Source organism: Wolffia australiana, chromosome 17, assembly GCF_029677425.1.
Source record: "Wolffia australiana isolate 7733 chromosome 17, ASM2967742v1".
Taxonomy (NCBI): domain Eukaryota; kingdom Viridiplantae; phylum Streptophyta; class Magnoliopsida; order Alismatales; family Araceae; genus Wolffia; species Wolffia australiana.
Genome location: NC_135851.1, coordinates 7,953,906 through 8,025,994, shown reverse-complemented (window position 1 = coordinate 8,025,994; position 72,089 = coordinate 7,953,906). Strand labels below are relative to the sequence as shown.

General features: G+C 37.4%; 2 protein-coding genes across 3 annotated transcripts; one reads left to right on the top strand and one right to left on the bottom strand.

The window, feature by feature from the left end:
* Positions 1-25,090: 25,090 nt before the first annotated feature.
* On the top strand, positions 25,091-27,766 carry LOC144714458 (NAC domain-containing protein 2-like). Its single transcript, XM_078589208.1, has 3 exons — positions 25,091-25,299; positions 26,195-26,484; positions 27,330-27,766. Exons 1-3 carry the CDS (start codon positions 25,137-25,139, stop codon positions 27,651-27,653), a joined length of 777 nt encoding a protein of 258 aa, XP_078445334.1. The 5' UTR covers positions 25,091-25,136; the 3' UTR covers positions 27,654-27,766.
* Positions 27,767-39,177: 11,411 nt separating this feature from the next.
* LOC144714473 (S-sulfo-L-cysteine synthase (O-acetyl-L-serine-dependent), chloroplastic-like) lies at positions 39,178-43,702 on the bottom strand. 2 transcript variants are annotated; one of them, XM_078589224.1, is made up of 10 exons: positions 43,434-43,702; positions 42,704-42,813; positions 42,578-42,635; positions 41,682-41,955; positions 41,479-41,616; positions 40,863-40,914; positions 40,722-40,771; positions 40,397-40,456; positions 40,227-40,307; positions 39,178-39,487 (listed from the first exon to the last, which is right to left on the bottom strand). In XM_078589224.1, the coding sequence occupies exons 4-10, from the start codon at positions 41,949-41,951 to the stop codon at positions 39,398-39,400; spliced, it is 741 nt and encodes a 246-aa protein (XP_078445350.1). In that variant the 5' UTR covers positions 41,952-41,955; positions 42,578-42,635; positions 42,704-42,813; positions 43,434-43,702; the 3' UTR covers positions 39,178-39,397. The 2 variants fall into 2 exon arrangements, with proteins under 2 accessions (XP_078445350.1, XP_078445349.1); XM_078589223.1 differs by having other exon boundaries at positions 41,682-41,945.
* Between the last annotated feature and the right edge of the window lie 28,387 nt (positions 43,703-72,089).

Here is a 72,089-nt window from a genome sequence, read left to right as displayed (position 1 = left end):
TTTTATTTGTATAGCTTCATATTTATATGAAAATATGTAATTATGAACTAATGAATTAATTGATCCATCATGGCCTTCATCCAAAATGCTTCGAGGGTCAGGCCAATATCAATAATGTCAACACTATATCGACCATCTCATTGAACTCCATATTGAATGATATATGAATTTGAATTCAAGCATGACGTCCTACCGAACGCCATATGATCATCTTGAATTTTCTTTACAACAAAACCTACCTGACTTCACATAGGTAAGGTAGTCTTATTATTTGATGTATATTTATAGAATTATGTGCAGGATTGGGTACACATATTTTATAATTGTCACAAATCTTGAAGGCTTAATGGAACATGATAAGCCAAAGGGAGCAATGTGCCAATTGGCTTCAAGGTGACTGAGAATTGTGACCACTCAACCCACTAACTCCAAAATTTCATCCTCATGGGAAGCACAAAAGTCAAGCATTGAAGTTCTCAACCAACGAGAAAGCATGGAGGAAAGTATCAGCAAAGTTGAGGAAAAAGGAGAGGGGTGCTCTAGTAATCATGATCCATGAATAAAAATTCACATCCTCCTTCCCACATCATGGAATTTAATTTTCCTCAGAAAATTTCACATTGGGGCAAAACCTTTCTTAGGCCTATTTGATACAACTGGTTTAATTATATGCCATATTTATTTATTAATATTAATGTTTTTTTTGTGATAAAAATATATGTGGACAACAAACTAATCCATATATTATTCAATATTATTTAATATAATTTATTCTAATAATGCATGTGTGATGGTTATAATGATGTCCATGAATACATGATATGACTAAGTGTATTTTCACAAGATCATGATAAATAGATCAGTATTCATAAACATATGTTCCAAATATTTATATTCAAAGGAAAATCTAGAAGGTCACTGAATTAACCCGAAAGAGTAGCACTATCTAGTCCCCCTCATATGTGTTCAGTTGTAGGGATATGATTGACATGAAACCTTGACTATTTATTCAGACATATTATAAAAATATGTTCCAAATATTTAGAATTCCATATTTCAAAATTTACTGGTTCCTTCAGCAATTATTGTTGATATTTTAGAGTGTTCAACCTCTTGGCATATCCATTAATCCTTGGCATGTCAAATACCCTCTATCTCAACGAGCCTCGTTACTGATCCACCATCGTTATGCCATTATTGTCGCAACAGGAGTGGAGGGGAACCAAGATCTAATGGCTTGGGTGAATTTTTTTAAGGCTTTCTATAATTTAAAATTTAGAGGAATATTTCATAGAACACATTACTTTCAGTAAATATTTTGATGTCCAAATTATAACTTTCATGTGACACTCTTACTTATGTGTCATTCTAGTTCACAACTTAACCTTTATAAAAAGCACATAAATTATCTATATCAACATATAGATTAATTAATCACACATCAATTTAACCAATTTTTAGGTTGAGTCTCTAGCCAGTGGGATGCCAAGCTCCAACTCATGCTCGAGAACATAAAAAGGATTATAATGACTCTCATGGAACCCATCTGTCACTAGTGAAAGTGTCTGTCTAGTCTCTCATCCGTTTGATATGCCAAGGATGGCTTACGATATGGTAAACTATTGAATCCTATTCAATCATCTTATTTAGTACTGATACATTCTGAATTTTTCTTAGAACAATTTTCCTATATTCCACTTCCTTAGACCTATACTTCATCACATTGTCTTCCTTGGGATGTATCCTCCTATTCAATCATCTTATTTAGTACTGATACATTCTGAATTTTTCCGAGAACTATTCTCCTATATTCCACTTCCTTAGAGGCATATACTTCATCACATTGTCTTCCTTGGGATGTATCCTCCTATTCAATCATCTTATTTAGTACTGATACATTCTGAATTTTTCCGAGAACTATTCTCCTAGATTCCACTTCCTTAGGCCAATACTTCATCACATTGTCTTCCTTGGGATGTATCCTCCTATTCGATCATCTTATTTAGTACTGATACATTCTGAATTTTTCCGAGAACTATTCTCCTAGATTCTACTTCCTTAGGCCAATACTTCATCACATTGTCTTCCTTGGGATGTATCCTCTTATACCAAGGGTGGGAGATCCCATCTTGACCACTAGATCATTTTATTTTACGTCCAGCTACACCCGAGTTAATACGATTTTGCATCTCATAATTATGAATTCTTGTTTGACTGTAAAATTAAAATTCTCCATCCACAAGACATATTTAGTGTCTCAGATCTAAGGAGGACTTACACAAGTGTGATGTGAATCAAGTAGATTGACAATTTGGTATAATACCAATTGTTTTTGAAATACTAACGCCACATTATGGGTATTGTTTAGGGGAAAGCGTTCACTGAATTTATCTGTACAACAATGAGATCCATTGTTATGAATATGTTGTGGATACATGTAAAAATAAAATGCATTAATGACTCAATGAGATTCATCCAATGAAACCAAAGACAGCAAAATATGTTCTGTACATGATGATACGATCATATCTTGTTTTTTTTATCATGAGACTTTTGTTTTCATTTCTGTTGTGTAAATAATTTTATATCATCAATCTATCCTAAATATCCAACATACTTCATGGGTTTCTAATCTTAACAGAAGCAGTGAACAACCTCTTGAAGAATGTTCATTTTTCTCCTCATCAATACACTCTAATAATAAGAGTAGATCTTTCATAATGCTGTTCACTCTGCTTGTAATTAGTAGGACACACAAGAACATTAATTTTATATAGATTCATGGGTTTAATTATACACCCAAGCTGTAGATGGATAGATGAGAGAGAGATCGAATGACCTTGAAAGGTTCAGCCAAAAAAATTTCCTGTATTGTTGGATGTCATGTTTTGAGGTTGAATGATTTTGAGTCACATTATTTCTCTCTCTGATTCATGTCATTGATTTATCAGATTCCTTAAGATTACACATTAGTTTTTGACACACACTGCGTGAATTTATCCCAATCTTGTACATATTTGGGCTGTGAAAACATGTTTAAAAGTCACTGAAATGTGCACTATTATTTACAGTTAAGTAATCAACCACAGATCTCTCCTGACCATCACATTACATACCATTTAATGGCATGCCTTTTGTCTCAGAATTTTTTTCAATCTGTTCCATCACAGATTTTATATTGTTAATGCACATATCTTCTCCCGTTCCCACATGTTCCTGAAAAATACAATAAGAAAATTATTCCATGAGCGTTGCATTACCACCTTGCAAACCTCAATGCCATAATGATGCCTTTTCAGAAAGAGTAATTAGCATAGATACATTTGTGAAGTATGAGCTCATTAGATTATAAAATACTGAGAAGATTACATATAAGTCATCATAAAATAACAATCTTGATATTTGAGGGCTTATATATCTGATCTGAAGATGGTAGACGCTATAAGCATGAAGATAAATGAGATTTTTCCTTATGATGTTTTTAAGGATCAATACGGAAAGTCTCGTATGGGACAAATGAAGTCTAACGTAGACTGAAGTATGCTTTATGTAAATTCCAGACACAGGAGGATCATTGATATTAGACAAGATAATTGAAACCTCACTAGAAATTTTAAGAGAGAGAGATAGAGGATATTTTAGGTTATATTTCATCTCGATAGAGTTAATACTGTGTCATGTATAGGGAAATGGTAAATGTTCATTTCAAAATTAAAATTAAACCTATATAAAATGTTTATTATTTGATGAATCCAGAATTGATGAGTGGAATGTATGAAAACTTACCTTTATCGAGTGAAATACACTGTGGATGAATACCTAGACCCGTGGACACAAAAACTTGAACTGAGGTATATATTCATTAAAATTGACACTATGAATAATAAGAGACGTGATGAGAACCGTCAATGATGTTATTCATATGTTTTATTGAGATTATTCAAGGCTAAATTATGATAATCATAATACTTGAAATGGATGATTTAAAAATAGGATAATTCAGTTCCATTTTAATCTAAATTTGTTGCACCTCAGATATTTGATTTGAGCTGCATTTAGTTTTTCTTTGGAAAATGACACTCATGATTTCAGTATCGTACTTATCTAAATCAGAAATTATAACATTATACATCCCAAAACTTATGTTTCCTAGTGCCATTAACATTTCAGCTGGCGTAAGCTGGTAGAGAGCTCACATTGAGGGAGAGATGGAAGTAAGAGGATTACTTTTAACATTATTAATTTAATGGTTAGAAAGGGTTCTAAACGAGGGTATATAGACAATCATTTTTTAGACTTATAATAAAGGCATTTGGTGAGTTTCCTGCTGCCAGTGCTCTTTGGCATTAGTTAATACTGAAATGCACTAATGTGAACTTCTCTAGTAGGTAAATTTATACAATTTTATAAAAAATAGGGGATAAATGATTGAATGATCTATTTATTCAAAAAAAAAAAGAATGATCTATACTTTATCTAATCGTTGATCAGCGTGGCAGATGTTCTTAGGTCCTTGCCAGTTGAATGATGTTTTGACCCCTGATCAGTCAATACATCAGGAAAGAGAAGTTGTGAAAGTTAACCTCTCTTTGATTGATATAGGGACTTCTAATAGTACAGATAATAAATATTATTGTGAATAGATAAATAATTATCTCTCGTTAAAGTAGATAAAATTATCTCTTCAGATCAGTAGAAAAAATGGTGGCGTGTTCATCCATTTGTCTGTTATCCAAAAATCTCAATAAATAATAATTCATAGAGAAAGCAGAAGAAGAAACATGCCATCTACCGCCTGAAAATCTAAATGATAAAGGTAAGCAGAAATAATAGAGAAAAAGATTGTCATAAAATAACTAATAAAAAAAGTCATATCCAAGGGTTTTAAAACTTGTAATTATCTGAACTCTGATACTTTTAGTCACGTAAATAATTTATAAAAATATTTATCTGTGTGATAGTAATTTAGCAATATGAATATGTTAAATGATAGGAATATGTGAATAATATAATGTATGATAATTTTTTTATTTAATTATAAATACATAAGAATTGAGTTTCAGAAAAGTAAGATCATGAGGGATGTAAAGTCCATTGGCATGAAAGAGAATGACCATACCATACAAAATTTCAACCCAATGGCCAATAATTCAAACCTAACCTATAAGAATATCCTATGTAATTTCATATTTTTTAAATTTAAGCATCCTTATATTTAACATCCGCCAAATGATCAATTCCATATCATATAATTTGATCCGTCCATTACTTGTATATTTCTAAGATCTTATTACTTTAATATATATTGATTATATATATGCTAATAATTTACACTATTTATCCAAGTTATTTTAATTTTTATTTATTTAGTATCTTCCATTAGACATACATGATAAAAAAATCACTTTAAAAATGGGGCTAAATTAGAATTTTCTTTCTTCCTACTTTCTCCTATATATTTATGGTTTTATGTATAAATATATATAACCATACGAATACAGGAGAAAATGGGCACTCTCCACTTACAAATGATTATCCACTAACATTGGCATTCAGGAAAGAGGTACAGCATACGAGGATGCTTTTTAGGCTGAGACTTCAAGACGATGTTGACCTTATGCATCCTTGGCCATATCCTGCCAATATGAAAAAAACTGCCAGGATTTAATTAATGATTTCATGGTTGTGAGCACTTTATACATTTAAATGATACCTTGTGACATCCTAAACATACATTCCGAAGGTGTGAATGTGAACATGTACCTGCACATAGCGTACTGACTAGAAGTTGAGTAAGATTCTATGCACAGTCAGACCAGCCTAGCTGTTACTGCATTGTTTGCCTGAGTTTCATAAAAATATTAAAATACAAATATGATCATCCCTATGTAGTTTCAGGATGCTGCCACCTCCTTCTGGTCTTAGTATGATTTAGTTTCAACATCCACATTCAGCGTGAGTAGGCCACATGTTGGTCACTGCCATCTCACAAGCCCTAGAGTGGTCACGGTGTAAGTATACCAAGCTAGGATTCCCATTACCTAAGTGATTATCATGTAACTGGTGGAACTAGGTTTTTAGTTCCCCTTTGTCATTGCTTTATTATTCGCATTAAATTCCAAGTGCATATGTGTTGTTCTAAAAAATGAAAACAGTGTTACCCCTTCAAAAATTCTTGTACAAAGTATGGGCTTTTTGTAGAGTAATTTGACAAATCAAAGATCCAACGTAAACACTGTAGTGGTGACATGAGGTGATAGTTTGGAATGATGCGAGCCAATTTGAAAAAATTGATACCAACATTCGCGAGAAATGTCCTTATGGAAGAATAAATGCTCCATCAGGGAATGGGAACTGATGGCTAATATACTTATGATCATATCCATTGATATGTTTGTAGGTTGCCATCAATGTATGATTCACCATAGAAGGAAGGATAATATTGTGATGATCTACAAGCAAGATAAGTTTCCCCTAAATGTGTGCCAAATGAATATTCTTAAACATTTCCTCAGGAGGAAAAAGAATAGAAATTATGATCTAGCATGAGGTTCCATATGTGATGACTACGCTTCATTTGATTGTAATTATTGATGCATTGTGTAACATTACTAATGGAAGACATGCTGCTCATAGAGTATCTTGGTGTTTCCCATTAGTAGTTGAACCACCATTAATCCTTGATGAGGGTGCTTGCATGTCATCCCATGTCATTGTTGTTTGTCAAAACTCTTGTTTTGTGGATGAATCCTAATTATTGAAATGCCCACTCACCATATTCACTTGATACCAATATGCCTAGTAGAGAATTTGTGGTCTTCAAGTGTCATTTTAACTTCTTTTGAAGCATGTATTGGATGTCTTTGGGTCACCTAATCTCTGGTGCTCCCTTTTCCATAGGTTGATTTGGTTTGTGCCAGGATAGGCCTTTCCATAAAACAACTAGGGATATCAGATGCACTGGAAAAATGTTCAGTGATATTCTCTATTAGATATGACATATCAGTTGGATGCACACCTCTTTCTAGTTTATTTCTCAATTTTACTGATAAGGCATTAAAATAATGAAGTCATTAACGAAGAATATTGCATCATTTACAAAGAGGAAGTGTGATATCCTTAAGAGAGTGATAAGTTAAGGTCTTCTGCAAATAAGGTAAAAAAGGCAGGCGATGTGGGATCATATTGCTGGAGATTTTCTGTGGACTTGAACAAGTGAGTGGAATTTCCATTCATTAAGAAGGAAAATAATTCACATGGATACAATCATTGACGAGGTCAAAAGACTCTCTGGTCAAAAAAATTTATCTTGATAATCTGGTAATAAAGTCCCATCACTTAAATCAAAGGACCTCTCCATGCCTAGCATGATGATGACATTTGAGAAGGGTGTGAGGTAGTCAAGAGATTGTGCTAGTTTGTGCCCAAGAGAGATAATTCTATAATGTAAAATCCTGATTCTAATTTTAATGATATTATTTAAAACAGGGTTGAAAGTAAAAAAAAAAGAGGCTCGCCCACTTTTAGTATGGGTAGGATTAAGTGAGACATCAGAAAAATTGATCCCTCATGGTCATACCTACTGGGGAAGAGATCAAAGATGTGGTCTCTTCCCTCAATAGAAATAGGGTGCCTGTTTCTGGTGGGTTCTTAGTATAATTATTTATTGTACGATTGCGAATCATAGTCACATAAATACTTAAAGACATTAAGCAGGTATTATCTTGAAAAGTATATCTTTTCACCTCTCAATCATCTAAGATATAAGAAGACTGAAGCCACACTTCAAGAAATATATGCATCAAATTTGGGCACTATCCATGCGTGAAATAAATATGTGTTTTGATACAAAAAATTATGAAAACAATGTTTAGAGTTTTTAAATATCATTTTATTAACCCCAAATTATGAAAATTAGTTCATTTTTTCATGTGATTTATATTTAGTGACTCTTTCGCATATTTTAGCACTTGGATATTTTATTTTTATTAAATAATACATGAGGTTATTCTATAATGAAACATTAAAACATCAGGCACAATACTCTATACATTATTATATATATCATGACTAAAAATACTTTAATATATGGAATTTATTTTAAATATAATTTTTAGATTTCAGAATTTAGATTAATCAATTGATGACATATGTGAATTCATTAAGAATACTGGGGAATGAACTACCTTATTTTGCATTCTTAAATATGTGAGATTAAACATATCAGAATTTTACAAAAAAATATAGAACTTGGTCATCAAGGATCTTGAATAACCAACTAAAACTAGCTCACTAAAGAATCATCAAGGATTAATGGGATGGGAAAAAATAGAAGGAAACAAAAGGGAATTTTGAAGATGAAACCCTGACATTAATTTTAGTTTTCCTTTTGTTGTTCTTATATAGCATATTTGTACATTTTTTCATGCCAGCATAAAAATATTTCCTTAGGCCCACATTAATAAGTGAGTTTGAATGTTGAATTAATAAAAGACATTTCTTGATTTCTAGGAAAATATTTTCTTCTTTAAAATTATTGACACTGAAAAAATAGGCAGACACAATATTTCTTGATTGAATATTAAAATTTCATATTTTATTCCTCCTGAATAATAGTAACATAAATAGTAAATAATCCATATTTATGTTTCATAACTTCAAATGCCAAGTATTTATCCTCATGGACCTAGTTATTGATATAAATTATTTAACTGCCAAGCCCATGACACATTCCACATATTTTATAGTGTTCATCAACTCTATTTATTCATTGTGATGCATATGGAATGCTTATAAGGAAGTCGATGAAAACATGATATGATTTATTGAAGAATGATGAGTTCATAATACAAATATATCTAGTCTTTATGGATGTGTTCAAAATATTACTCATCAAAGGATACTCAAGAAGGATATTAAAATAATCTGGATATAATAAGACTATCTAGTCCTGCCGATACAATGACTATGGCCAATTTCCCTACCCATTAGTGTGGAGATAATAAAGACAAATAGTGGGTGATCTTCAAAGAAAAGAGTTCATTGAATTGATATGTATGAACCCTAAATGGTAGTATACCAAACTGAAAATCTGGTTGATTCATATCATGGTTGTGGTCACACTCCCTAAACCTGAGACACCAAAGATATCATGCTGATGGAAGGCTAACTATGAACTAAAAGTTCCTAATCATAGAATTCCACAGTCTTAGCTTGGTGACATAAAAAATTTCATGAAGATGATTGAGTTGTCAAGATGGGATTGTCCTTATTTTAAGAAGAGACAATTCTTTAAAGACAATGCAATGAAGTCCTTGGCCAAGGCAATTTAATATTTGAGAGTCCAAATCAAATGACCAGTTAGGATTTGATAGTTGGCCATTCATCAAGTCATCTTAGGAGGGTCAAGCAGATGAGGGACTATAAGCACACAATAATTTATGATAGAAATGTTTCATGAGAGAATCATTAGACTACTTTGTATCCTTTAAGAAATGAGGTGTAGCTTGGCACACGACATATTATAATTCAACCTATTTCTTGGGTTAAATTGACTCTTGATTAATTAATCTATATGTTTACATAGATAATTAATTAGGTTAGCCAACAGAGAAGAAAAAAAATAAAATATCGGTCAATTAAGGTTATTGGGCCTTTCAATTCACTAACTAGACGAATTCATGGGCCTAGAGGTCTACATGCAAATGGTCTTTTGGACATCAAATTTATACTTAAATTCAGGGGTTTTCATGAAATACTACTGTTAAGTACAAATAAGGGAATGCCCAAAATAAAATTCACCCATGATAGAATTCTTAAGGTGCCTCCTCTTCTTCACTCTCCCCTTGGCTTCCCTCCACTCTCACTGTGATCAAATTGACATAACAACAAGGGTGGGTCAATAAGTGGGATAATTGATATGAAGAAATAAATTCAAAATGAAGGGGGATTGCATTGGAAACATCTTTAGGACGAACATCTAAATATCTGAATATGTAGCACTCGAGGGCCTGAAAAATCAGGGATCCAATCCATGCACATGTGACCTCATCATTTGATGTTTTAAAAGTACCATTACAATTATGTTCAGTATATTGCTACACGAATTGTTTAAGTTTGACCTGAATCGCAGTCCCATAACCCAACAATTATTGTAGAGTTATTTTTTAACACAACCCAGTGTATAATCTTTTGGTAATTTGATTTCTTACTTCTGTTCCACAAGCCCTTGCTACTCCTCCTTTATCTCCAAAATATGCATTACCCTCAACCTATTCCTTTTTCGAGGTGTAGAGTTATGTGATCTATTGTTGATGTGTTATTTACTTTTCCAATTTCTTCATAGAATTTTTTGATCCTATAGGGTTGTCTATTAGCCCCCATCAACTAAGCTCTCAACCGAGGGATTTTTAGGTCTGGATAAACCCTAATATAAGCTTCTTCAGATGCATACATTCAAAAGAGGTTGTGAATGAAAACATGAAATTACATGTTTTCAATTATATCCCCCCTGATGACACTGACCTGTTCATAAGAAAAATGTTATAATTACCCCACTGACATGTTTTCAGGTGTGTACAAACATAAAAGGTTGTGCATGTTTTTAGTTAAGAAATTCAGCGAGTGAAAGACAGAGAAGATGGGTAGAGGAAGTGTATTAATGTCTGATTTAGTTATGTTTCCCCTGATGAAACTGACCCATTATTATCAGCCTACAAAGTCGAGACAAATACATTTCTGCATTCAATTCCTAATCTTCTACATGTTTGTAAGTTTCTATTTTTTAGTGACTCTTTTGCTGTTGTTGTTCTAAGTGAAACTGAAGTGTTAGTTTTTTAAACGATATCTCCCACAATGTAAGGTTTATACCTTTCTCACAGAAAATCCTAAATTTTCTGATCAAGTCAAGGAAGTTGGATTAAAAAAAATTAAGATCAGAGGACTTATAATTTCATGAGATTCATAATATAGATGTTTTGATATCAGAATTAAGATTTCAAAAGATCTATTAAGTTTCTATAGGAACATGAATGCAGTCATAAATTGAGCATCCCCTTGATGATTAGGTTGTTGATGAGGAAGAATAATGGGTTTAAAGTTCTGCTGTAGATAAGTGCATCGATGATGATTGTTTAGTGGGGTTTATAGGTATCACTGAGTTCCTAATGTCACTACTTTGACACGATCCATCTACCTCCAGTAGGATAGTTGTTCTCTGCACCCTTACCCAGCCCTCTACAAATGATTCTGCATTGAGAGCATCCATATAATATACATGAAGATTGGTGATGAGATGTGCAATATGATTGTTGATAGTGGTAGTAGTATCAATGTTTTTCTGACACGATGATTTCACATTTGGGGTTGTTTTTGATTGATGACCGTCAACCATACCATGTCTCATCGATTGTCACTACCTCTATCCCTATAAAAACTGAATGTCTCATTCCACTCAAAGTACAATCCTATGAAGAAAAGGTTTTGTGTGATGCGTTACCGATGAAGGTTGGTAGCATTATATTGGGACGTCCATGGCCTTACAACAATGATGTAAAACTTTTGGTATGAGTAACACATGTTCCTTCATATATCAGGGCAAAACTATATCTTAGCATCCTTATACCTTGGGCCCTTAGGGACCTACACCAAAGTCCACTTCATTGGGTTTATATCTTCTTGATGGGCATCAACTCCAAAAGCAACTAAATACTGAGTTTTGTATTTGTCTAGACATGAATGTGTATCACTCTAAGACAATTTCTGCTACACCCCTGTGAGAGCTCACTAATTTACAAGCTGACTTTGAGGGTGTTTTCCCCGAGGAACTACTTGACGCCCTTCCTCCCATGAGTGATATTCAACACACCATAGACTTGCTTCCTCTTTCATCCTTACCTAATCTCCCTAATTATTGCATGGACCCTACCCAGTACAAGGGACTACACTAACAAGTTCAAGAATTACTGGACAAAGGTTTTATTCAAGAGAGTCTTAGCCCTTGCACAATCCACACGCTCCTAACCCCTCTCAACAAAAAATGGAACTTGGCGCATGTGTATCGATAATAGAGCCATTAATAAAATTACGACTAAGTACAGATTCTTCATTCCTCGAATCAATGACATGTTTGTTATGATGGATGGTTCTGTGATTTTTCAAAAATCAATCTTTAGAGTGGTTATCATCAGGTCACCCAGATGATGAATGGAAAACTGCTTTCAAAATTAAAGATAGATTTATGTGAATAGAAGGTAATGCCATTTGGGTTATTAAATGTTCCTATCACCTTTCAACAATTGATGAACCGTGTCCTTAGACTTTTCATTAGAGAATTTTTTGTGGTCTACTTTGACGATATTCTTGTCTAGCCCATATCCTTCATCTTAGACAAATATGTGAAGTCCTCAAGGCCAAGAGATTATAGGCCCATCTTAAAAAATGTTCCTCCTTGGTCGATAACATCTCACTCCTTGGATTTACCCTATCAGCAAATGGCGTTTCCATGGATCCCACTAAGTAGACACCATCAACGAATGGCTGACCCCCAGGAGTGCCCATGACCTTCACTGTTTCCATTGCCTAGCTACCTATTATAGCAGTTTCATCCCAAACTTCAGCACCATTATGGTACCCATTACAAAATGCTTAAAGGGTAGCCACTTTGAGTGGACTCCATTGTCCAAAAAATCATTTGATGAGATCAAGGTTAAAATGACGCAATCACCCATCCTCCGCTTACCAGATTTTAACAAGGCCTTTGAGGTCACATGTGATGCTTTTGAATTAGGTATTCGTGGTATTATGAGTCAAGAAAACCACCCCATTTTATTTTTTAATGAAAGTTTGAATGACACCAAGCTCAGATATTCTTGATGCGGCGACAACAACGATGACGGCTTTGAGCATTTGAAGTGTTATCAGAGTTGAAGCTTTTATCAGTTGAAAAAGGCCTATTCGGAGTGTCCTGATTTTCTTTCCATAGTCCAATCTTTGGAGACCGGTTCCATGCTGAAAATCAAACATTATTTTCTTGAGTGTAGTTTCCTGTTGTATGATCATCGCCTATGCATCCCTCACATTTCTTTAATAGACTTTCTTGTTTGGGCAAAAACATTGGTTTGACTGTCAGTTTGCGGATGAAAAACCGTAGAAAATTTGAGTTTGGTGCCTAGAAGGTGGCAAAGAGTTTTCCACAAATAAATAGTGAAGTGAACATCTCTATCATACCCTATACTTGTTGGTAGACTATGGAGACGAAAGACTTCATTAAAATAGAGTTGGGCTACACGACAAAAATCAGAAGTTCTAGAAATGGGATGAAATGGGCGATTGTAATCGAATAATGATGCCTAAGAGTAGATGCTCACATCACCCCACAGTTTATGAGGGACCGTGAGGGGAGCGTAGAGTCCAGTATTATGCTTCACTTGTTTAGCCATTCCACACACTTGTCATAAATATAGAATATTTGTAATATCTTTCTTGGAAGTGGGACAAAATAATTGATATTCAACTAAGGGAGTCTTGTCATGGCCAAATTGTTCTACAGTTTTTCATCACAAACTAACGGTCAAACCAATGTTTTTTATAGAAGTCTTGGTAATCTCCTTCTGTCTTTATTTGGGGATAACCTTAAATCTTGGGACTGCACTATTCCACGTGACAAGTTTGTCTACAACACATTTGTAAATCACACCAACAACATGAGCCATTTAAAAATCGTCAATGATCACCCACCTTGTAAACTTACTGATTTGATACCAATGTCCTCTCATGCAAGAGTCTCTAATGATGGTGAGTCTTTTGTCCAACATAGTAGAAGACTGCATGAGGAAATTCATCATTTCATTATGAGTAACAATGCATCATATAAACATACTACATATTTACACCATCTTTTTTGAGAATGTAATGAAAGTGATTTGGCGATGGTGAGAGTCAGGCTGGAGAGATTCTCTCTTAAGGGCCTACTAAACTTCACGCTTTTGCTGATGAGCCTTTCCCAATCCTTAAACGAGTAGGGGAAAATGCATATGCCATCGGTGTACCCTTTACATGGGGTATTAGCTCCAATTTAAATGTCTTAGACTTTGTCTTCTACCCAGCCCTACCTCCTTCATCAAATGACCTGCCATTATCCATGCCCTCTGTAGAAAGTGAGTTTGATGCATCCACTCTTCCGACAGTACCTCCAACTAGCATGAAAATATTGAGGAGATATTGAACGAAGTAATCACCTTCTCCAAGAGTGGACTTGTACAAAAGTTTCTTGTTCATTAGTAGAGAAACCATCTATGGATGACTCATGGATATTGGAGAACTTAGGGCATTAACAATCAGATTTGTTGGACTCGGTCGCACTCCCTTGTGCCAACTTGTTAGAAGCCAATTATTCTCACCCCAAGGGAATTGGTGGAGTATGTGATGATGATCCACCTCCCGGTTCTAGGAGATGACGGGAGCCACGACACGTCATCATCATCACCACCGTGCCAATGACCCCAACTTTCTGCATTACTGATGTTGGAACTAGAGTTTTTTTAGAGGGTGTTTTTTTAAGAAGGAAGTACATAATGAGGGACAACCCTACCACCATTCCCCATCCACGGTGTTGTTTGTCGCCGCTTGGGGGGGGGTGGGAGAGAGAGTGAACCATACCCCTCAACACCCTCACGTTGTCGTCTGTGCTACCACCCCATGCCATCGCGCTCATGCTTCCACCCTGCGCCACTGCATTCATGTCATTAACCCATACTGCTGCTCGCAGATTCATGTTGTATCTCTATCACACGCTGCCTCGTGCTGTCATCATGTGCTGCTAGCCTGCGCCATAACCTTACACCATTGCCCCTGCCTATGCTGCCACACTTGCAATGCTGCATATGTGTTTGGGCTGCTTCTGCCGCCATTGCTGCACCGCCACTGCCATGCCCACATTGTGGCCTCACCACTCGTCGTCACTGCTGCGACACTGGTACCATAGCCACTGATGTATCCTCGTTGATGTCATTCACCTACAACGCCACCACAGTATGTCATCGACACCACATTTGTGTCTTTGTTGATGCCATTGTGATCTTACTACCACCACCTACCTATGTTGATGTGTTGCTTCACGATGACACCGGCACAGTCCTGTTTCCATACCTGTGATCACATCGTTGCTACGACTACCGCGACAATGTCGCCTCTACCCACATGTGTTGCCATCACCGGTGCTACGCCCCTGTCATGAACACCACATTACTTTTGACCATACTACCCTCAACCCAAGTCGTGTTTACCCATCCAAAAGAGTTGCAGACATTGCTGCATCACCTGGTTGTCTGAAAAACCAAAATTTGTGTTAAATTAGTCATTTTAAAGCTCTGATGTATAAAATTTTACGTACCTAGAAAAGGGTAAGTAAGAGTCGAATCCAGAAGGAGCAGATAATGAGATAGTAAATTAAAATTCAAATATATCTTAATTAATTTTTTTAGGTGATTTAAAATTTTCTGGATTTTTAAAACTATTTTCTAAAAAGGAAATCAACTAAATGATGGAAAACTAGTCAAACCTATTATAAATAAATAAAAATAAATATTTATGTTTTTTCAAATACGTTCTAATAATTTATTATGATTTATAATATTTTTGGGCTATTTAAGGCAAGACGTAAACTTTAAGGATAAATTTTAGGCCACACTTCCCATGGTGAAATTATAGCAAAAGCGAGTGATGGACAAAAAATGCTGTAACTTCTGCCATATGAAGAATGTTTTAGTGAGGTTTGATGTGTTGGAAAGCTTGAAGCCTAGGTTATCATCTGGAATGTTTACGTACATAAAATGTTGAGAGAACTCTAATCTAACATTCAATAGATCATACGAAACTTGGTGTCTCTTTCTCAAGGGCCTAGTGGTGATATTTCTCCAAGAATCTTGATCACCCTTGAACTCGCTTTCCCACACCCTTGTAGAGCAAGAATGGATAAAATAAATATGATTCACTAGACCTCCAAGAATGAGTTGGGAGGAAACATCCAAGATAATATATGAAGAGAGAGGAGAAGAGAATAAATAGAAGTGTCCGAACTCTCCCAGTCATTTAATTTAATTCCAAGGTTTTTGAAGCTAGTATTTATAAATTTTTAGATTGGAACCATGTTATCTACTTCCCAGATTTGAAAACAGACCTTTCAAATTCAAATTGTAGGTTAGTTCCACAATTATTGCTTTAGTTGACTTAATCCTTAAGGAGGTCTGAATGAGCTTCTAATATGGGCTTCTTGTGTATTTGGTCTCTTCATATTATTTATTAGATGGCTTAGTTTTCTCCTTTTCTCCCATTTTTATCCCAAATCCGCCATTGTATTTACTGAAGTCTCATTTTTTCAAATAAAACTGCACGAAGATGCGAGAAATCCACTTGACTTTAAGAAGTCAAATGAGGTTAGTCTCAAAAATCAATACAATATATGTAAATAGAGCTTAGGAAAATAAATCATAAATTTCTCCTTTTTTCCCTTAAATGGTGAATAATGCTAGTGGAAATCTAAAAATATGAGGTAAAATACAAGTATAAAAGCATAATTTTATTGATCAATTTTGATGTTATCATTGCGCTATGCCAATGCCAAAGGTCCACTCCTTCCCTCTTGGTGATTAGTGTTAATTCATCTGGTGCTTTCTTGTTTGTTTTTCCTCTGCTGTAGGATTTAGTGGAGTTAGTTAGCGAGATAGGTTTGCATCTTCTCATGGTTGACCAATTGGGATTTTTGAATTTGCAGCTTCGTTTTCACGGCAGTGGTTGTGAGACAGACCACCCTCATTGATTGAGGAAAGGGGATGCACCATCATTGATTTTTCTTGTCTTTAATGTTCGATTTGGTCACGTGGTTTTGTGGTTTGTTTAACCCCTCCTTAATTGCCCTTTCACTGTCCCCACTAATGTCAGTCCTTGTCATCTTGCATCATTAGTTGCTTATAAAATTACATATATTCGCTCTCATGAACATCAATGATCAAATATTTAATTTATCAAACTCAATTAAAATCACATCATCAACCTTGCCAATGCAAACATGGGGTGGGGATCTACTATGGCTGCCATGACTTCCAGATGTGAAGAATTCATGGCGGAGGCTTTTCGAGAGGATAAATCTCTTGACATTGGCGAAAAAGAGGAACCTGAGAACAGAAGGAGAAATGGTTGTAACCTGAGAATATAGGAGAAAGAAGAGAGGAAAAACAATAAATGGTTGTAACAGATTGTTGTAATCCACCAATATTTTTGTGCATATTGGTTCGTACTTATAGAATATTTAATGGTAAGTAGCAATATTCTGATGTGTGCATAGTCATAATTCTAGTTATTGTAATAGACGCCTACGGTGAATCCTTGCCATCTATTTGTGATCCCACATTTAATCATATGTGCTAGTCTCTTAACCAGAATATGGTACATTTAGGATTCTTACTCGTTATAGTTAATTAAGTTCCTATTGGTTTAGGATGATCCGAGGATGATGCTGACATTGCTGCTTCTCCCTTATTAACTATGACACATGAAGGGAGGTAGTGGAATTCAGCCTCTGTTGTGGTAGTGGAACTCTTGGCTACGTCAACAATGGTTTTTGTGCTGCCAGTCAACGGTTAGATAACCATTGGAGTTTTCTAACTCCGAAGGAAAGAGATTTATGGAGGAGATACTTAGAGAGAGAAAATTGAGAGAGAAAGACTAAGGGAGGACTTAGAGTGAGAAAATTGAGAGAGAGATTGAGAGGCTGAGTGAGAAAATTGAGAGAGAGAGAGAGGGAGAGAGACAAAGGGAGAGACTTAGCATGAGAAAGTTGAGCGAGGCTAAGGGAGGGACTAAGCGTGGCAAAGTTGAGTGAGACTAAGGGAAGGACTTAGCGTGAGAAAATCGAGAGGGTGAGACCAAGGGAGGAACTTAGAGTGAGAAAGTTGAGGGAGTTAGAGTAGGGGGGACTTACAGAGAATCGACACAAATAGACTAAGGGAGTTACTTAGAATGAGAGAGAGAGACTAAAGGAGGGACTCAGAGTGAGAAAATTAAGAGAGAGACTTAGACTGAGAAAATTGGGAGAATGAGACCAAGGGAGGAACTTAGACTGAGAAAATTGGGAGAATGAGACCAAGGGAGGAACTTAGACTGAGAAAATTGGGAGAATGAAACTGAGGGATTTAGACTGATAAAATAGAGAGAGAAAGGGAGAGAAAGAGGGAGAGAGAGGGAGGGGGAGAAAAAGAGGGCGAGGGAGAGAGAGAGGGAGGATGAGGGAGGGGAGAGAAAGAGGGCTAGGGAGAGAGAGGAAGAGAGAGAGGGAGGATGAGGGAGGGGGAGAGAAAGAGAGCGAGGGAGAGAGAGAGGGAGAATGAGGGAGGGGGATAGAAAGAGGGCGAGGAAGAGAGAGGGAGAGAGAGAGGGAGGATGCGGGAGGGGGAGAGAAAGAGGACGAAGAAGAGAGAGGGAGAGAGAGAGGGAGGATGAGGGAGGGGGAGAAGGAGGGGGAGAGAAATAGGGCAAGGGAGGGAGAGAAGGAGGGGGAGAGAAAGAGGGCGAGGGAGGGAGATAGATAGATAGATAGATAGATAGATAGAGAGAGAGACGGAGGATGAGGGAGGGGGAGAGAAATAGGGCGAGGGAGGGAGGGAGATGTTAAAGATAAGATCACAATGATGACAAAATCTTCTCCTTCTGCAGACATGTCTCCAACTCCTCACGCATCTTCATCACAGCATGAATCGGCGGCGCCACGTACTTCGGCTCCACTCACACCTCAGCCTGGTGACACGTCATCTCACCATGACCTAGCGGTGCCTCGTTCCTCGGCTGCGCCTTGTCCCAACACATCATAATCATATCTGCATTAGGTTAACATTAACGCTAACCTAACGACTGCTGCACAACGCCTATAACGCTAACCTAACGCTAACCTAACAGGCTTTCTTGTATCATTCATCTCATGCTTTCTTCTTGATCTCAACTCTCTTGTTACATTTTTATTTTCTCCAATTAGGTTTTGTTGTTCAGCTCATCGTGAGCTCACTCTCTTCCTCGAGTTCTCGATCAAGCCTACAACTCAACATGGTATCAAAGCCGAAGTCTGAGACTGCGAGAGAAGAACTTCTTCTAGAATAAGAAGAAGAATATTCTGACTCTTCATCTCAAGAAACTGCTTCACTGTTGCAGAAGAAGAAATCCATCATCTTCGATGCCTCGGAATGAATTGCAGAAACAATGATTCCTTCGGCAAAGCTGACCAAGGAAAACTACATAATATGGAAAACCCACGTAATACCTATCCTCAAATCTCATCGACTCATGTCCCACATCTTGGCAGAGCCTCCTCTGGAAGCCAAAGATCCCAGAAGTGAATGGTGGCATTATGATCACCATGTTATGGCATTCTTGCTCTCATCCATGACGGATCAATCATTGGATGCTTAACTGAAGCACAAACGGCCAAAGACGCGTGGGACATCTTAGCTGAGGACTTCGCCTTGTCAGCCAAAGCCAGAGTCCAAGAGCTTCTCGGAAAGCTTCACACCCAAACTAAGGGCAGCATGTCTTTTGAAGAGTACATAGCTCAATTTTGTTTGCTGAACAGTGCCCTAGCTGCTTCACCAGAACGCATCGATCAAAATAACGATAATATGTGCACTCCTCTGTAGACTTGAACCTCAATACTCTTTACTTGTCACCATTGTAAGAGCAGCAACTTTCCCCATGACACTCGAGACCGTCCTGTCCCATCTTCATGACCACGAGGCTATGCGAATCCATCATCAACCAAAGCAAGAAATGGATGAATTACCAGCTGTATCAAATCAAGTTCAAGCATCATCTCCAAATACAACTTCAGGTAAAACCAAAACCGATAACTCACAACGTGGTCGAGGTGGATTTGGTAGGTCAAACGGACGCGAGTCCGGCAGATCCAACCAAAACCAAAAAGGTCGCCCTCCACTGAAATGCCAAATATGCTAAAGGATGGGTCACCATGTGCCGGAGTTCTAAGAGAGATTCAACCAGACTTTTGCTCCACACGATCTTCGCAACACTCTTACTGGTATCCAAATAGCGAAACAACCCACCATGTTGCTTCGGACTCAAGTCTCCTCATCGACCCTCAACCTTACCCAGGGTAAGACAAACTCTACGTCGGTAATGGCTCAGGTCTGACTATACTTTCATCTAGTTACACCACTCTCCAAATGCCCATTCCTGATTTAAAATTAATCCACATCTTACATGTTCTGTCCATTACTCGAAACTTCTATCTGTTCGTCAATATTCGGTTGATAAGGATGTATTTTTTGAGTTTCATCCTACCCATTGTTTAGTTAAGGACCGATCCACCGGACAGGTGCTCATTCAGGGACGCACTAAAGCAGGCATGTATCAACTTCAACCGAGCCAGTCATGATGTCGTGCTCAAGCACTTATGGGCAAACGAGGCTCTCCAAGCACTTGGCATCACAGACTCGATCATCCATCCTTTTGCATTTTACATCAAATCATTCATAAATTTGGTTTACCTTCCACTCAACTTCCCAAACACTATCTTTGCACAGCATGTGCCTTATCAAAATCACACAAACTCCCTTATCTATCGACTCATTCTCATTCTACCAAACCTCTTGAATTAATTCATTCAGACTTGTGGGGTCCCGCGCCCGTTGCATCTCATCTAAATTTCATGTAATATGTTATTTTCATCGACGATTACAGGAGATTTACATGGTTTTTTCTGTTAAAAACCAAAGGTGAAGTCCATACTACATTTTTACGTTCTCAAGCATTGGTTGAACGCCAATTTGCTTCTAAAATCATCTCCCTCCAATCCAATTAGGGTGGTGAATTTTGAGCACTTCGAGAGCATTTTCGCAACAGTGCATTCATCATTGTGTGTCATGTCCACACACACCCCAACAGAATGGGACGGCCAAACGGAATCACCGCCACATCATTGAGACCGATTGTTCGTTACTGAGTCAATCATCTCTCCCAGCAAAATTCTGGGACGAAGCCGCAGCCACAACAACGTTCCTGATCAACTGATTGTCATCTCCTCTTCTGGACCATCAATCACCATTCAAACGTCTCCATAAAGGTACGCCCGATCGTCATTATCTCAAATCACTCAGTTGTCTATGTTTTCCCCACTTACGAGCTTATGCAACACATAAGCTATCTCCGCGATCGGAACGTTGTGTATTTTTTTGGTACAATCTGCATCATCAGGGGTATTGTTGCTTGTCACTCACGACTGGTAGAATCTACATTTCTCGCGACATTCAGTTTGATGAACATGAGTTTCCTTATCGCCATCCGTGAAACTACCCTACCAACCTTGCTGATTCTTCCGGGATTCTCATTTCATTTCCTCGTCAAGATCCTCTTCCTGTACTCAGTGTACCATCCTCGCATCCGCATTCCGCATCCTCTTCAACTTATAACGACACTATCTCTGAACCTCCCTCCGTTCCTCATCTCCATCACACTGCACCTCTCCTCTCCCGTCTGCGTCTTTCTCTGCCCTCCTTCGATCTGCCTACTCACCCTAGCGTGGCCTCCTCCCCCTCCAGCACTCCGGCCCGTCCAGTTAGAACTCTGGCTGATCTCTATGCTTCCACTCATCATTCATCCAATCCAACTTCCCCCCATTGCTTCGTCACCTCATCCGTCCCTCCAGAACCTTCCTCTTATGCTGAAGCCGCTCGCCATCTTCCTTGGCGTCAGGCCATGATTGCCGAATATCAGGCCCTTATTCGCAATCAAACCTGGACTCTCATTCCGGCTCACTCTTCTCATTGCCCACTCGGCTGCAAATGGGTTTTTCGTCTTAAGCAAAACCCCGATGGCTCCCCTCAACGCTACAATGTGCGGCTTGTCGCTCAAGGCTACCGCAAACTCCAAGTATCGACTATTCTGACACTTTCAGTCCCGTAGTTAAAATTACATAAATTCCCCTCTCACCATTGTCTTTTGCGTAAGTCTCTCTACAGTCTTAAGAAGGCCCCTCGCCCATGGTTTACGAAACTCTCCTCCTACCTCCTCCGCCTTGGTTTCTATGGGTCTCGAACCGATTCCTCCCTCTTTTTAAAAATAACTCCCCATTCACGACATTATCTTCTCATCTATGTTGACAATTTTTTGGTCATCGGTTCAAATTGCACGGGGGTAACATCCCTTCTCAACGAACTTATGCAAGTTTTTGCTATTCGTGATCTTAGATTTGCACACACTTTTTTAGGCATTCAACTACTTCCACATCCCCAAGGTATGCTTCTAACTCAGTCTCATTATCTCTTATCAATCCTTAATTGTGCAAACATGCTTAACTGCAACCCAACTGTTACTCCCGCGCCCACATCTTCATGTGAGTCGGCCAAAGATCCCTGCGATCCCACACTCTACCGGCAAGCCGTGGGTTCCCTTCAGTACCTTACGTTGACTCGTCCAGACATTTGTTACGCGGTCAACAAGGCTTGTCAGCACATGCATCAACCGTGACTTCTCATTGGAAAGCCGTCAAACACTTGTTACGATATTTAAAAGGTACTCATAATATTGGCTTACTGTACTATAAACAATCTAACCCTACTTTGACCATTTTCAGCGATGCAGATTGGGCTGGCGATTCTCCTGATTGGTGGTCAACCAACGGATATCTGATCTATCTTGGGTCAAATCTCGTTCTTGGAATTCAAAGAAACAAACCACTTTGTCATGATCCAGCACGGAAGCCGAATATAAGTCAATGGCCAACGCGATGTCTGAATTCATATGGATTCAGTCTCTCCTTCGAGAACTCCAACTCACTACAATTGGCAAACTGATACTGTGGTGTGACAACCTAGGAGCAACTTTTCTCGCTTGCAATCCAGTCTTTCACGCTCGCAGAAACATGTCGAAATCAATTTTCACTTCCTCCGTGAGCGTGTTGCTGCAAATCAACTCCAAATCATGTTCACGACAAGTGCAAATCAGCCTGCTTATATCTTGACAAAAAGCCTTCCTAAACAACCATTCCTACGCATTCGTCCCAAGCTTAATCTAGTTCCTTCGATTAGTTTGCCGGGTCGTGTTAAAGATAAGATCACAATGATGATAAAATCTTCTCTTTCTGCAGACATGTCTCCAACTCCAACATGAATCGGAGGCGCCTCGTACTTCGGCTCAACTCACACCTCAGCCTGGTGACACGTCATCTCACTATGACCCAGCGGCGCCTCATTCCTCGGCTCCGCCTCGTCCCAACACATTATCATCATATCGGCATTAGGTTAACATTAGCGCTAACCTAACGACTGCTGCACAACGCCTATAAATGGGCATTCTTGTATCATCCATCTCACGGTTTCTTCTTGATCTCAACTCTCTTGTTACATTTTCATTTTCTCCAATTAAGTTGTGTTGTTCAGCTCATTGTGAGCTCACTCTCTTCCTCTGAGTCCTCAGTTAAGCCTGCAACTCAACAAGAGAGAGAGAGAGAGAGAGAGAGAGAGAGAGAGAGAGAGAGAGAGAGAGAGAGAGGGGGGGCGTAACGTGATGAGATGACACTCTTTTGGTGTGGAAAGGGATAAGGATCAACAGAGGCTCGTTAGAAAGAGAAGAAAACGAAAGGCGTCCATATCATTGCCCTTTAGGATGGGCTCCCTCTCTCTTCACCTTTTTTCGTGGGTGTTGGGCCCTCGATATCTGTGGGGTCTCTCGTCTTGATTGAATTACAACCGGGTCAATACGTCAAATCTTCTCTCTCTCCTTCTCTCTCTCTCTCCGCGGCTGCTATTCATCTGAGAGAGAGACAGATCGATATATAAATACAAATATGGATATAGAGAGAGAAAGTTGTTGCCATGTGGTCAGGATTTAGGTAGATGGGACTTGAAGAAATTTACAGATCGCCTCCGTGTAAGATTTACCTCTCTCATCTTGATCATCTTTCTAGAGAGAAGGACGTATCATCTTCATAGAGAGAGAGAGAGAGAGAGAGAGAGAGAGAGAGAGTCTGTCTACTCTCCTCGTTCAATCGAATCATGATGCGCGTGGGGGGAGGGGTCATGAGGACTGGGGATAATCATGAAGAAGCTTTTGTCTCTTTCTATTCGCCCTAAAATACTACAACTCAACCCTCTCGTTCGCCCTCATACTTGTCGTCTGACAGTTATGTATTCCTCAGCCACAGTTGACTGTGACTGAACTGGAACAAACCAGGTTCATGAACGAAAGGAACCCACCATTATTATCTCTTCTCTCTCCATCGGTTCCAAGTTTTATATTTGTTTCTTACTCTCTCATTCGTAGCTTTCATCCAGAGAAATAATTGGCAGAGAGGACGACTTTAACAGGTCAATCTCAGGCGCTACATAAGACTGAAATATCAAAAAAAGAAACCATATGTATGTATGTATCCATTTTTCTATCTATTTGTTCACCAATTTATCCATTCACTCCTATTTATCTATGGATATATCCATCTTTTTTCTTATCTGATGTGTATATCTATGTATCCATCTTTAAATCTATCACAACTCTTATTTATCCATACATCGATCCAGATATCTGTTACTAAAGTAAAGGGATCTATATCTATCTACCCTTCCATCTATAACACGCGTTCATTTTTGCCTCTCTCGACCGTCACCGTCATTTGGATAATGCCATAATTGGACTCTAACCCTTCTGGGTACTGCGATAAAGACGGCTCTCCCACTAATCCCTCTAAAGATGCCGTCTAATTACACCCCGCCAAGAACAATGACACGCACTAATTACACCGTCAAACGAACGGCCCCGATCTTCTGGGCCCCCGTTTCTTTTAAGAATGGCAGAATCGCCGCAAAGCAAGCCCCAATGATAGAGCCTCCAACGTCTTTCTCCACTGACGTGTCACCCAATCCTCCACTCTCCTCTCGACACGCGTCGCTTTTACCTGGCCTTAGAAACGCCACGTGTAAGATATCCTCTTCGTCCTTGTCGTCTTCCATGGCTTGTCGTCTATAGCCATTTGGCAAGCGGCCCCGCCATGGACTAAACGACGAAACGCGATCCCCCATAAAACCATCGCCAGACCTTGAATCGTAAGCTTTCAATTCAGCAATTCATCATCATCATCATCAGCAATGGCGAATCCAGAGACAGCGCTTCCTCCGGGCTTCCGCTTCCACCCAACAGACGAAGAACTCATAGAACACTATCTCAAGAACCAGGCGACCTCTCTCCCATGCCCTGTTTCCATCATCGCCGAAGTCGACATCTACAAGTTCGACCCCTGGGATCTACCTGGTTTGCAAAAAAAGAAAACCCATCTTTCTTCAATTTCTCTTTCGGCCTCTTCGTGATAGATCATAAAGATTAGGGTTTTGGAACCGGCCTACCCGTTTAGCCAAAGCGAAACCCGTCTTTCCTTAATTTTCTCTCTCGTTGAAGATGATCAAGATCAAGTTTTTGGACGCGGGTCGACGATTACATGGCGTCTTTACTTAGTTTCTCCATCGTCCTCTTCGTCGTAGATGATAAAGATCAGGCTTTTGGAAGTGGGTCGACCCATGGCATCTATCCCGTTAGCACAGAAAAAATAAAGAAAACCCATCTTTCCTAGGTTTCTCTATTGTCCTCTTCGTCGTAGATGATAAAGATTTAGGTTTCTCGAAGTGGGTCGACTTTACAAGTTCGACCCATGGGATATATACGGTTCACAAAAAAAAAACATATAAATAACCTATCTTTCCTAGGTTTCTCTGGCGCCCTCTTCGTCGCAGATGAGATAGATCAGATTTCTGGAATTGGGTCGACTTGAACAAGTTCGACCCGTGGGATCTATCCCCTTCGGCAAAAAAGGAAAAAAAACCCATCTTTCCAAAGATTCTCAGATCAGGTTTCTGGAAGTGGGCCAACTTTTACAAGTTCGACCCGTGGGATATATCCCCTTCGCAAGAAAAAATAAAAATAACCCATCTCTCTTAGGTTTCTCTATCGTCCTCCTCGTCGTTGATGATAAATATCAGGTTTCTGTAAGTGGGTCGACTTGTACAAGTTCGACCCATAGGATCCATCCCTTTTGCCAAAAAAAAAAAAGGAAAACCCTTCTTTCCGAGGTTTATCTGTCGTCCTTAATTTGTAGAAGATGAAAATTAGAGTTTTGGAAATGGGTCTGAAGTGGGTTGTTGTGGGGTGCCAGCGAAGGCCATGTTTGGTGACAAGGAGTGGTACTTCTTCAGTCCGAGAGATAGGAAGTATCCAAACGGGGCGAGACCGAACAGGGCGGCGGCTTCTGGGTATTGGAAGGCGACGGGAACGGACAAGCCTATCGTTGCCAAGAGGGAGAATATTGGCGTGAAGAAGGCGCTCGTTTTCTACAAGGGCAGGCCTCCAAAGGGGATCAAGACTGATTGGATCATGCACGAGTACCGACTTGTAGATGATCACAAGCACCCCGCCCTCAAGCGTGCTCGTGATTCTTCTATGCGAGTTCGTCCTCCTCTTCCTTTCCCCTCATCGTCATCATCATTATTCTTATCATTATATTAATTTTACTATTCATCTCAACGTTTCTTCATCATCGTCGTGACTACATCTTACTATTATTATTCTTTATATGGCTCGTGATTCGTCCTTGCGTGTTCGTCCTCTTCCTTTCCCTCATCATCATCATCAACATCCTCATTATCGGCATCTTCTTCTTCTTATTATTATTATTATCATTATATTAATTTTACTATTCATCTCTATGTTTCTTCAACATCGTGGTGATTAAATCTTATTATTATTTTTTATAAGGCTCGTGATTCTTCCGTGCGTGTTCGTCCTCCTCCTTTACCCTCATCATCATTACCATCATTATCATCACCATCATCATCATCATCGACATCTTATTATTATTATATTAATTTTACTATTCATCTGTATGTTTCTTCATCATCGTCATGACTACATATTATTCATACTGATTATACTGCTCGTGATTCTTCCTTGCGTGTTCGTCCTCTTCCTTTCCCTCATCATCATCATCATCAACATCTTATTATCATGTTCATCATTATATAATATTACTACTCATCGCTATGTTTCTTCTTCGTCATCATGACTACTTATAATATAGTATATCATCACCACTGTTTCATCATCATCTCCGTCATCTTTATGCGTCGTTTTAGTCTTTTTCTTGGTATAATTATTCATCTTCTTCATCTTTACGTTTCTTGCAATTATTTATCTTTCTTGTCGCAGTCATGGCCATCATCATCATCTCCTTTTTCTCCGCGATTAAAATTATCGTCGTCGTTTTCAACAATGGCCTTTCTTGAACACCTCAGCTGGACGACTGGGTATTGTGCCGGATCTACAAGAAGTCAAATAACCAGCCCGGATCGCCGTCCGAGAGAGAAAACGAAGTCTCCGTCTCAGAAGAAAGCGGTGCTGATTTCGCCAGCCATTCCGGCGTGCGCTTGCCGAAGAACGCATCGCTAAGCGACTTATTCAACGACGCAGATTTCTCCGTCCTCACTCGTTTGCTCCACGATAATCCATCCGACCTCGATCAGCCGTTCGATGGCGGCGGAATATTCTCCCTCCTCAACCCTCCGCCGTCCGATTTCGACCACAATCTTCTCCTCGATTCTCATCCCGGGTTTCAATAACCCGAGGAGAGCGCTGTATTTAATGCACGTAGATTGGAAATTTTTCATCTGTGAATATGTGAATGAATCTTGTGGATTATGATCTTCTGCCAAAGTTTTTGTTCTTATTTTCTGCCTGCTGGTGGCAGAGAAGGTCTGCCGGGTAGCTTTCTCTCTCTTATCCTCTCCCTCTCCTTTGCATGCCTACAAACGAAAGAGACAAGCTTGACGCAAGGCCAAAGGAGAAGAGAGAGAAAGAGATATCCAGAGAGAGAGATTCGTGCGCCGTGTGTTGATGCTGTGGGACGTCATTAATTCATAACCATGAGAAAAAGAGAGAATATTTAATCCTCGATTCTCTGCGCAAACGATATTTAAAATCAAACCCAGGTTGAAAGCTAGAGGGAGTGAGATAGAAATAGAGTTTTACCGGGTCTTGCATGCGTGGGCATGACCATGACAAATAGTATAGAAAACATTCAGTGCTTGACCCTCTAACCAAAACCCATTAAAATATCATAAAATAGATAATATTCGTGCTCGACCCTGTGCTCCGCTATCAAAAAGATTATTAAAAATCTAAACCCAAGTTAAAAGGATGAGAGAGAGATTGGAGAAATTATGAAAAAATAGAGAAATTATAAAACTATTGAATCTGTTCCCCACTATTAATCGACCCATTAAACATCAAACTATCTAACCCAGGTCAAGGGGAGCGGAGAGATACTAAGTGGGCACGTGCCCACGTAAGAAAATCTTTGAAAAAGCTTGATGACAATTTGAAAGACTATTTATGAAACAATAAATAGGAAAGAACATTCAATGCGCGACCCTCTACCTAACACCACTAAAATACTACAAAAGAGATAGTATTCATGCTCGGCGCTGTTCTCCACTATCAAAAAGATTATTACAATCTAAACCCAACTTAAGAGGTAGAGAGATTATTTCTATCTTATGAAGAAAAAGGGAGATTTTAATATAAAAACATCGAATCTGGGCTCCACTATTCATGAACCCATTAATCTGGTTAAGGGGAGGGAGAGATATAAATGTAAGAAAATCTTAAATTACCATAAAAGAGATAATATTCATGCTCGACCCTGTTCTCCACTATCAAAAAGATTATTACAATCTTAACCGAGGTTGAGGTTGAGAGAGATTATTGCAATCTTATGAAGAAAAAGACAGATTATAATGATTCAAAATATAGATTATAATGCTCCACTATTCATCAATCCCTTAACCATCTAACCGTCGTAAAGGGGAGGAGAGAGATACAAACATAAGAAAAAATCTTAATAGAGCTCGATGACTATTTCAAAGACTATTTATTTGACAGTATCAGATTTACTATTATCTTCCAACAATTCTTCTGCAAGTGTAAATCCCACGTCAAGGTCAAGACGAAGATGCAGAGAAAGACCGTCTGAGATCACGTGCGGTAGATTCCAATATCAAGTCCATCGCGTGACGCCATTAAAGATCTGGTCACAGTCGCACGTGTCCTGTGCTATAAGGACTGGTAAAAAGAACTGAATTCAATGGCCTACATAATATGATAACATAGAAAGTCTAGTTGTCACTTGTCAGCTCAATCTTAAATTTTCAACGGCCTTCTCAGACAGTTTCAAAGAATCCCGCCCATCTACAATTTTTTAAATTATTTTCTTGTGATGAAGACGCGGTATTTATATAGCTTTTTGTTGCGATCCCCATTCATTATTTTGTCCAGTGAGAAGTTAGTTTTCTAATCGGATACGTCACCATTTAGGAGGACGTGGTAGTTGTCCGTTTCTACTTGGTTTTCTTTATTCTTTTCTCGACTTTCAGAATTATATATTTGTTTTCTGATTCGACACGCCAAATTTGGAAGACAAAACATATTGAAAATATAATATAATTACAGGAACGAATTTTGTCATTGTCGGCTGCAGACCTTAGCCCATTCCAATAGCCTTCGTTTAATTAATGACAATTTCAAACACATTTCTGTTTTCTATTTAGGCTGTTGAAAGATGTGACAGTAAAAGATACCTATTTGAGACCGTCAAAGAGACGGGTATTCTATCATTCCAAGAACCAAGGGGTTCTTATCCCTGTTTGGTTTGATTCGTGTTCTAAGTTGATTGGGTCAGTTAAATTTGATGTCCACTAGATGACGGGGATAGGGATAGATGGATGGGTTAAAGATGCTATATCTTCTGAGATCAATCAAATCAGAACTGTAGTTAATTCCCACCTCAGCAAACTGGCAAAGACTAAACTTGACATTGACTCATGTATCATGTGTTGAGGTTGAATATTGAGGTCCTGGATCTGGTTTCTTACCTATTTATTAATTTGCATGAAATGAAGGTAAACTTCTTCTAAAGTTACTGTGTTGCCAAAACAATCATTACCGTTCTTATCTTTATTCATGTAAGCTCTGCCAAAAAATCTGACAACTGAGTTTGTATTGAATTTGTTAACACAATGAACTATCATTTATTTCATATTAGTTTAATCTTAAAAATGTTATGTTCTATCGAGATTATGATATTAAATAAGTCTTCAATAAGTTACATGAAGCAGGTAAATCTATTCTCAATAAGTTAGAACTCAAGTAGTGTATAAGAAACTCAAGAAGGACGGTTTCATTCAGATCATTAAAAAACAATCAATATCTATTGAGAATGATCTAGTTTGCTACAACCTATCTATTCCTTTCTCCATTGTAGAATAAGCCTTTCATTTGTTACATTGCATGTATTAAAAAATTGTGGCATTTTATTTAGAGGTATTTGAATATTCTCTCTCTCTCTCTCTCTCGCCTTTAAGAAAATAACATTTTCTCTCCTTGCAAACTCTTTTGGGCAGAAAAGGGGTGTGTTTATTTTCTCAATCTTTGATGAAAAAAGTGGGAGATACCCACATTAATATATAGGTTTTAAGAATCATTGTGAGGATCACATTTCTCATTTGGTGCTTGATTGACATGTGGGAAGTTATAATGACTGATTTTGAGTTTTTATTTGAGGGAAAAGTTGTTATTAACATATGTAAAAATACAGATAAAAATAATCATGCCATTTTGTGAAAAAAAGATTATCTTTCATAAATGGGTATGACCAGAGACTAACTGGGGAATATTGAATCCTAAAGCTTTTAAAACCCTTATAATTCTTTTTCAACATAATATTTATTTTTAAAAGAAAACCAAATTCATGTGATGCCTAATTTTTAACTTTCGCACATTGGTTCACGAGATACATCATGAATAATGATATCCTTCATAGAAATATCAACATGACAACTTATTCATTCTCTCCAGTTCAATATTGCTGTATACTTTGAAATTAGTTTCATGAAAGTATTAATACTTAAATTTTGATGCCGGACATCGTCGAGGACGTCATCTCGTTGGCACTGAGTATGATGGCTCGGTACCTAGACAGTGGTATCGAAGGTCGACAGTGTCGTCGTCCGATGGAAAATCAACCTTAATTGGTGATGTAACTACGATGCAATGCATGAAGCATCCAACGTGTCATATGCGCAAGTGCCGACTCGCAGGAGGTGCCGATCTCTGAGCTTCGACGAGGTCACCGGATGACGGTGACGGTGGCCTCTCGAGCCTCATTGGAGGGGACAAAGGCATCGACGACGGCGAACGGAATCACTCCGTAGGGACCCACACATGATGGGCGGGCTCGGCCCGTACCAGTAAAATGCTCAAAATGTTCGTAGTTTATGCTCAGTCTTCCTCTCTAACCTATATCTAACCCGTGAGCGATGGAGGAAATCAAAGATATACTATAGAAGAAAATGTAACGGGCAAGCGGGAGGACGACACACATCGTCGGTTACTGCGTGCTGGAGTCTTGCTGTGTCGATACGTCCGAGCAATAGCGGGTGATGTTGGAGATGGGAGGTGCCGGAGAAGGAGCCAGCTTGGTTTTGACAGCCCTCGGGCTGGAACGGATAGTTGAGAGGAGGACTGAGCAGGAGGTAGCGGCAGTGCAGCATGCCAGTGGGGCCAAGCTGGCTCAGATCACAGCCAATGGAATCTGCTGCTCCGGGCAAGTGGGCGCCGGTCGAACGACACTACAAAGATGGAGCTTTAACTCGGGGCTAGTTGAGCCCTCAACTGGCAGTAGAGGGAGGTCACTATGGGCGGCAATTGGCGTTGTGGCCCACATGACCTCGTGTGATACTCACAAAAGAAGTTGGGCGTGCATGATGCCGGGGGGGGGTTGGGGGGGGGAGGGTGGGGGGGCTTCCATCGCAAGACACAGTGGGAAGGTCCAAGCTGTTTGGTGGAACAGGCCAGTCGGATTCCCAGATCCACCGGTTGACCCGTCGCATGAGCAAGGTCGCGCATGAGCAAGGTTGTCGCCTCAACGCCGTGGATCAGGTGGGAGGCTCTCGGTCAAGTTGTTCCCGTCCAAAACTAGTCCTGGTTAGGTGAAGTCTCGATCAGGGGACCCAGTCGGTTGTTTTTGCAGTCAAAGTGGGCCTCGATCAAGAGAGATTCACGACCAAAGTGTTGGGTTCTAGAGGGCTAGATCTGGATGAAGAAATTAAAACGACATGCAGCGGAAGACTTGAAGGGAATCGAACGACATCGATAAAAGTATGAAACACAGTACCTTTCCACGGATTGCATCCGTGATTTCTTGGATCCCAGAGTGAGATGAGTCGAGCTGCTCATGTGTGCAGCCTCTAGACGTATCCACGTGATCCTCGGCATGTCGAATCTCCTCCGTCTCATTGACGAGCCCCGTTCTACCTCCACCGTCATCGTTACGCCATCTCGATCACATCGGGCATGGAGAGGGGTTGTGGGGAGAAGGGAGAAGGGGAAAGGCCCCGAAGCAATTCTGGCCGAGTGAATTTTGTTCAAGGCCTTCCCCTATTTATAATAAGTGGGTATTTTTCATACAAACCCCCAAAACTTAAGTATATCTTCCAATGTCCAAAAGACCATTTGCGTGTGACCCTCTAGGCCCATGTATCAATCTAGTTAACGACTCTAACGGCCCAATAACCTTTATTGGCCTTCCAAATTAATTAACTACATCATCATACAGATTAATTCACGTCAGATAGATTTAACCCAATTGATAGATTGAGTCTCCAACACGTGGGGTGCCAAGCTACACCTCGTGTTCTAGAAGATGCAAAGGAGTGTGTATCGACTCACTCATGGAATGTGTTCATCATCGGTTACCGTGTATGTATAATCCCTCATCCACTTGATGTTCCTTGGACGACTTAGGGTATGGTGAACTGTCAAACCCTAATCGGTCATTCAAGTTAGTACTGAGGCATTCAGAAATCATTAGATAACTCTTCTATGATATTTTACTACCTTGGCCAAGGACTTCATCACCTCGTCTTCCTTGAGGTGTCACCTCTTATACTGAGGGGGGACGATCCCATCTTGACCACTCAATCGTCTTCATGAACTTCTTGATGTACCCAAACTAAGACCGTTTAGAACCCCATGATTAGAGACTCGTTGGCCATTGTCAAAGTAAAACCGTCCATCCACAAGGCGTCTTTGGTATCTCAGGTCTAAGGATCACTTACACAACTATGACGCTAATCAACCTGATTAAAAGTTCGGTATGATACCATTCAGGGATTTTTTTGAATCAATTCAGTGAACTCTTTCCACTAAAGAGCACCCACTATCTATCGTTAGTGTCTCCACACTAATGGCTACAGGACCGGCCATACTCATCATATGAGTGAGGCTAGATAGTGCTATTCTATCCGGATACTTCGATGTCCTTCTCGCGTATCCTTTGAATAGGAATGTTTAGAACACATGCTTAAAGACTAGTGATCTCTGTATTACGATCTCTTCATAATTCACGAAGTTCGATCATGTATTCATGGACTTCATTATAAGCATCACACGCGCACTATTTTGAGAAAAACTGTCAGACTTATTAACATGTTCCTCATCCAAATTGTCATGATTAGGTACCTCATTTTATTAATTAAATTCTCTCACCATAGTGGAAAATGCATTGTGCACTTTTTTCTCCTTTAGCTAATAGAAAACATCTCCTAGAGTGAATTCCTGCTATTAGAGGGTCTTTAAATCAAATTACTAAATTTTTTTGGTTCTAGGGATCATGACCAATGGTTCAAAGGTAATTTATGGTACAAAAAACAGAAATAGAATCATAACCTTTTAAAAAAATAATGATCAAACAACCTTGTGTGGAATCAAATCAGGTTTCCTTTTGGTTCTTCAAAATTGAGTCATGATAATTTGCACGAGCCATCACAAATGTATTCATAATTGGTTCAGGGGCAGCTATATTTGGTGGAGATGAAATCAAATCCAAATATTTTCACATATGCCTTTGTCTAAGGCACAAAATTTAGAGATATAAGATTTTGGTCAGTCTATTTCCTTTAAATCACCAAGAAATAATGCATTTTTATTTCATACTGAGTCAGTTCCTAATTGTGACACCACCAAGGATATAAGATTTTGGGTGGTATTCATTTTTTCCACCAGGGAAAATATTTCATTGTATTCATTACTATAATGTTGGGTATATCCTTACCAACTAGTAGTGCCGTGTCACATGAAGTTGACAATGTTCTTTTTATTTCACAATGATACCCATCGACAACCTATAGCACATTTTCCAACAATTCAGGAAGTTACTTCCAAGTTTTATTAAAATGAAGACGTTCCATCTCAGCCTCCACAACAGTTTACCATTGAGGGTGAATGATAGCTTCATGTACAGAGTTGGAAATAACGACCTGTTAAGATCTAAAAATAATTTTCTGAATTCTGATACGTGGGAATATCACTGAATGGATAAGTAGTATGAAAGATCTGGGTACTTCTTAAATAGGCATAGGAATGTTGGTTGCAGAGGCTGGTCCTTCATACAAAGCTGTAGGTGTAGTGATACATATAGGGTTGTACAATAAGTTGGGGTATACCCTCGTCTAAGGAGGGTGGCATATGATTAACAGATATAGTGTATCCACGTGAATCACACAATGCATGAGTATCCACGTGAAGTGGTGGTTCATGAGTAGTCACAGGAAAATGATTTAGCTGTTCCTCTCTATGTTGGTTCAAATGTAGATAAGCAGGTGAAAGGTCTTGGACAAAATACAGAAACTGATATTTTCTTCTAACAGAGCTTGGCCAAAATAGGATTTATTTTCATTCAAAATGACATCTTTAGAAATAAGGGCACACCTTATACACAAGTGATAGAAATTACTATATTTTGAGAATTTGAATATATACTAATTACACAAGTAATGGCTCATGGAGACAATTTCTTGGCTTCGTATTTTTGTAGATGGATGTAACATTCTCAAATAAAGAATCTGAATTCCAGGTTAAATTGGAACCAAGAATTAAGATAGGAGGCAATGTCTGTGTCTAGAGGTTTTTACCTTGGTGAATTAGTTGATTGGGTAGACTGAGAATATAACAGCTTGATAAGTCAAAACATAGGTGGTAAACCTAGTCGATGTGTAACTTTCAAACTTATACAATAAAATTTATAATTAACCCTAATTCACTTATTACTAATGTAAATTGGTGAGTAAGGAGTCAAACCACAGAGAAGGCTTAGTGATTAAGATTGATTTTAAAGCAAATTAACAGTTGACAAAGTGGATTAGGTGTAAAAGTGTGAAAGAAGAGATAGTTAATCTTATATATCGTTTAATTTGAATATTTTATATAAAAAAATTCTTAATTCTTACTCATCAGAATTATGAACTTAAAACAGAGATTAGGATGGTATTAAAATCGTGGAATAAGGATAGGCTGAGAGAAATGAATGGATATGATGAAGAAACTGTAATTAGGGGTTTCCTATGAAAACTCTAATTAGGAATGGGTGGTATAAGCTATTAATCCCTCATCATAGGGTTTAATAACTTATAATATATAGTGAAGTGAGATGAGAATGTGGAATGGATAGAAAGAAGGGGGAAATGGAATAAAAATCCTAATTAAGAGTTTAGAACTTACCTCTTTCTTTGGTGATGCTCCCAAGCATTAATCTCTCTTCATGGACCCATATATTGCACCCAGTGCCTTGGCGTGTTGCAATAGACACAAAGATAGATCAAGAGAGGGAATAAACTCACTTTTGGAAAGAGGAGAAACCCTAAATTGGCACTCATACACCTTTGTTTCACAAGGTCTCCCACATGGAGAAAGGCAAAATGAAGTACAAGAAGAGCCTAATTCGGGGATCTATTAATAGGCTCGGCCATGAGTTATGGAAAGAGAAATAAGAGGTGGAGCTCCCCACAAAATTTCAGCCAAAACTGCCCATGGGATCAACAGTTATGGCAATTTGAATTTTGAGCATTTCTAGTCATTCATTTGTTTGAGTAGTTCCACCATAATAGGGAGCCACCAGAGCATGCCACATCATCCATCCTTGTAGGTCAGGAAGTTGACTTGTTTCACAAGAAAAGAGAGCCACCAGTTGTTCCACATCGACCCTCCTTAGTGGGCTAGAATAAAATACTTGGAAAATATCAAATATAATCCAGAAAATTCTCTAAAATCAAAATTAAATATCTCTTTATATACAACTCCTTTTTGGATGAAATTTTCACCACATTAATTATTTTTAAATATAATATCCATTTAAATAATTACAAATATCAAAATATACTGTCTTTAATGTAAGAATAATTATTTAGTGGACATATGTATTTTTGGTGAAAATTACATAAATTTCATGACAACATGCATAAAATTATCTTAATCATACTCTAAAATGCATGAAATAAATATGAATTATCATGCTTATTTGCATGTTATCACAACTTCTTTCAAGTTACTATTGGAAGCTAAAATAGTGAATGATGAATTCATCTTCAAATTCAGCTACTCCGCTTTGTTGAAGTGTTCAGAGACCTAGATTTTGGTTCTTAAAGAGATTTGTAGGGTCAAAATGTATAAATTCACATCCATTATCAGTGAAAAATCTCTTGATTGTTGCATCAAACTAGAAGTCAATCATACACGGCTCTGTTGGATAATGGTGGATCCAGCAAAAGAGACTCATATTGTCCATAAGACTAAAAATAAGTATAAGTCATTTAGGTCAAAAAAAGAAGCTGTACCTGAAACATCTGTGTATGAGCTTGAATGTGTGTATTGATATATTTAAGAAAATATGATAAGTAGTACGTTTGTGCTTCATCAAGTGACATATGCCAAACACAGAAGTATCCAAATTCAATTGGGTACATAAATCTGGAAGCAGGTTCTTAGAAATGATGGATGCCTTAATTGTTGATGGAGAGGCCAAAAAGTTGATGCCCAATCATTGCTGTTGTTGATACTTGGAGATGCACAACCCTCTTTTCTTGTGGCCAGTGAAGGTAGTTAAGTCCGTTTGAGATCTTAGCTAACCCATGCTTCTGGCCGGCAACCTTGTCACAAATCAAGGAATCGATTCCCTAAAAAAACTTATATGAAGAAAACCTGCACAACACGTTGAACAGACAGTAAACTGACAGATAATTTTGGAGAATGGAGTTTTGACATAATGAGTCCTATAGGTGCAACCTCCTTGCCCACAATGTCTACTACATCTAGTAAGTACCATCATTAGTGTCAACTTTCTGACTACAAGTGTAGAGTTCATGAGTTTTAAAAATATTTATAGATGGAGTCTCATGATTAGTGACTCCAAAGTCAAGAAACCATACATTTGATGTCCAAGACTGTGCATGAGTAAAAGAATAGTAGAGGAAGTTACCTGAATGGACAATAGAAATTGAGCCAATGATGTCAGCGGTCGACTTGTTGACTTTAAAATATTTTTTGAGCTGAAGAAATTCAGCTTTGCTGAATCTTGAACTTGGTTCCTGAGGTCCATTATTTTTTTATATTGGCAAAAACATGGTGTCAGGTACGATCAACCCAAGGGTTGAGCTTGTAGGCTGATCCAGCTGTGCCTTGGGAACCAACCAAAGGGGATTTTACATATGCAATGGTTGAAGGTTTTGTAAGAGTTTATAGGCGTGGGGCAAGCATAACTATCCCAATTACACACGTACCCCACTCTCCATGTTCATAACAGAAAGCAAAAAAGATACAATATTGGTACCTCTTCAGGTCACTGAGGATTCCTCGAGTGCCAACAGCTGGTTTCTGTCTGCCAAGAGTGGGTTTTTCTTGTAGTCAGTGCTGTTGTCATGTGCATGGAGTATCATCATGGAGCTCAACAAAGTAGACACTGTCTAGGGGGGACATTGTGCACTCCCTTTGAGGTCCATTATTTTAAGTGGTCTTCATAGTCTCGGTCATAAAACTATTAAGATTTTGGATCATATAATAAATATTATCCCTTTCTTTTATTTGTAAAAATGTCAACCATCTGCATTCACTATGTCAATCTTTCATTTAAGCCTTCATTTTTAATGATCTGTCATTTCTGAATTCCATGGTATGTGCACTACCTTGGACATTTTTAGTTCACTCGCAGACTAAGCGGAATGCGATATGAAGAATGCAAAAAAATGCATGATACCTTTTTTCATTTGTTTGTTATGAAGATGGTATTTTAAAACATTTTAATTTTTCTTGTCTTGTCTGCATTTCTATCCTTGAGAACAACTAAGTGTCCAGGAAATGTCTGCATTTATATAGCTCTTCATGAGCAAATAGGTGATTGAGATGTTGCATAAGTGCCATATGACGATTCCTTGGAATGTCTTACAGATGTGAGTCCCAATCCACATCAAAACCAGTTATAGAGATATGTGATTAAATACACATTGGTTATATCATTGACCTGGTTTATGGCAGTTTTTTTGTGAGTCACGAGTTTCTGAACCTCAAGGGATTCATTTGATGTGGGCTATGGGACGAAAAAATTGATTATATTATTTCAAAAATCAGAAACTCATGTGGAAGTGGAAGAAAAAAGTATTGCACCCCTGGACTAGTAGGCCGCAGATACTCCAGATTAATGTGAAATCCTAGGTAAAAGGAGAGCTGAATGTGTAGGACAATGACAGATTTCAGTGGATATTTCCCCCACATAAAGGCAGCCAGATCAATATCACGTCTGTAAATTAAGAAGCAAGTCTGGCTTTGAAGATCCAATACCACAGTAATGAACCACCAAGGAGGTTACTATTCTGGTATTGGAAATCATTATCACACACTCGCCATCAGGGGAAGTTACTATTCTGGGCAATGTCATAATCAGAGTTAATGATACTTTCTAACACTAAGGGGCAAAGATAATATGCGTGTTCAAATAGCAATACGTTAAAACTCCAGCAAAGTTTTGTCAATTTTCTCATTTATTTATTTATTTTAAACAAAATAAGGAAGACTTCCCGGAAACAGTGATCAACCTTTTTCTTGGGTTCAAAGTCTAAGATGATATGCTACTTTATGTGGCGCGCAGACGGTATTCTTTAGTAAATGGGAAAAGAATAGTTTGCCCTGTGCTCATCAGTCTGCTGGCGTACCAATTTTCTCATTTATACTGGAGAGAAATGGATGATCAAAGGCTCAAACCCAAGAAATAAATAGAAGGTATATTGTCCAGATATGAATGACCCTGCACATGTTCAATATCACCATTGCAAAAGTGGTAAAAAGAACTCAGACAGCCAGAAAATAGAGAACCCTCCCCTGGTTCCCAGTGGCTTCCTATAAACCCTTTGCTTTAAATGAAAAGCTCAGGCCTCTTGCCTAAAAGCCTATGAGAAATGAAGATCAAGCCTCTAAAGAAAAGAACTTACTTCTGCTTCATCTTCTGCATCTCTTCGTGGATGGGACTGAAGAGAACGGATGAAATGTATCTTTCCCCAAAGCTGGGGAACATGACCTGTCATTTGAAATAAGCTAGCCCAGTCAGAAGCAGATATCATCTGCAAGAAATATAAAAATGGACAAATGCATGTAAATTCGACAAAAATTCAAAGAAAAATGTGTTGACGATAAAGCCGATGGTAGAAACCTAGATGTAGGTCCTCTGGGAAGAGAGAGAGTGACAGAACACCAGTGAGAGAAACAGCGAAGCAGTGAGAGTTACAGGCTAGGATTAATGCCAGTACTTCCAAGGATGGATCACCCATACTGAATTGTCATATCTTGAGTACAGATCCTGCTTCCTTCCTCCTCGAAACGACCAAACGAAAATGATAGAAATACCATTGCCAGCCTTCAGGGTAGGACTGCGGCTATAAAGCACTAAACTCTCCTAAATGACAATGATAGAAATACCCTAGACCGTGATGGGGTTCGTACCAGACAGCAAGAGGAAAAACAGGGCTAATACGATCTTTTCTCAGTCAACAGTATTGTATCAAGGATCTTAATCTTAGTCTAGTCATGGGAGACATTGTCTGATCCATGAAGTTGAAAAAGTTGAAGATGATCCTCACCATAAATGGGTCAATACGAACGGGCAAGAAAAATACATCTGGAACCAGGTCTGTGTGATCAAGTTCCTGATGGAGTTCCTCTTTGCTACATGAAGATGAAGAAAGAGAGAGAGAAGACTCGAAAATGAAAAACAATTCCGAAAGAAACGCCCTAGAGGATAGAATCAAGCAGACTCTCACCACAATGAGCTTCCCAGCATTTTCTTGTCTTCTCGCCACATGAACAGCAGCTGCTGCCGCAGCACCTGATGAAATGCCAACCTGAAAACATTTCCATAGCATTGTTTCTTGTAAATATGGAAATATCACTTGGAATGGAGCCAATTTTTCGAAACGAAATGAAAGCTTACCAGCAAGCCCTCCTTCAATGCCAACGTTCTTGCCATTTCAACTGCTTCTTCAGTACTAACCTATTCAGGTAAAGGTTTCTGATTACTGACACCAAATAATAAAAGCATATAATTGAGGCGTTGAGGACTTTCAATTTTTTATCTTAACAGATAAATTGGAGATATCTGATTTTAATTTTATAACTAAAACGAGCCAAAATGATTCCCAGTTAAAGTGCCAGCCTGTCAGGTCAGAGTGCATTTCTTTTTCTTTTTGTGAAACACTGAGTGCATATTTTAAAAATTAATCACAGGGCTTTAAAGATAGAGTAAATGTCAATCTCACCTTTACAACCTCATCCAGCAGTTTCACGTCTAAAATGCTTGGAATATAGCCTAGAAAAACGTTATTGAGAAAATTTGAGAATCAACGATATTTAAAGAAGGCATATAGAATATCTATGGAACAAATCTAGTACTTTTATACCTGGGTTTTCACCAGAAATAATGCTTCTGTCAGCAGGTTCCACACCAATCACCTAACAAATCATTTCAGCCATATATTCCAAGACTTGATTCAAATATAAAAAACGAGCATTTTATGATTGAAGGTGAGGAAATGTTCACAGCATTGTCAGCAATTGAGACACAGCAAACACAACAACAAGAAGCCGCGGCAGGAGTAACAGAGTTTATTAATGACAGTTTTAACTCCCATATGTCAATTACGGCATTGTGTCCCCTATTTAAATTACATTATCGCTTTTGAATGGATCCAAACCTGATACTGACGACAAAGTTCATAGCCAACGGTAAAAAAAGATGACGGACATAGACCTAAATACAGAAAATTATAAGGATGATCTGTTGTAGGGGAAAACCTATGTGTCAATATTCAACAATGTGTCAAAATTCAGAAGCACGAGAAGAAAAGAACAAAAAGATAAATAGAAAAGACAGCAGGGCTGAATTTGTGAGCAAGTAAAATCAAAACCCCAAATTTTGAGGTGAAAATGGTAAAAAATTAAGAGTTCATTAAAAGAAGAGCAACATTTCTCATCTTGACCAATAGAACTTGCAAGCAGTAGACTAAATATTCATACCTTAATATCTTCATTCATCATCTTGAGATACCGTCCAGTGCCACTGATAGTACCACCTGTTCCTATTCCTGCTATGAAAATGTCAACTCCACCTATGGTATCTTCCCAGATTTCTGGGCCAGTGGTTTCAAAATGGACCTGCAGAAGATTCAATTTAGATTTCCAAAAATAGAGGACAGGAGGACTGGATCAAGAAATGAAACCTTGGTGTTTGCAGGATTGTCAAACTGCTGAAACATGTATGCATTTGGTGTTTTACAGACAATCTCACATGCTTTGTCAATTGCTCCCTTTAACCCTTTTGCAGCATCTGTCAGAACAATCTCTGCGCCTAATGCTCTTAATAGAATGCGCCGTTCAATGTTTATCGATGCAGGCATTGTGACAATAAGCTTGTACCCTTTGGCTGCTGCCACGAATGCGATACCGACTCCAGTGTTTCCACTGGTGGGTTCCACCAAAATGCTCTGCATTGAACTGAAAAATTACATGATATGATCTCCAAAGGCAGTTTCTAGAATATAAGGTTTGCCATTCCAGCAAGAACTCATCATCGCCAACCAGAAATTATCATCATCATTATCGCCATCATCACTAGTTTGTGTGATGATGACAATGATGATTATTATCGCCACCCTAGTAGAATGAGGATTTGGCATCCTCTTGTTAGTCTAAATAACGACGAGAAGCTCGTGGCAGTGAGGACTGCGAACAGGCCAACGCGGCAGCAGGCCAGCGAGAAGGCTGACGGCAGTAACCACTGGTGGCAGTGCCAGCCAGCAGACGCAGAGAGAAGGTTGTGGCAGTGGGGAACAACTACGGCGGCAGCAGACCAGAATTAGTAGGAGGCCATGGCAGGCAGAGCGAAATTGTCTTTCCATCGTCCTCGTCATCGAATGTCGTCAAGATGACCATTACAACTTCATCATCATCCTAGTCAAGGGCGAGTGAAGATGATGATAACGACTTCATCACCTTCAATGTCATGTCGCTGCGGACAAACGATTGGGACAATGACAACTCATCCTCATCCTCTCATCATTGCCATCAAGGACGGCAAACCCTGTTAGAAAAGTTTTCAAGGAAGATATAGTCCAACCTTTCCAGGGATGATATCTCCACTCTCTTCGGCTTCAGATATCATGCTATATCCAATCCTATAATAAACAGGGTGAGAAAACTGTCATGGAAGATGATATTAAATTATGGGGATAAGGAAACTTACCTGTCCTTTACGCTCCTGCAAGGCTCCATGGATTCCAACTTTGCAGCTACATTAGCCACACAGCCATCCACAACCTTATTAAGGTATACCATAGGTGTATTCCCAATCAACTGGTAAAAACCCCAGAAAAAATATAGAAGATAAATATATGATGGAATAATCTAAAATACATGGTAAAAAACATTCTAAAATCCCACTATCCTATGCTAGGTTCGAATGATTGACAAAACCAACTATGTGCGTGAATTTTTTACTAATTATCTCACAGGTGGGAAATGTGAGTCTACCTTTGCTGGTACAAAACCATAAAAGAATAGAAAATTATGATGCGAACATGACATAATATATTTCCAAACTCTAAAATTTTATAAAACTTACCCATGTAAGATTAAAATGAAATAGTAAAATAAACTTGGAGAGTAAAAAAATTACTCAATAACTATAAGCAATTATGAACGCAAAAAACGAGCCTATCCATAACATTAACTCGAGCTCACTTTATGTTATGATATATAACAATCATTCATAGGCAATATAACCATTATCCGCGACAATTCCATCAAGAAAATACAGAATTCTACGGGTGCGACCGAGTCAGAACAAGAAATGCAATCCAATCAAATACTCGAACATACCTCAGTTTTCGAATATCCTTTTCCGAGTACGTTAAAATGCTCGAATGGAAGTTCAAAAATCAAATGAAAACGGCAAATTAGATTGGATTGAAAACCTGAGTGACGTCTTCGGCGATGTTGACAGCTTCAAACGCTTCTCTGCCGCTCTGATAAACGGCGTTGAAGGAGGCATTGGGTCTACCGCGGATTCCCATTGAGCCACCGCCATTGATGGGAACCCGGAGAACAAAAGATAGAATCTTGGGCGGAAATAGTCGATTTGGAAGGGATATTGACGGGAAAATGGGCTTAGAAATCATCTGGGTGCTCCAAAGAAGGGGTTTTAGTTGGGTCTTTTGGCCGAAAAGATAGAACCCGCTTGATAAGAAACAGAGATTTATAGAAAGAGAGGCAGAATGAAGAGCAAGGTTGGAGAACGGATGACGATACATCGTTCGTCACCTCTCAAATCATCAACCGTCATCCGTTCCGTTTCATTCCATAATCATCATCCGTCCCGTTCCAAACAGTTAATCATCATCAATTCCGTTCCAAACCGTCACCCGTCATCCGTCCCGTTCCAAACCGTAAATCATCATCAATTCCGTTCCAAACTGTCACCCGTCATCCGTCCTATTCCAAACGATAACTCATCATCAATTCCGTTCCAAACCGTCACCCGTCATCCATCCTATTCCAAACTGTAACTCATCATCAATTCGGCTCCACCCCGTCACCCGTCCTATTCCAAACTGTAACTCATCATCAATTCCGTTTCACCCCGTCACCTGTCCTATTCCAAACTGTAACTCATCATCAATTCCGTTCCAAACCGTCACCCGTCATCCGTCCCGTTCCAAACCGTAAATCATCATCAATTCCGTTCCAAACCGTCACCCGTCATCCATCCTATTCCAAACTGTAACTCATCTTCGATTCCGTTCCAAACCGTCACCCGTCCTATTCCAAACTGTAACTCATCATCAATTCCGTTCCAACCCGTCACCTGTCATCCATCCTATTCCAAACCGTAACTCATCATCGATTCCGCTCCAACCCGTCACCCGTCATCCATCCTATTCCAAACCATAACTCATCATCAATTCCGTTACAAACTGTCACCCGTCCTATTCCAAACCATAACTCATTATCCATTCCATTCCAAACCGTCACCTGTCCTATTCCAAACTGTAACTCATCATCAATTCCGTTCCAAACCGTCACCCGTCATCCGTCCTATTTCAAACCGTAACTCATCATCAATTCCGTTCCTAACTGTCAGCCGTCTTCCGTCCCGTTCCAAACCATCGTCCACTGTCCATTCCATTCCAGACCATTACCTGCATACATTCCATTCCACACTGTCATCCGTTCCATTTCAGATCATCATCCATCATCCGATTTCCAAACCAAAATCCACCCTGTTCCAAACCATCGCCTGTCAGATGTCCAAATCCATATTGTCATCCGATACGATTTAAACCGTCATCCGTCATCCATCCCATTAACCAACCATCCTCCATCCTCCGTCTCCCATTCCATTCCAAACTGTCTTCTATCATCCTTCATCTATCTAGCCATATGCATGCGGGTGGATGAATTGGGACATGAGTAGGAGGTGACGTTGAGGGGCCCTAAGGATGGATGACACATGTGGGAAGGATGAAACGGGAAGACCAATAATACGTGAGAGTCAATGAAGTAAAAATACCTAAAATGTGTGATTAGTCCCTACAAGATTCTGTAAAACACTTGTTGAAACTAGTATGCAGATAGTGATTTGAAATTAACTATTACACACAATTTTACAGAATCATAGTCCTTTAATATAGACTAAACCACAAATCTACGTATTTAAATATATCCATTACATTAAGTCAGAATGAGCATTATTTCTTCATTCATCACTGTAGTTATTAAATTCCATGATTAATTATGTCCATTTTATTCAATTTATGAACCCTAAAAAATTAATCATACATTATGAGGGAAACAAGGCAGCCCAGTCAACTAGGAAAGTCAATTTAGACTTTGAAGTTAGTTGGGATTGATAGACAATACAGATCTATCAACAGTCAATGATTTTCTTACATGTGTTTTATAAAAAAATGATTTAAAAATAATCTAGAACTAGGTAATGTAAATGTATTATTTTTGTTATTATTTTATTATTTAAAATTTATGCTATTATTGGAATGTCTTATTTTATAATTTAACAATTAATAAGAACACCACGTGGAGAATTGGCCCAGCATGGTGGCTGTGTAGGACCTAATATGCACCAGTTCTAAACTAGTTGGACCATGATACCCAACCATAGAGTTCCAAATAAACACTTAGAGAGTGGGTTAATGAGGTGTCCACATAGCAAATTTAGCTGACTGAGTTGATTTTTAAATACTGCTTGGGGTGAACCTGTTGGTTCATGGGTTACACTAAACATTTAACTTACTAAGTAGAATAGACGTGATTTGTGAAAGTCATTGGGTGATAGGTCAGACCACTTTTTTTTATCCTAAATCAGTCCAACCTTCTCACCATACTATCATTTTTAACAATATTTAACCTTATCTCTTATTCTTTAGTGCAAGGTATACAAAACAGCCTGTAGAGGCCTAGGAAAGGCAATACAAAATCCCATGGCCTTTGTATTCCTGATTATATGCTCTCACCTGTGTTCTATTGGCTGTAAACAAATACTACACGTTGTGTTAAAATTTTATTTTATCATCCTTTATTCTAGATAAAGAAGGCCAATATCCAACAGATTTTATTGCCTTCCAAGCTTCTAATGAAATCATTTACATTCTTATGGGAAGCTATAATCACAGTCCTTTATATATATCTTGGATACGTTTTCAAGTCAAAGCCAATATATCCATGTGCATGTAAGTGAGAGATACTAGATAAATTTGGGTTCATGTTGGCCTAGACCAGATTTAATGACCTTGAGGATGACTTGGAGGCAAATTTACAACCCTTAAGAAATTCTTGGTCACTCCCTGGCCTTGGCATGGTAACCTAGTACAAAGACACACACAACCTAATTCAAATGTCTTTATAATCCATATATCACATCAGTAATCAAAATTGGATGGTGCTTTCAAGAAATTTGATAAATTTATTCTATTCAAACTAAATAATAATACTTAATAGTTAGTTCGAGGGGTAAAAACTAAAATAAAAATCTATAATTACGGAATGTTATTACATCCACATAATTTAAAAGCCTTTTAGGATTTTTTCAAAAGTCAACCTGTATCTGATTTAAAAAGTTATTTACCTTTCTTACATTTACTTAAATCAGAGATACAAAAATATAGGGAACTTGTTTTTCAAAATGAAGGGCTCCCTATTTATAAACATTTCTTTTCTTGCCAATTTTGACAGAAATGATAGTATATTCCAAACATAAGTTGATGTCAGATATTATTTTCACTTAGTAAGTTAAATACAAAATAAAATATTTCTTTGTGAAAATGCATAATTTTCTATTTGAATGTGTGATTTTCTAACAGTTTGAATTAAAGAGAAAAGAGATGTACGTATAAGATGGTTAAGTTGTTTGATGAAAAATGATAATAAATCATTGGATGTCATCTTTCACTTCAGCCACACAATTTAAAATTAATTTAGTATATAACTATAAAAATGACGACAAAATATTGGTATTTAGTTAGCATATGTTTGATGTCCAAATTTAGGTTTTTAAGGTCATTATTTTAATTCAGACTTAACCAAAAATATTTATGAAAAATTTCCACTTAAATACTGCATAATGAATATAGGACAGGTAAGGGGTCGATCCACAGAGAGGCAGAACTTTAATTTCGGAATTTTTCTGAAGCTTGAAATGAAGGAAATAATTTTTGGAATTTTTCTGGATTTTTAGTTAATTTATATAATTTCCTATGGTTTAATCTGAAGTAGAAATACAGATAAAAACACAAAAAATATTTTACACTAATTTTCTTAATTTTAAATTAACACCAGAAATAAAAAATAAATATTTTTAGAATTTCATGGAATTTAATTTACACCAAAAACCACTAGAAATATTTTAAAAGAGAGTTAGAGATTTTTTAAGAATTTTCTTAGATGTTAAGATCACTAGAATTCGATCATATGAATTCTAGGGATTTTTTATGATTTTTTGGAATTTTTAAATGCATAAAATAAAATTTCCTAATTTTTCCTAATTTTTACAATTTTTAAATGCAAAAAATGACAAAAATATCTGCTCTAGCGATCGCCGGTGGCGGAGCAGCGGTGAAGCATGGATTAGGCCTCTCGGGTTGGCGGGCCCGTGTAAAGCAGCGTGTTGGGTCAGCCTAATTGGGCTTGGCCAATAGGGTCAGGACTTAGCCGATTTGGCTGTGTCCTGAACAGGAGCTCTTTTGCTCAGTGGGTACATGCGCTGCCCTCACGCGGACCAGCCGATGGAAGAATGTTCCTGCCGTACATGTACTGCACGGTAGCTCACAACGGCAAAAACATGAGCACAAATCCTGATTTTTTTGTCCTAAATGATGGAATTCAAAAACGATTCTTTTGGGATTTGGAATGGTAGATGAGGGAGGATTCATTGAGAGAGAGAATGCCTTAATGAGGAGATAAAAAGAGAAATTGAAGAAGGGGTGTAGAAGGTGTTTGAGAGGGAATTCGAAGGTGCAAATGAAGGAGATTTTTTAATGAAATTTTTAGGGAATAAACTAGGGATATGGAAAAATATAGGGAGAGAAAGAGTCAGTTATAGAGAGAGAAAGTAGGAAAAAGTGTTTAGAGTGAGAAAGTGATGGTTTTAAAGGGGAAATGGATAGATAATGATGTGAAAATGTAAATCTAGGTTCCTAAAACCTCAATGATAGTATGTTGAGCCCTCAATGCTTCCTCTCAAGTCTGTATCCTTATATTTTACCAGGATTAGGCATTTTTCTATGCAAACTAGAAACAAGATTGAATCAAAACTTCAACAAACTTACATTTAGCAGGCTGAACAACTTGGATTCTGAAAATGGCTTGTCCTGCTGGCCAGCCACTTGCTAAGGCACATCTAGAATGAGGGGAAAGGAGGGAGAAAAGAGTATTAATACATAGGAATAATTGCTAGAATTCCCCTTTTGGTATTTCTATTCTTTTTTCTTGCCGTTTTGCCTCTTTTTCTCCATGGGTTGAGAGCTTTTCCTTGTAGTATTCAACTTCTTTCTTTGGAAGGATTTTGAGAGCCCAATGGGCAGGCCAGGTCATGGCCCTTCTCCTTCAGATTTCTCTTTTGAAGGCCCACAACACCCTTTGCTCCTTTCAAGCCCCTTTTGAGAATCACTAAACTCCCAAGAATTATCAAACTCTTGAAGAATTATATCTTCCCATTCCTGTAAATTTCTGCACATGTAAAACTACAAAATACTCATCAGTACTAAAACTGAATGAATTCAAAGAAGTCAAAGGAGGTTAGTAAAAAACAACTATAATGTGCAAAAATTATAATTTCTAGCTAATGCATAAATATTTAGTTAATTAAAATAATAACATGATAAATTCTAAATTAATAATACCAAAAACATCTAAATGTATTTAAATACAAATGCATTTATCATGTTATGAATGTTACAATGCTTGGCTGTCAGGAGCGGGAGAATAATAAGTATGAAATGTTTTTGGAATATTTTTGCGAAGTAAATCTCTAAAATTAACTTGTTTATATTTTTATGTGAGATTAGATTTCTTTGGCTTTGGTACCTGAGGCTCTTGACATGGTTGTAGGGAGAGTTTGAGTGTCCCTGATAAAAAATTCAATTATACAATGAGGTGATGGGCCAAAATTGTTTGTAAATATTATGTAACACTGTTAATATTCAATCACCTTTCCCTTGATATGTTTGTAAATAAAAATTTTGGAGTTGTAGACAGATGAAATATTTTCATTGGCATCCATTTTTTTTCTTAAATGAAAGTAAAAGTATTGTTTTCACCCTCATCAAGAAATCCAAGATGGAGAAATAATGTTATTGATTAAATATGACTATAGATATTTTAAATTTAATTAGAGTAAATTTGAAATAATTCGAGTGAATTTAACTATCCCAATCTCCATAATTTCACATTAGGATAGCTGAATCATCCTGAAGCATCTTGGATCCCATGAAGTGAAACTCATATGTGAGGAAATAGATAGAAAATTATTTCAATAAAAAACATTATTATATTTTCCATTCTTATTTTCTCAAGAAATCATGACACAGTTTTTACCGCCATTACCTCAATTTCATCTTCTATAGTTTTACATTCTAGCTTCCACCATCCATACCCTCTATTTAGAGGCCATAATTTTTTTATTTTCCTTTATCAATTACCTGCATCATTATGGACTTTTTATGAAAATAAAAACTAAATAGATTGATAAAATATTCACATTAACGAGTATTTTGGATCCTATTTATCTCACTCTTAAATACCTTACATTAAGCACATGGATAACATAAATTTATATATACGTAAATAAACATGGTTATCCATCTTATCTTGCATCCTTTTAACTTCTCACATACTAACCTTGCCATTTCATGTTTTCCTTCACTACATTATTAGATCTCTTGTTCATTCTTGCACTCTTCCCAAAGTTATCTGAAAATATAGAGGATATTTAACTTTAGATCATGGGGATTCAAATTGGTTAGTTAGTTAGTGTATAGTCTTTTGACACTAAGCAGTCAACCATAGGGAGAGGCTTGGAGATAGAGAGAGAACCTTCATATGGAAACGACTGAGGTTCACATTTTACCATTGAGAGAAAAAAATTCTTCTCATGGATAGAGATAACTATGTCTCCTTATCAAATAATATTATTCATTTCTTAAATTATAAGGAAAGTTTCCATTTATTCTCTTTATGTACAAGCAATGCTGATATCTATTCGTTCCTATGTACATTCCTATTTAGAGATGTGATTGATATATTGAATACTTCATAAAAAAACTTATTAATAAAATGTTATTCAATATATAAGGAATGTCTATAAAAAGAGTAAGGCATCTAGCCATAAGAAACATTCCTGAAGCCACCAGAGAAGCAGAATTTATGAGAGCAGAAATTGGATTAGGACCTCGACATCACTGCACTTAATAGGATGGTTTCAGTGATTGTTTCTTGAGGAATAAAAATGAGTAATAAATAAAAATATTTATTCATTTAAATGAATATGATATGATTTTATTTTATTTCTTATAGGAAAAATCTATTCAACAAAAATTGATAATTTTAGTTGTCTAGATTTCCTTTTTAGTGCACATAAAATCCAGGCATTTAATCACATAATTGTTAAATTTGGGGAGAATATTTTAAGGAAATGTTAATACGATATCTGGTTTTCTTATTTATATATTTTTATTGGCCTGTAAGATTAATTTAGATAGACTGTAACAAAAAAAGAGTAGTATAATTTTACAACTTTTATAAGAAATGGAATAAAAAGATAAAATGCCAGGCCATTGAAAAGATGAATCTTATTTATTGGTGATTATTTTAAATACATAATAATAACCCTGTGAAAAATATATCCTCTATGGCTTTGGGGCCAACTAGGGAAAGAGAAGAACATATTTCAATCCACCAAATGACCAATAACTTTCTCAAGTAATTTTCAGGAGGTAAATAATCTGTAAAAAAGCACAAACATATTTCCTGCACAATATTTCCAATTAAACTCAAAGAATATAATTATTATATTAATATCCAATAAATGACTTTAATATGAGAAATTTAAATTTCAAATAAATGACTACTTTTCACTGATTTTTCTTTCTTTTCCCTTTAATTTAACGCTTCATTTATAATCTTATCTTTATCTTATTATTCAACTTATTTTTTGCTCTTCTTATTAAACATTCATCAATAATAACACCATGTTCACTAATTCTTACTTCTCATTAGGTTCTCTTTTTGATACTTTATTATAATTCTCCCCTGATATCCTATTATCTTATTCTCTTCTCTGTTTTTTCTTTATCATCAATTCTCTTCCACAATTACCTATCCTTTTTTCCCTTATTAAACTTATTTTTCTCTTGTCTCAGTGAATATTTTCCTAAAGTTCTTCCTTAATTTATCTAGAACAATCAATCTTTATTTTATTCATTAAAGTTGAACTTCCTGTATTAAAAATACAAATATCTCATTGTTAATATGTTTTAAACATTCCATAAATCTTCCTGAAATTTGGAAAATTTTAAAAGATGTAGGTATATTTTTAAAATGATAATGGATCCAAATAATTCTTTAGAAAATTCAGATAGATAATTTAGCAACTAAAGTATTGTGAGATATACCTATAGAGGTGCCACTTTATGTTTTGTCCATTTTTTACTTCAGAATCTCAAATTCGTTCCCCAAAATTCATGAACCAGATATCCATGGATTCAAAAGAGCTTGACGGAGCGGAGCTATCATTAATTTTCAAAAAATCATATAGTAGACGGATGCTAAAGTGTCAAAAAAATTCGTTGTTTTTCTGCCACAGAGAAGAGAGAAAATGGAGAAAATTTTTATGAAAGGAGAATTAAAAAGATGCTTATAAATTTCAAATAATGGGATTTAAATACATAATAATGACTTATTTCATCAGCATGATAGAAAAATAGGGAGGTAGGTTCTCTCTCATGCCATTTTGACCAGTCATATGCATGGAAAAAATTTCTGATGATGTGTAGTCCATGCTCGGATTCATTTCTGATGGCCTTCCTTTTATTTGATTATTTTTTTCAATGTACCATTATGCACTTTCAATCATAGATAATATATTTAGGTGAGGATATTTTTGTATTTATAAATGACAAATTTTCACTCATGTCACCTCAATTTCATCATCAGTCAGATTATAATTATTTAATTGGATTTAATACCAATATATAAAAATATAATTACTTTCAGTGAATTTATAAATTCTCACAAACAATATTTTTATATATACTGAAAAAATCTTGTAGATTTATGAACTATTTGATAAATGTGTATTTACTCTCAAATTTGACTGGTATTTGATTTATTTTGATTTGATTATCAATGATACAAATATACTTATCAAAATTTCATACAAATATTGATTTTTCGCCCATTAACTTGGCTCATTGATCTGATTGTCAAACTCAGGAAGTTTCTATGTATGAAGATGGTCTTGCTGAACTTCATTCAATTCATGTGCAAGTTACACAGTAGCATCCATATGAGATTGTGAACTATTTCTAGTATGACAGACCACATGCAATTAGAGGTGAAAACCATCACTTCATTAAATTCGTGTGCAAGTTGCATAGTAGCTTTCACATGAGATTGTCAACTCTTTCTAATATGCCATACCACATAAAATTAGAGGGAAAACCAATCAAATAAGGGTTGAGTGGGATAATAAAATTCATAAATAGTCATTAAATTCACGAACCCTTAAGCTTCGGTCTTATTTCTATTTATAATAATTTCATTGGAATAGAGTTTTATATTATAACATCAAATATGATTAAGAAGAAAACTTCAAAAACAAGATTGAACTTATGTTTTCTACAATAAATAACTATATGACTAAGACCCTGATTAGGACATTAGGAATATTATGTTAATGATTCATGCTTATTTTTAGGAATTAAATCCTACTCCCCGCGTAACCTACCTCCATTTTTTTCCAAGTAGGATGTAGTAGAATATTGAAGAAGAGTTCTCCAATAATTTTCCAATGCATTAATACTAGCTGAGATGACCTGTTAAGGTTTGGTAGTTGATCATATCCTAAATCATCTTTGCAGCATAAATTAAATATGGTATTATAATGACATGGTAAATGATGATAGAAAGGTGCCACGAGAGAGTAACTATACCCCCCTTTGTATCTTATGTAGCACAAGTTGTAGCTTGGCACCCCAAGAACTGGTAATTTTACCTATTGATTGAGTCAAATCAACCATTGATTAGTCAATCTTTATGTTTATTAATCTATAGTTAGTAAAATGGTTGACCGATAAGTTTGTTAGTTTATAATAATTATTAACTAGACTAATACATGGGCATATAAGGTCACAAGATATACTTAAACTTAATGGGTTTTATGAAAGAATTCTCATTATGCATACATGGATAAAACCCTTAAAAGTTTATTAATACAAGAGTTCTTCAAGTGAATGCCCTTAATATCCCTTTTAGCATTGGTTGCCCTCCCCTATAGATGCTAATGATGGTGGATCAATAAAGAGGCACATTTAGATAAAGAGGAGAATATTTGACATACTGAAAATCATGTTGATAAGTCTAGGGCTGGAGATTTGAATGGCTCAACAAGGCTCACTTAAAGAACCTTGAAATCATGGATTTTATCCATGTAATGGTAATTCAATCATCAAGTTTTTTATTTGATTAAAGATCCGTTATGATTTTATTTTATCTTCTACTACACAACTTGTCCATGGAGCAAGGCAATAATGGCCTTTGAACCCGTCATAAGTTGCACCAATTGTTTATATGGATCCATCTATAACTCAGAAAACAATTTTTAAAAATTGACCTTGTTCTAATTTTTAATTTTAAATATCTTATCAATTATTTTGGGTTATTAGGCACTGTTCAGGCCTACAAAAAATCCTATATTAGGTAAATGGGCCAATATCATGAAGACTAATGAAATGCAGACTATATAAAAATATTGGATATTTTAAAAAGGCATTCATCAAAGGATTTTCACCAATTGAGATCTGGTTACTGAAGGGTTTAATTTTATAGGACGTTTATGGGTATACAAATAATCACTAAATGAGGTGAAAAGACCTATCAATCATATCAGTTTTACTCTTCAATTTGGAATACAAAAAGGAGTAGTACTTCTTTGCATGGGATGAATAATAGGACCACTCATATCAGAATAGCATTCACATACATCAAGTAGAATTGAATATTGAAGAGATTAATTGAGATCAGTCAAAACATGGGCATAAACTTCCTATAATATAAGGGTCTAGAAATGAAAGTCAGCTGAACACCATGATTGCTAAGTAGGTATGTGCTTTAGGTGCATCTCTTACCCAGTGAGAATTCATGAGGCTGGTCCCCCCAAATGAAATCAGTAGAGGATCTCTTCCCACAGCTTATAAAGTCATACCTTTATTTTTATTTAAAATACTGTATTAGTGTATCTAGACAATCTTTCAGAGTAATTTATCTAACCTTCAGTTACCTTGCACCATCACATGTTTCTTTTTGACTTCATTTCTTCCAAAAAGTGATTCATTACTCGTAAACTTGCTCCTCGCGTGTACTAACAACTAATTTTAGTATTTATTATGTTTGATATAATGACCTTATTGGTAGGCATGAGGATTTGAAGGCATAGACTATTTACAAGGTATGGTGGTGGTGAGGATCTATGAAAAGAGACTACCCAAAAACTCACTAGAGAAAAAAGTGACTTTGTGCATTAACTGCATAGAGTTTATACAAAAATAATTATACTGTACAAACCAAACTCAAATACATGCTTTCTTTAATTATTTAGATTTATTTAGAAGGATTTTATTTTACTTTAGATAAATGCACATTTATTTATTTTCTTCTTTATGTTATTATGTTCATAAGTATAGATTAATATAATTCTGCTATTATTTCCAATTTGAAATTGAAAAAAATGTGTGAATAAAAAATATTGAAATTTTATTGATTTACTTTGAAATTTTGAAATTTTTTGGACATTTCAATTCTCAAACTAAGATAGTCTCAAAAAATATAAATAATAATATAAACTATGAGTGTGTGGTATAAATTCCCCCACTAAGGACATGTATGAAGAAATAGCTCATTAAGTGACATATGAAATAAATCCTTAAGACTAGGTCATTATGGGGAAGCTTGGAGGGAAGGTCTAAAGGTTGGACCAAGAAAAGCAGAGTATGTGTGTAGTAGTTTCACCTGTATTGCAAAAACATTAGTTGGAAAAATTAGAACACCTATAAAAAATGATAAGGGACATGATATCTGCCCCAACTGATATGCATGTTGTGTTTTGATGCTTTGATTAAAGCTCAGAAAATATTTTTATATGCAACAGAATCTATGATTGATTTCAAATCTATCAATAAAACAAATCAAATTTTTTTCACCATGTAGGGAACTGGTTCCACCTTTGACTAGCTCCACAGGAGATTGTTCCGAAGGTTCTCATGTGTGCGACCTCTAGAAGTATCCACGTGATCAAGATGCTCTTGGATCTCTACATCCTATGATGTAAGTCTTCATGAAACTATTTAAGATCTTCTCACCATGAAGATACTCTTCTCTGTAGATGGATAATAGTATGGGTGCCTGAAATAGGCCCCTTCCCTATTTATACTTTACTTAGGATTTTTCAAAAATTACTGTTTAGGGATAATGTATCGACTAGAGCTCCTATAATCTTATGCATGTGTCCTTCTAGGTCATGTATCATTCTAGTTAATAAATTTAGTGTTACAATAACAATTATTAGCCAACCTGATTAGTTAACTATACCATATTATAATTTATTAATAAAGTATTGATTCAATCCAATTGATAGGTTAAGTTTCCAGCCCATGGGGTGCCGAGGTACACCTCATGCTCTAGAAGATACATGGTTGTGTTGTACTCTCTAATGAAGCCTATACCATGATTGGTTACTGTATATGTATAATCCTTTATCTTTGTGAAACTCCCAAGTTACTTGGGGTAAGATTTATCATCAAACCCTAATCTGTCATTTGATTAGTACTAATGCACAATGGGGATCATTAGAGAATGCCCTCTCATCGCCTTAGGCAGGGATTTAGCATCATCGTCTTCCTTGAGTCAATATCATCTTATACCAAGGGTGGATGATCTCGTCTTGATCACTTAATCACCTCCTTGTGCTTTTTAGCACATCTGAGCTAAGACTTGTTTGACCCCCATTGATATAGACTTGTAAGTCGTAGTCAAAACATAGTTGTCCATCCACAATATGCCATTGGCCCCTAAGGTCAACATATCATTTATATAACCATGACATGAATCAACCTAATTAGGTATAATACCATTCAGGGATTCATACAGATTCATACGTAGAATGAGCACCCACCTTTTGTCTTTAATGTCTCCCCAGTAACAGCCATATGATCAACCATACTTATTGTACAAGTAATATCAAATAGTGTTATTCTATCTGGAGAGTTCAGAGTCCATCATGACTATCCATTGAATAAGAATATTTAGAATATATTTTAAAACCAGTAATCACTCTATTACGATCTAATCAGAATTGACTGGGCCATTGCATTGATTCATAGACTTCATTAAAAACATCACACATGAAGAATAAATAATAATTTTTTATTTTGATGAACTGAAATAAAAACGTGTTTGGCTTAACAACCAATAATATCCATCAATCGGGGTAGTAGACCTTGAAAACCCTCTTCTTACTCATATTAGCATATCAAATATCCATTATGCAATATCCAATATCTAGTATGATACAAGCATCTGCTAGTGTCCTAAATTTTTAGCACTGATATCGTAAATCAGATAATAAATTACCTTTTTCTATTATCCAATATCTGATTGTGTGACACATCCAATTTTTGTGATATTATAAAACCTGATAAGTAAAATTTTGACACATAAGTATTTGACTTTAGAATTTAAGTTTTTTAAACATTAGTTATACAAGGATAGAAGGAGAGAGAGTGCAAGAGTGAGAGACTAGTAGAGGGAAGAGATAGCTAGATAGATATGTATATATATTTAAACATGGAGGGAGGGAGGGAGAAATAGAGAGAGAGAGAGAGAGAGAGAGAGAGAGAGAGAGAGAGAGAGAGTTAGAGAGAGAGTGAGAGAGAGAGAGAGAAAGAGAGAGTTGGCTAAAGATCCTATCACAAAAGATTATGAGGAAGAATAAAGAAAGATATCCTCAGAAAAAAAAAGAATTAATTTTTTTTTCAAAGTCATAACCAAACTGTCTTTTGAACCCTTATCACAGGGATATTTGTAGAGCTTAAAAAACATAAAATGTACATATCATGGTCTTTGAGTTATAAAAAAATACGTATATTAGAGCCATTACTTCCACAATTTTACTGATCTTACCTTCAGTTTTGTATAAATTACCATTCCGCACATTTATTGTGGCATTTTCTTAAACATAATTTTAAATAAAATTATTATATAAGTTTAATGGACAAAAACTTGCATTCAAAACATACTTCAAGATTACTACCTTTGATGGACTTAATTTTTGCGCAAGTTGGTTATGGTGCATGATGAACTGCCATCATGACATGCGTTAATGTTATTTCTAACCAATTTTAACTCTCAATTCATAAAATTTGATGCATGTTTTCTTACAGTTTCAGCATCTCAACATTCATTGCATTCATCACCTATTACTTTTTTTTGTGAAATTAGTGTTAACATGATGTGATTTACATGTTTGGCCTTTTGCAAGATCAAATCGTCATGAATTAATCATTTTATTTGGAGTTTGATGATTGTTGAGCCATTTAGGAGATTTCATGGCAGTCGGTTGTTGCACGTCGGGTGCGTGCAGTATTTCAGGACCAGGGTTCCAAGTTTGACACTGAATTTGAACGAGTGAATATCTTATATTTGAAATGCATGATGAATGAATGTGGAGTCCTCTGAGAAAAGATGAAATGGGTGAAGATTTCACCCAATTTGGAGCAGTTGATGGGGTGAGATGCCCACACAAACCCTTTATTCGACAATGGGTTTTTAAATCTTTGAGTAATTTTGCGCTCACATGAGCATCTGTCCCGTGCCTGCATGGCGCATGTGGCATGCGTGAGAGAGGATTTTCATGATCTTTTAAATCATATTTCGATATCGGGTATGTAAATTTACTCTTTGTGGGACTAAACCTCCATGAGCGAAAAGCCATTGCATGCTGCCACTACCATGCCAGCCCTCCAACGAGCTACGAAGGCATGCTGCCACATGGGCCACCCCCTAATGCCATCGTGGACCATCGTGCGAGAGTTTCCATGAGCCTTCATGGAAGGTGGCACTGTAGGAAAGCCATTGCAGGATAACTGATGCGAGCCTTCAGGGGAGACAAGACCACGGGAGAAAAGTCACCACGGGGTTGACCGTGGGAGCCATGGGGGGAAAACTGCTGCGAGCCTTTGGGGGAGACATCGCCGTGGGAAGAAAGACACCATGAGAGACACCGTGAGAGGTGCTAATGGAAGAGATACCAACAAAGGCAACGCTGTAGGTGGTGGTGTCGATAGTGGCAGCTCCGTTGGAGATGCTAGTGGCACAAGCACTTCAGGAGACGACTCTGATAGCAGCACTACCGTAGGAGGTTGTGCTGATGGCAGTACAGCTGTGGGATATCATGAGACGTGGCACCGATGCATGGCACCAGGTGAGGCACTGCGTGCGAGGCTGCGGGGAGCGCTACGGCCGGCAATCTCTCCTCCCGTCTCCCAGAGAACCACGGGAAACCCTGTCCACCACATGCCTGACAAAAATCTTGTGCTTGGATCAACCAAATCACACTTTCAAGGTTAGCGTTTCATCAAAATCACTGCTTAATTATATTTGATTTTGTTTTTAATTTCAAAATTTAGTGATAAAATCCACAAATGCCCACATTCTTATTCAAAAACTCTTGATTTGTTATTTCTCATGCGATATGGATCCAATTTGCACAAGTTCAGATCCATTGGATAGCTATCATGTCTATCTTTGTGTTTTCACTGTTTATTTGGCATTCATCACTTGAGTTATCATTTAATTATCTGAAATTTTCACTTCTACGTGCGGATTTATTTGAAAACACCTAATTTGTTTGTGGATTCGATCTCAACTCATCACTATATTACAATTTACATTTTAATTTGACCGAGTTTTGTTTTATTTTATGTGACGCACATATTCATGTTTTAAGGACCGTAATTTCACGTTCGTTAGTACATTGTGTAGGGCAGAAATAAAAAAAATGAAAAGATAAAAGGGGATTGTTTAGAGTAGCCAAGTGCAAGCTAGTTCCATGTGGATGAGTGGAGTGCTTAAGTCCACCTGTAGTCAATGAGTGCTTCACACAAGCAACATCACCATGCATGCAAGGAGGATGAAAGAGTCCCACCAAGCCCACACACGTGCATGGGCGAATGGTTTAATTTATTCAGTAGTTAATTCAATGCAAAATGTTTAGCAGCACATATTTTTAAATCTCTCCATATGAGATTAACATTTCTCTATCTTCCCAACTGCAGATGGGCCAGGCCGATGAGTATGATAGATGAAAAGTTAGAATTATAGAAAAAAGATGACCGAGCATTGAGCTGACCAAGTCCGAAGCTATGTCATAATGAGCCTATTTTTTAGATGAATGGACTTAATCTCAGTTGTTTTATCTCTTTCAAGAAGATCAGACGGTCAGGGTTAATACTTACTCTTGTTCTCATTTTTTTATGGTAAGAATGGCAAAATACACGGTGCCGGGTATGTCCAACCCTGCGGTTGTGCCTGTAGACTCATCCAGCCATGCCCTAGATGCCACCCAGGGGATTTATATATCAAGTGGATTGTTTATCAGCATTTATAGATTTGGAGTGAGCATAAGTATCTCAATTACACTCGGATTTTATTCTTCCACGCCATTAGCAAGAAGAGAAAAAGATACATGAGTGATACCTGGCAGGAGCTCAGAGAAGGGCGCTCGTATCAATGTCTCAACATGTCCCTCCGCAACAGTGATGATGCATGGAGTGAGTGGAGCTCTCCTCGCTGTCAACAGGTGCCATCGTTGAGTAAATATATTTACCAACTTCATAATTCCTCCTATCATCTATGATTACTTCTGTCAAATTAATTAAACCCCTCTGAAATGAAAGTAAATATATTTAACCCCTATCTCCATTAATATTAGACTCTCCTTATATATATAGCTTTCTCTACTTAACCTACAAATAATTAAATATTTCCTTGTTCAATTTGATGGAATGTCAACCAATCAAGAGTTTTGTAGGCACAATGACTAGTGTAGATAATGACTGTCAAAGGTTCAATCGTGAAATTAGAAATCACGAAGCTATACTGCCCAATCATTGCCTAATGCCTTTCTTTATTTTTCATTGGCAAGGGTGACATATACTAATTGAAAATTAGAACGGTTTTGAATTGCAATAAATGATATTTGAAGGTGGAGAGAAAGAAATTGTAAAAGCTAATTATTTAGTAAATAAAAAGTCAAAACTCGTAGATTTACACATGGCAGACATTTGTATGCTATCTGTAAAATGTTATATGATGATTACATGTAAAGCAGACACGTGCTGCAATGTGAGAAAATTATTGTGAATGTATTGTCTTTTTAGACTTGAATGATACTAGTTCATTAGTACTCTCGTCTAAGGAGGCAATCAGAGGTAGAGGTGTGTTTGGTGGGTGAGTGAAAGATGGGGGTGAGAGTCAAAAGAGGGGGGAGGGGGTTTAGATGAGGAGGTGTGAGGGGAGCGTGAGGGGGCATGCATGGCGGGCCTAACTGAAGAGGATCAAAGAGACCTAGTGGGCCTAGGGCTAGTGGAGGGGGAAGTGGTCTTGGGGAAGAGACGCGAATAGGTGAAGGTTGGTGCAATATTGGATGAGGGAGTCAGGATGGGGGATGGTAGGTCACAAGATGTGGTAGGTCTCAATGAGGGAGCCCTCTTTTTTCTGTTTGCATTAAAATAATTACACGTCTTACAAAGCTTAAAATGATAAAATCTATTTTTGGGTTTAGATTTGGAATTTTTTTGTTTTAATGATATTTTAGAGGCTTTTTTTGCAATCACATTATTAAATAAATTAAGTTTCTGATTCTGAATATATATATATATATATATATATATATATGAATTTTTGGCATTATATTCCTGGAGATAATATTTTTTATGTTGGAAAATATACTGTTTGAAGTTGTATGATTTAGGATTTATTTTATAAAGATTAATTTATATTTTCCATTTGATGGAGTGGTGACCAATGAACAGTTTCAACAGTGATTAACACAGCTAGTCATTGTGAAAGGATCCCATTGTGGCATTAAAAATTGCGTTGCCATTATGGTCAATTATTGACTGAGACCTTTTTTTATTTTTTATTCTCAGGGATGATGTGGAACAAATGGAAAAAAGAACAGATTTAAATTGCAAAAAAATCTTATGCAAAGATCCTTAGATGAAATCATACAAATAAAGTTCTTTAGAGATTATAAAGGCAAATTGTTTTGCTGTACATGTAAGGCACAAGTGCAAACCCTCATTGGCTATATGTATAAGTGATGCTAAGGTGTTGTGAATGTGTAACACCATCATTGGTTAAAATTTTAAGCGATGAAAACATGGCACACAGAAATATGTTGGTAACATCTTGTATGTTCTAACACGAATGACCCATGCCATTGTGTGTAATTTTAAAAAAGAGAGTGTGTCCACATGACGCATGGTGACACACTACCTTGCCACACTATATCAACTAATTAAGGAAATACCTTTTGTCTTCTTATTCCATTAAGGATTTGTGGCACTCGCAAATTCACCATTCAAGGAAAATGAGCAGATCACAATAATAATTAAAAGATGGAACATTTAATATTTTTTACTACCATTAAAAGCAAGTAAATGACAGTACTATTGCCAAACGGAGTGAAAAATAAATGACTATGATTTATGTAGCTTTAGAGTATGATATGTGAGGATGCAAAACACCAATTGAGCTGTAATATGAGGGTAGCTTTGCCTCTACTTCGTCTTTCCATTAATGCTATCTGATCTGTAAACTGAGGCATGGATGTTTGTAAAAATAATCCTTTAGCCTGCTTCCTACATTTATGGCTAATTGAAAGATACTGAGTTTCTGAGGTCTATCAAGCTTGCTTTCGTGTTTTGGTTGTGTGACAAGAGGCAAGAAAGATAGAAGGGAACTTACCTACATATACAAATCATCCTCACCTTAGATTAGTTTTTTCATCGTGCTGTTCTGCCATAAAATTATGTTTGTATACATTTCGATCACATCTTACCCCTTTTACATCACCACATCTTCGTCATCTTACCAGTCGTCCCCCTTGCATGACTCATTCTTTTCATCACATAACTCTCGAATCTTTACTTTCTCACCTTGTTTTCATCACTCCCTTATAGCTGTGACTCGTTCTTTGAATATAGCCCTATCAGATTAGAGTTTCCTCATTACTCGACCCCATATTTTATGTGTACCTCCCCTCATCTTGTTAATCACTATTTAAAGAATATTAAATTCCTAGTTATCTGTCCTTGTGGAGACAATATGTATTCATCACTAGCTATATTTACTTAAGGGAGTACAAGTTTATTTTCTTATTGATCAAACTCAAATACCTCAACAATGAAATAAAAACACTAATTTTGAGTTTATCCCCACATCACAGAATGGCTGCAGCTGGATAGAGGATAGAGCACACCTTACAGAATACATCTAGTCTCACGGGTACCAAAGATTTGACTTCATCAAATATGAAGAACTGCTCAAGTTCCAGACCAGTAATCAGAAATGGCAGCTGGGGGACATAGTAAACACCTCCTTTCAAGGAAACACATACTTAATAGGGCTGACATGTGATATTGCGAATAACCCCCAAAAAATTAGTATCAATTCCTATTTTATTATTTAACTCTTATAAAGCTTTTAAATGTGGACGACATCAGAGGCAAGGCTAAAATATGAAGTTTCTTGTACTCTGAATTCCCATGGACCAGCCTACTATCCATAAGCTTTAATCACAAAATCAGATTTTTTAATTGGGAAATTAAAAGGTTTCCTTCATATTTTCCCATCATTTAATCATCAAGCCTCATATGGAACCTGACCACTGGTGCACATGTTCAAATTAATGCTTCAATATTTTTGGTAATTTTGAGCTATGCTTGAACGAGAGTGATAAAAACTAAAACATCTAAACTGTCTTGAGTGTTACGAGACATAACATTAAAAATCTGATACTAGAAACTCTATGGTTGATGCTTCACTATACTCCATTTAAAACTATGGGTAAATCTCAAAATCAAAATAATAAACCATAAACTTTCATGTGGAGGCCAAATCATGGAGAAACTCCTTTGAATATTGAAACAGATTTTAAAAGAAAAATCTAACATAAAGTAAGCTCATTAAAAATTTAGAGAGAAAATAATCACTTGGTATAGGTGTCATAATGTAGGAGACGTAACACATTATTTTATCTTATTATATGTTTTCAAATTACTTTATACACAAATGTTTCAGAACCTGTGTGTGATGTTTGCTTGAGTCAACTAAAGAACTCTTCAATGCTTCACATGAACCTTTTTTGTCATATATTTTTATGAACTTGAGTGTTAGAGGTGATTTTTTATACATGCTAGAGTTCAGGAATAATGAAAAAAAGAATAAAATATGAAGAACTGTGTTGGCATCCGCGACAGCCTCCAAAATTATTAAAGTAAAAATATGTTCATTTTTCAAGCTGGGTAAGAACTTACAATCAACACCAATACATCATGGCCTCTATCATGTTACATGGATGTTTCGTATCCAGAAGGTTTCCTCTTACTCTTGGTAAAAGAAGAATTTATCAACATGGATTTCTCATTCGACACGATAAAAGGAAAAAAAAGGAGATGTAGAAATGAATTCAAAGATGATATTGCTCAAGGCTCTTGGTGCTAATCAGGACACCTTTGTCCTCTTTTTGAAGTTTACCAAGCTGTCATTGGATCCACATTGAAAGGCATCCAATTCCTTAGACGGGGGGTTGTGATGCTGTTGTACATGTGGATTATGTTTGATAGGGCCTTCCTTGGCTTGGGTCTTGAGGGTCTTTTGCAAGGGTTGTGTCATCTTCACATCTTTGTTCTTTGAGGTTGAAATTGATACAAATTTGGATGTATGTGACTTCCTTCATGTATGATTTTTGTCAAACATTGAGAGCTTAACGAATGGATCTACAAACACAAAATCTATCATGATATCATCATTCTTTAATAACTTATTGTATTTTCCCAAAAAATTCTACATGGTGATGCAGGTAGCAATCGAATATGCCAGCTCATCTTGTGATAATTTATTCTCATGAAGAATTTATTGACCATCTTGATGACCTCACTCATGTGCTATGTCAAAGATTGCACAAGGATGACACAATCATTGGCCATCTACCGGGTGAACTTGTTCACGTGGTTAGTGATGTAGGAAAGTTGAACCAATATGAAATATAACTCATTCAACGTGTCCTACTCATTGTGATGTGAACAAGGTAACCCTTCAATTAATTGGATTGTCTTCAAAACATGTAACCTTAACTTCTTGTTAGTGTTGTTCAACCACATTGAGTAATCAAGCCCAATTATTTTGGCCCCAATTTGTGCTTGTTTCACAAATGCATTCAGTGTATATGATTTTTCTTCACAAAAGATAACTCATTCCTAGATAATTTAAATTTTTTGGTGACCACAACACCAACATAAATTGTGTTTCTGAATGGACCTCATATGCAGGCTTCACCTCATATTCATTATCATACGCATTAATAATATTATTGGTGTCACTCTCCTCTTCTTATGTTACCAATAGAGGAGGGATGAAAAATTATTAATTGATGCTTGTGTGAAACAAGGGGAATATATTGGCAGGTGCTGAACCTAGTGCCCTTCTCACAGTTTTTTCATGATGTGCCATTATCCTTTTATCGTTTCAGCCATTCTCAATCATAAATATGTATATCTGATATCCAAGTTGAGTTTATAATATTTTCTACCCAGTGAGTGTTTTATGTAGAAGCATCATATTAGCCTTATAGTCAATCCCAAACTCTTCCAGAACCTGAACAGGGATATCAACCATGGTATCACTATCATGCTACCCCAAGAAATGAATCAATCAGTGAGATGATAAGGATGATAATTGAAAATATCTATATGGAATAATTGTATATATATAAATGAATGAAATAACAGGGTGCATCAAATGATGATGAGGGATAACTTAGATATGGATGGGTAATGTGTGCAGATGTTATGGTTCAGTCATGAGTATGGATGTTATGGATGAGATGGATGAGATGGCTGCGGATTCTTATGGATGAAAAGTGATGGATGTAATGAATCCATGTTGATGGATTTGGACAATTTCAACAATAAAATAATGGAGTATGTGGAAGAAGACTCACTATGTATCCTTACACTCTGCTAGGATCAAGGTAATTTGTCACAAGAGGAGAGCCATACAATTATATGTCTCTTTCAAACAAGAAATTGATGAAGAGTACCAAGATAACTTGACAGATCGTGAAATCCATTTCTTTCATTTGGCTTACTAGAGTAGAAGACATTTCAAGATGATTTTTATATGAATGAAAGAGTTATATTTATATATTCAACCATATGGATGTAAAAAAGGAGTAAAGTTAAAGCTATGCTCAAAATTTCAGCCTGAAATTATTTTTCTCAATCATCAGTTATCATGATATGAAGTTAAATCATTCTCACCCCTCATATTTTCTCTCTCCTCCTTGAATCATGATGTGGACTGCTAACATGGATCAAAAACTTCAGAACTCTAAAAAAGCATAAAGTTTAATCCATAACTCCATAAAATAATTTTTAATTCATAACATATTATAAATATATCTTTACCTGAAAATATATCTATGGGGTTTAAATATTTGACGGAGTTTATGAAAATTTCAAAATAGAAAGCCTAAGTATTTCATAAAGGGGTAGGGATCCCCGATGGTAGAGGATTTGATCCTGAAGCCCTAGCTTCAGGATATGAACGCATGCATTATGGATGTGGTGCCTGAGGAACCCCAAATGATTCATGAAACTATCCAATACTGATATTACAGTCATTTTTGCATCATTTTACTGATGTTATCATAATTTTTAAATGGATTCGCATTTCATATATTGAGTGAAGTATTTGGGTAATAAAATACTTTCTAGTACAATTTTTACCCATTTTACAAGTCCAATTACTTACATAAAATGTGTTTTAAAATTAGTAACTTGAATGATTTTGATTCTTCTCTCTAGTATGTTATCACATATTTTGCATGGCAGAATTCAAATTTAAACAAATGAAACATAAAGAGAGAGAAGAAGGTATTTATGTATATAAATATATATCTCTGTATAAAGAGGGCCCTATCATCTAGTGTTCAAGGTAGCTATTAGGCACAATGCCACCCACACCAGCGGCAATCAAGTGAGCGCAGAGCATTCAAGCCCACATATGGCCGACGAGCGACACTGCGCAAATAGTAGCTTGACACATGGCCAATGCTTAGCACGGCCCACAGAAGGCCCACACATCTTATGCCCAATTTGTAAGACCGACTGCCCCACAAAGGCATGCAGAAGGGGTAGTTATTATGTATATAATACTTACACACACTCAACATATATATAGCCCCTTTAATTTTATATGTTTCTCATATGGGATAACAACCAACCAATTATTTTGAGCTGTGTGCTAAGCTGACAAGTGACAAGATGGATTGTGACCCAAAAGGCTACGATCTTAAAAAAATAGAAAGAAATTATGACCAGGCTTCAAGCTGACCCAGCTCAAAACTAGTGTCATATTGACCACTTTTAAATGAGCAGATATAATCTCGGTTGTCCAGTCTTTTAAAGAAAGATCAATTGGTGAAATCATTTTTACCTTCAGATTTTAATTCATCGCAGCCAAATGAATGGCTGACGCACTAATGCGAGGCTGGTGTGATAGCCCATGGGGCTGATGAAATGGCTTCTAATGTGGGGAAGGGTGCACGAAGCTTGAAGGGGTCCACAACTATGATAAAGTCCAAATTGACAACGCCCCCTAAATCCAGATACAATGCCTGATAACATTCATTTTTAATAATGTAACCCGATCATATTTACATGTTTATTTGCACTAAACCACTCATATTTGCATTTTATCAAGATTAAGATGATTAAATCTATTTTTAGAATGATTTTCTGAACTTTCTCCATTTTTATGCATTTTGGGAGATTTTTATAACAATAGATTCTAGAAGAATATAATTTTTAAGACAAATTTTGGTTTTTCTGGAATTTTTTAACATTAGATTTGGAAAGATATGATTTTTCTATGTCAAAATATATATTTATATGTATTTTTGGGCTTTTTTATTCAATTTGAATTTTAAAAAAGCTTTTAGCCCTTTATTTTGTGCTGCAACATGTCGCCATTTGATTCATTGAACGACAATGAATTAGAGCTGATTATAATGATTGGCAACAATCAATCATTTGGCTAGCATTGTGGCATCACGAAAACCAATGCCATAATGACATTTAAAGCTAATTTTTTTTTCTGATGCAGGCGACGTGGATGAATAAAAAAAGGTGCTTTTTTTTTGCATTGAATGTGTGCCCTGATCGATGCAGAAAATGACGAAATGCACTTTTTGCTTTTGTCTCTTTCAATTCTAACGAAGGTTGACATGGGTGCACAACGGGTGCCACATGTATACGTGGCCTGCGCGTGTACACTTGGTGCGCTCATATCCTTTGATGAAGAAATAAATAAAAGAGAAGAAACAAACGAGGCAATGCGGCACGCACTGACGCCCGCCACGTCAGCCTCGGGAAAGAAATTTTCTTTCTCATTTTTTACTTTTGTTTTCTTTATTTTTGTCCTTTTACAGGTACATGTGGACCCCAAAAAGCACGCGAGCAGAAGGCGAGGAGACGTAGAATATCAAGTGATGTGACATTTTAGTGAAAACAGAAAATGAGGAAGCGCCAGCGACGCTGACGAGGAGAGAGAAGGAAATCAAGGGCTAGGATTGGCTCAACTTCAAACGGCCACAACTTTTGATCTACAACTCCGATTGATCTGAAATTTTCAACGTTGCTTTGTCTTCCCCTCTAGTTTCCATCCATATCCTCTGATCTATAAATAGAGGCCTATGTCACTATGAAATTCATCTTGAACTTGTTTCCTACTTTTGAGATCCATGAAGTGTGTTCTTGGTGTCTTGGGTGTGTGGGAAGAAGTATCAGAAGGGGGGGAGCTTACCAGCACTCACAAATGGCCATGATCATGGTGAAATGTAAGGATCTAAGGCAAGTGTCCTCGCCGTGAGTTGTTTCTCTCCCGACATCATCGTTATCATAATTATATTTTGTTATCATCTTTTCATTTATCATTTCATTTACTTATGTCCCCATTATATTTTCTCTATCTTTACCATCATACCATTCACACATTCGATAACTATCGTATCTGTCACGCTCTCTACCTTTGTCTCATAATACTTTCGTGTAATTCTACTCATATTTTCTCGATATCACTATCACGCCTATTCTATTATCATATTTATAATAACTATATTGAGACAATTAAATCATTAATTATCGTTCCCTATGGAGACAATCCGTACTGATGTCGGACATTGTCAAAGGCGTCGTCCGACAGGTAATTCACTAAGGTGAATATAACTACATGAGTGCAAATGAAACCCTAGATGAATGTACGTGCAGGTCCGACTTGTGGGAATTTGCTGAGTTCCAAGCTCCAGGCCGGGCGAGCGATGACGATAACAGTGACCTTCTGACCCTTGTCATTGTGACGATGTTGACTACACCGTTGAATAGAATAATTCTGTAGGGGCTCGCATGTAACGGTTGAGATCGGTCCGTACCTAGGAATACACTCAGTTCATAGTTTTCTAGAAGCAAATTCTCTCACCTAATTCTAACCCGAGCGCGGTGGAGTGCAGTTGAAAATATACTGTAAGATGTAATGTAACAGGCGAGCAATGGAATGACGTACCTCGTTAGTGGCGGCGTTCATTGTCGGTGTTTTGTCGGTGCATGGGTTGATGTGGGTAGGTAGATGGAGACGTGCAGGAGAGGCTAGATGTTGCTCTTTGGTGTCGTGATGCAACACAGGAGACGACAGCGAAGATCAAAAGTGAAGAAGATTAAGGGCGAAGACAAGACGATCACGCGGCATAAGCAGCGGCTTAATGTCGGCGTCGCGGTGGTGCAGATGGCAGTGCAATGGTGATGTAGTGACGGCACAACAACGACGCGGGTAGTGGTGCGATGACAGTGCGGGTGGCAGTGGCGGCGTCAACATCACGAGCGACGGAGTGAGCAGTGGTATGAGCAGCGGGCGCCACTTCGTTCAGTGGCCAGTGGTAGGGAGGCAATGCGAGGGCTCAACGGAGTGACAATTGCTACAACTCGAAAGGGCACATGTTTGAGCAGGTAGTGTGCAAGCTAGACGACACCGGATATGTGGGCACGACAAAACGATGACGTTGTTGCGAGGAAAATAAATCCAGGGGCTCAGGGGTGTTGATGACCGCCAGGTGGTGCAGCCAAAATGGTACAAGTACTGTTTTCTTGCAACACGTCAGCTTTCACGACGTCGCGGTCATTTGGTTGGTTGAACAGGGTCGGTCAACCGAACAGCGCGACAACCTTCTTGTGACAGGTTCAGTCGTCGGGTGTCTAAATCACAGTCAGGTCAGACAATCGTTGTGGTGTTTCCCCACTTGTCCGTAGCAGTTCCGATGGCAAAGACGTGGATTCCTCGCCACGCACATGCAGGTTGTCATGCGGCAAATGGTGTGTACGCACGCAGTGCAACCAATCCCTCATTGTTGTGGAGTGGCTGTCAACAGGTGGAGTCGGCACAGTGAGCAATGATGGGGACAGAACCTCGTGGGGCCGGTAATCAGGGCAGCATATCCGGGAGTTTTTTTGAACGCTGCACGGTCGTAATAGGATGCGACCAGTGGGCGTCGAGGAGTTTTTGACTCCGCTTGCAAACCTGGAGGATCGTAGCGTAATTGAGCAAGGCCTGATTGAGCAAGATGAACTGTTGTCTGATGATGTTTTATGCCTGCGACGACGAGAAAACCAATGACGGTGGTCTTCAAGCGGTCATTGCGGCACTACTACAGTGCTGGGTGATGTACAATCGGCGGCTAGCTGTGCATCGGAGGTAAGGTGAGTCCCTTTTTCCCTCCCTTCTTCTCTTTCTTCTCCTATCCTTTTTCTTCATGAGTGAGATCTGAACAACAAGGAATACCTGCCACTAGAGAAATCCAGATCTGAAAAGAACGTGGTGCCCATGATGGCCTTATATAGGGCCATGATGGGCCCCTTACAAGGAGTCCATTAGGGAGGCCCATTAGATGAACCCTCCTTTTACAGCATGGATAAAACTACATAAATTAAAACGATGCAAAAAGAAATGATACGAACGGATACAGATGGAAAAACATAACGATACAGACCCGTGACGACAAGTACGATGTACTCGCCTTGACGAACACGAAACATGAAATCGGACGAACGAAAAGTGGAGAACTAAACACAGTCACGTGCGCGGAAGTGCATTACCCAGGGTATTGAAACCTGGGTGTCTTCACAGATGCCAGTCGGGCTAGACACGAACCGGCGGTGATGTTGTTGATGGTGAGGATGGCTGCGATGATAATCCGTCAATGTCGTTTGGGCGTGCTCCGTCACGTACTCATCACTAACTAAATACTCTTAAGTAAGTACAGCTAAATATATCCTTATTGAATAATCTTAATTACCAACGACAAATTAAAAACCCCTAAATTTGATATTATCAACGCCCAAGGGCATATTGATAAAAGGATTTTAGTAGTGAAAACATACACAGTTTAGAGTTAGCATATGCATGATATTACTAATTTTATCTTTATTTTACTATAAATTAGCCCTCCATGCAATAATTCTTTAAAATCTTTAAGATGACCATTTATCCTCATTTAAATTCCATCTAATGTTTGAAGGTCATTTTTTATTCCATTTAGAAAATATTTTGAAATTTTTATGGCTTTAAATTTTAAGTAGATTTAATAAAGACGAAAGTAAAAAAATGTTTTTAAGTGACCAGTTGAAGTAATGGGCGACACTCAAGCCAGCAGCCAGCCAGCGAGCACAAAGCGCTCAAGCTAGCCAGCTGGCGGGGAGCACCGCCAAACTAGTAGCCCAACTGATGGCCCATTAAGCACACAAGATGGGCCCCAATAGGCCAAACAGTAGGCTCACAAAGACGAAGAAGAAGTCCACGCACGCAATACAAGAAGTCTTTTATTTTTTATTAATATATAGTGCGAAATTTTTATAGAGACATTTCCTAAAACTTTCCGATATGGGATTGCAGCTAACTATCTATTTCAGCCCCTCACTAAGCAGGCTGATAAGTATAAGATTGATCGCGGCCCAACGAGTAGCAATCTTAAGAAGGATATAGTGATTGTTGCACCGGCTTTGAGCCGACACGGCTAGAAGCCAGACTCATAGCGGGCTTTTTTATAGTTGATCTAATCTCAACCAACCAATCTAAACTCCAATTTTAAATATTTTGCAGACTTCTTATTGGTTGCAGGGCGCTGACGAGGACAGGGGCCACATGAACGACCGAATAACAAGGTTAAAAGGATGATAGGGCACCTTGACGATGCAGCTGACATGGCTGAAAGATCATGGGTACACCGATTACAGATGGGTCCACGGCTGCAATTAAATCACAGACGTTGAACCATTTAGAAGGAAGATCATGGGCCGATCTAGTAAGCCCTTGAGGGCCGTTGGATCAAGCCCCCTTTAAGGCAGATTGGGTGGTCGCTTTTCTCTCATCTCTCGTCATAGGAAGGAGAGATGCCAGCGAAGGTCCCTCTCAAAGTTGGAAGTTTGTGGCGGTGTCCTGACAGCTCGGGCAGGTGT

Coding starts and splice junctions, on each gene's coding strand:
- LOC144714458 (XM_078589208.1), top strand. CDS start 25,137: ATGGCGAATCCAGAGACAGCGCTTCCTCCGGGCTTCCGCTTCCACCCA. Junction 25,300..26,194: donor CGACCCCTGGGATCTACCTG/GTTTGCAAAAAA, acceptor GTGGGGTGCCAG/CGAAGGCCATGTTTGGTGAC. Junction 26,485..27,329: donor CTCGTGATTCTTCTATGCGA/GTTCGTCCTCCT, acceptor TGAACACCTCAG/CTGGACGACTGGGTATTGTG.
- LOC144714473 (XM_078589223.1), bottom strand. CDS start 43,637: ATGATTTCTAAGCCCATTTTCCCGTCAATATCCCTTCCAAATCGACTA. Junction 42,636..42,703: donor TGCAGGAGCGTAAAGGACAG/GTAAGTTTCCTT, acceptor TGTTTATTATAG/GATTGGATATAGCATGATAT. Junction 41,617..41,681: donor ACAATCCTGCAAACACCAAG/GTTTCATTTCTT, acceptor AATCTTCTGCAG/GTCCATTTTGAAACCACTGG.